At 37.1% G+C, this 71,782-nt stretch overlaps 4 protein-coding genes across 7 annotated transcripts; 2 read left to right on the top strand and 2 right to left on the bottom strand.

Moving 5' to 3' along the window:
- Positions 1–26,693: 26,693 nt before the first annotated feature.
- On the top strand, positions 26,694–33,339 carry LOC137739500 (probable CoA ligase CCL8). The gene is made up of 17 exons (XM_068479090.1): positions 26,694–27,002; positions 27,956–28,122; positions 28,237–28,425; positions 28,906–29,086; positions 29,183–29,271; positions 29,413–29,484; positions 29,681–29,731; positions 29,886–29,993; positions 30,295–30,393; positions 30,665–30,757; positions 30,888–30,965; positions 31,326–31,430; positions 31,660–31,750; positions 31,999–32,072; positions 32,230–32,409; positions 32,866–32,919; positions 33,025–33,339. Exons 1-17 carry the CDS (start codon positions 26,849–26,851, stop codon positions 33,067–33,069), a joined length of 1,830 nt encoding a protein of 609 aa, XP_068335191.1. The 5' UTR covers positions 26,694–26,848; the 3' UTR covers positions 33,070–33,339.
- Positions 33,340–45,549: 12,210 nt separating this feature from the next.
- LOC137740616 (uncharacterized) lies at positions 45,550–46,320 on the bottom strand. The gene is made up of 3 exons (XM_068480456.1): positions 46,179–46,320; positions 45,961–46,025; positions 45,550–45,852 (listed from the first exon to the last, which is right to left on the bottom strand). The coding sequence occupies exons 1-3, from the start codon at positions 46,318–46,320 to the stop codon at positions 45,550–45,552; spliced, it is 510 nt and encodes a 169-aa protein (XP_068336557.1).
- Positions 46,321–48,888: 2,568 nt separating this feature from the next.
- Positions 48,889–54,912, top strand: LOC137739827 (AUGMIN subunit 4-like). Of its 3 annotated transcripts, none has more exons than XM_068479546.1 (14): positions 48,889–49,200; positions 49,390–49,437; positions 49,563–49,688; positions 50,152–50,499; positions 50,714–50,813; positions 51,090–51,135; positions 51,584–51,677; positions 51,798–51,869; positions 52,027–52,085; positions 52,322–52,390; positions 52,471–52,522; positions 53,399–53,476; positions 53,549–53,628; positions 54,629–54,912. In XM_068479546.1, the coding sequence occupies exons 1-13, from the start codon at positions 49,063–49,065 to the stop codon at positions 53,624–53,626; spliced, it is 1,308 nt and encodes a 435-aa protein (XP_068335647.1). In that variant the 5' UTR covers positions 48,889–49,062; the 3' UTR covers positions 53,627–53,628; positions 54,629–54,912. The 3 variants fall into 3 exon arrangements, with proteins under 3 accessions (XP_068335647.1, XP_068335646.1, XP_068335645.1); XM_068479544.1 differs by lacking the exon at positions 54,629–54,912 and adding an exon at positions 53,809–54,091 and having other exon boundaries at positions 48,891–49,200; XM_068479545.1 differs by lacking the exon at positions 54,629–54,912 and having other exon boundaries at positions 48,890–49,200; positions 53,549–53,793.
- A 982-nt stretch (positions 54,913–55,894) lies between these two features.
- LOC137740114 (probable inactive nicotinamidase At3g16190) lies at positions 55,895–60,255 on the bottom strand. 2 transcript variants are annotated; one of them, XM_068479922.1, is made up of 6 exons: positions 60,099–60,255; positions 59,873–59,986; positions 59,417–59,651; positions 59,207–59,323; positions 57,458–57,550; positions 55,895–56,301 (listed from the first exon to the last, which is right to left on the bottom strand). In XM_068479922.1, exons 1-5 carry the CDS (start codon positions 60,141–60,143, stop codon positions 57,459–57,461), a joined length of 603 nt encoding a protein of 200 aa, XP_068336023.1. In that variant the 5' UTR covers positions 60,144–60,255; the 3' UTR covers positions 55,895–56,301; position 57,458. The 2 variants fall into 2 exon arrangements, with proteins under 2 accessions (XP_068336023.1, XP_068336024.1); XM_068479923.1 differs by having other exon boundaries at positions 55,895–56,253.
- Between the last annotated feature and the right edge of the window lie 11,527 nt (positions 60,256–71,782).

Raw genomic sequence — 71,782 nt, 5'->3', positions numbered from 1 at the left:
CCAAACAATATCCAAACGGATTGTCTAACCTTTCTTCAAAGGATTAAAGGAGACATTTGTGGATCCATTCAACCATTATAGGGACCATTTAGATACTTTATCATATTGGTTAATTCTTATACACATTGGTCACAGGTGTGCCTTTTGTTGACACGAAATGTGGTATTCTCCAAACTCTTAGATCAAATTATTAAGCAAAAGGCTCACTACCCTAATTATCTGATACATAAATCTATATGAAAGTTCCTGAAGACATACATTTAATGTATCAAATAATTTTAGACCACGGATCACCCTCTTAATTAGATTAAGGCGTTCATTCTACAAAATGAAGCAATTCGGGTAGATGTGGTATAACCATCTGAGAGAGTATTTTATTAGTCAAGGATATGTAAATAATGAATTATGTCTGTGTGTGTTTACTTAGAAGTCATATTCCAGATTTACAACTATGGCAGTTTATGTTTATGACATAAATTTCATTGGGACTTCTAAAGAGCTTGAGAAAACTATTGTGTACCTAAAGTCAGAATTTAGATGAAAGATATTGGGAAAACTCAATATTGTCTTGGTCTAGAGATTGAGCATTGTTTAGATGGTAATTTAGTACATCAATCAAACTACACTCAGAAGGTGTTATGATACTTTAATAAGGATAAAGTGAAGCCTTCGAGTACTCATGTGGTCATCTGAACACTAGATGCAAACGAGATAATTTCCATCCTAATGGCGATGAAGAAGAGGTTTTAAAGCCTGAAGTTCCATAACTTAGTGCAATTGGCACTTTATTGTACTTAGCTCAATGTATTAGACCAGATATCTCATTCGATATTAATCATTTAGCAAGATATAGCAACTTGCCTACACACATGCATTGAATTGGTGTTAAAGGCATCTTTCGTTACTTCAAGGGTACCTCGGATTTGGGTTTATTCTATCCCTATGCATCTTAGAATATATCACACCATCTTGGTATGCCGAATGATGCTTGTCTTGTTGGTTATATTGACGCAGGTTACTTATCTGACTCGCACAATGGACATTCTCAAATAGGTTACGTCTTTGTCGTAAAAAAAGACATCGCAAGATCTTAGAGTTTGCCCTAAAAAAAACATTACCAAGTCAATGCCGAAGTCTATTTTCTAGAAGTTTGTTCGAAAAATTGGTATGCGTAAACATTCTAATCTGCAACATTGTTAGTTCTCTTTGAAGTTATGTCAAACTCAGGAGGAATATCCTAAAGTGTACTTACTTGACCAATGTACTTTTTTCCCTACGATTGGAAGCATTTTTACTTTGGTTTTTGGCTAGCTAACTAGGTTTAACGAGGCACTTATCTTTGGATGGTCAAACCCTCATATACATCTTAATAGATATTTAATATTGACTTTGCATTGCATTAACTCACATTTTTCCTTGGACTATGGGTATTTGTCCCATCTTTGGTTTTACCATAGCCATGTTTTGTGAGACTATTTCAATATGCATGTTCCTTGTTTAAGACTAATATGTTATTTTATCAGTGCTGATAAGACAACTTCATCAGTTATCTTTGCAAGATCTGATGTGGTATCTACTTGAATATTTTCATACTCAAGGAGAAGTGTTGTAATATTTAGTTCATGTGTGCTTGTGTAAATCATATGTAGATTAGGTTTAGGATTACTCTTTATTCTAGTGATTCTTTTTTATTATACTTTGTATTATTTAGAGAGCAAATTTCTCTCCTCATGGTTTACTATAAGTAAAGGTACTGGTATAGGAGAACTCACATCCTACAATTTCCCTATGCCTTATTCTCTTCACTCTCTCTCTTGCTGCACTATTTATTTCCTTTATTTATTTATTTTTTATTTTTATAAAGTTGTCCATAACACCAAAATAGTTTTGGATACATTATCCTATATCTAATTTTGTATCCATAAGTTTAGCAAAATCAATTTTATGGTACAAATTAAATTATAAATGGAGAAACTTGAAATAGGTCCAATTTAGGATTAGTCCAATTTTTAGTTACTTTTGACTTAGCTCAAATGATTAAGATTCCAGGTCAGCACTTTTTCTGATTAGGTTGGTTTTTTTGCATTGTTACTACTATTTTACCCTCCTATAACTTTTGCACGTTCTTCATATATTTTTCACATTTTAGAGTTTTAGCATCATTCAAATTCATTGTTCAATAGTTTCGTTCATCTTTCTGTCTGATTTCTTGATAATAATTTTTTAATTTGAATTTCTTATCAATCTATTTTTAAGGAGAGTTTTAATCACTTTTGACTTTCTATGCAGATTAGGTTTATCCATGCAGATTTCTTCAAAAGACCCTATTATTCAAGTTCAATATATGATAATGTTTTTCCTTTCTGTTTTGACCATTCCCAACATTATCCCTCCATCTTAAAGTGTACATAAATCACCTGTCTTCTTTCTCATATTATTTTCTTAGGTAGAAGGAAAATGAAAATTGTTTGGATTTTGCTCGAGATACAAGCATCATATTGTGGGTCATCGAAGCACTAAAACACATTAAATTGGATGCAATTACTTTTCAAGTCAAGTACATTATGTTTCATCTCTCTTTTATTGTTTGTTGTGCAATTTTCCACATGAATTCTTTATCTTAATCCCTTTCTATCATCTCTCTCATTGATATGCTTCATTCTCTTTTATTTTCAAAAAAAACATATATGATTCCTTCTCTTTTATCTTCAAAAAAACCTAGTGCATGGAAGCTGAAATCGGGTATTAGCCAGTGCAAATAAAAATTTAACTTTGCATAGTAGACTAGTCAAATGAGCTAGTCAACTAGTTACAAGTTAGTCAAAGATAAAAAGTGCAGTTGCAAAACCTAACTGGCTAATATGTTCAACTAATCAAAGTCTGCCCATATTAGTTTCACGATAATAATCCATATGCTTGAATACATTTACATATCAGTTCATTATGCAAACAGCAATGACAAAGCAATTATAAATTAAAGCATGCTGGATTGACTAGTCAATCTCACCAGTCAACTAAGTACATATTTGTATCTATTAAACAAACGCAAATCTATGAATCAAACTTAGTTCACTACAAGTTATCCTAATCAACAACAATTCAGTTCATTGCTCATAATATGTAGTGTAAACTTTGAAATCAACTGTACTGACTAGTCAAACGTGTCAATTGAGTACAGATTTTTAGGTGCCCACAAGCATATAAACCGATCAAACTAATAAAGCTAAAACAAGACAGTGTGATCTCCAGTTATGTTTTAGCATTGATTCTTGAGTTATGTTTACTTGGTTAACAACGTGTCAATATTAGCAAACTTTACAATGTTTATCTCCAGCAATGGTTATCTGGTCATAAAGAATGCTATGTATAGTATTGAACATAAGGAAGTTTTTGGCCAGAAAAATCCACATCTGGGTTAAAAAACTAGGGACTTTCCACTGAGTCCAATCCGCTAATATAATCAAGGTTCATACAAACACCACACAAGCTCAATTCCTAGATCCCTACCTACGGAGCAACTTTACCTTTGTGCAACATTGCCTTACACGAGATGGATTCTTTTAGTCTTCACAAAGTGGTAGCTCCTCCCGAGCTATTCACCTTATGGCACCAAAATATTGTTGTCTCCAGTCTTCACAAAATGGCAGCTCCTCCTGAGCTCTTCACATTGTGGCACCCAGATCAATACACAAACTATGCATATGATGATATGACAATGATATGCAAATCTAGATTTGATGTCTAGTCAGTTTTACCAATCAAACACTTGAAAGATGAAACTAATGAGAATCCAAAACAGGTCAGTTCATTGATTTGAAACTTGGAAAAAAACTTGACCTAAAACAGAAATCAAAATCACAAAAACAATGCCACCCTATGCAATGATGTGGATTTTTAGTGCATGAGTGTGATTTTGTGGCTAGGATTTTCAAGTAAAAACACAAGAGGTAGCTCAAAGTTAAAAATCAACTCTTTTCTAAAATGTAAAACTCCTAGCCAAAGCAAATGAGCATATAAAACGAATTTAAGCAAGCAAACTTAAAGATAGGTTTAGAAATATTCAGTGAAGAACATCACCCATAAAATATGTTTGATGCTACTAGTAGATGTGAGATGGAGATGAAAATAAAACTCTCAAAAACTTTTCCAATCTCAAACCCCAACAACAAATGAACCCTAGAATGGTTTTTATAAAGATGGATGAATTTCAGACAAAGAGAGGGGATGAAAAGCCATGTGTCATGTGTAAAATCAATCTAGAAAGATCTAGGGCTAAATATCCATTTTCGGGAAAAGGTGTTAGATGGGCCATGTGGGCTGTCTTAATTTGTGTGCCTAGACAACTGGATAACAGACGAAATTAGTGCTTAATACCCGCACGTTGCCGCGGGTTTGAAGTTAAGACAAGATGTTAAAAATGAAAAAATTTCGGTTACAAAATAGGAACAACGATAACAACAATGAATTTGGAAAAGCGTTAACTGGAAAAGGTAAATTTTGATAATATAAAGATACAAATTATAGTTATCCATTATATTGTAGCAATTGTATGTATTTCTGGACCAAGAGGATTACACTAAGTTACAAAAAATAGAAATTCTTGGTATAAAGATACAAAAAACATTACAAGAATTGAATTTCTTCTAATAACCCCATCTAATATACTATGTTCTAGCTTTTGCATACAAAAAATGAGGAGATGCAAAAAATATTGTTGAGTTTGGGCAAAAAAAGATATGTAGAGGTTTTTAAACATGTTAAACATGATTTAATATAGATAAATAAAACACAGTAAACATTCTTGATCAGAGTAGTGAAAGGTGTCTTCAGCCCTTGTTGTCATTGATAAAGCAACCTGAATAAAGAGGAATAGAACAAAACATATTTAGATAGGATTTAGTATCACATTTAAATGGTAATGGAGGAAAAGATAAAACAACTTGAAAGCATACTAACCTAATCATTGTTTCCAGTGTTGGTTGTGTGGCTTTGCAAAAAGCAGAGCAAAACCAAAAAATAAAATAACCAAAGGCAAGGTGGAAGACAGCGGGGCTTCTCACAATTTTTAATATTTGGTTTCCATGCATTCAAAAAAATTTATAATTTTTTATTGTGTTATGTGCCACAAACCTGGATTAACTCATATTTTTAAATATTTGTTGTCAGTTTTTTTTATTTATTATTTTATCTTTCTTTGTGCTCACACTCTGCATTCACATGTTTTTATAATATTTTATTGTGTTCTGTGCCACAAACCGTGTTCCGTGCCACCTACTGCAGGAGACTCAGCGTGGAAGATAAAAAGCCGAGCAAAATAAATAAAATAAAATAATCAAAAGGTAAAGCAATGGGGACAGGTGGGTTTCTCACAAATTTTAATAATTATTTTGTCCATGCATTCAATGTTCTTATAATTTTTTATTGTGTTGTGCGCAACAAACCATGTGGCCCGATTTAAGTCATATTTTTTAAATAATTTTTTGTCAGTTTTTTAATTAATTACTTTATCTTTCTTTATGCCATAACTCAACGATCATAGACATCCAACCTGGGAGGACAAAGGATGATCAACACGTGGCAATCATGGGCAATACAGGTATTTTATTGTGTGAAGCAGGCAACAAAATGGTAATGGACAAAAAAATTCAGGGGCATTTCCGCCCTTTTACTATTGCTGAACAGTGCTAAAACTCAACTGAGTTTTAGTATATATAATTTTTGACTAAACAACTGCACTAAACAAAAAGAATGTAGAAAAATAAGCTTGGTATGCAAATACAAATCTATGATTCAAACCTTTTGTATTGTGTAAGGCTGGTGCCTTGACATGTTCAATCCCAATAGAAATCTCATATTAGCATTGTATGCTAACCCTAAATTATGAGCATGTGAGGTAACATTTACAATTTTTTACAAGGGAAGCCAAACATTAAACCTAGCACTTAACAGAAGGTATTTGTATCTTATGCCTCTTTGAAAATTGTTTTCTCTTTTAATTTCAGTAACCCATAAATTCATGACTCAAAGAGTTTATTTCTTTTTCAACCTATTATATTTAATGTTTTTTCCTATGTTTTATATTGTTTAGTTATGGAATGAGCTATCATTGCAAAATGCACTTTTGAAAGCAAGAACCTATTAATTCCAGTATTTAACTATACTAAGTACACAGACATTGTTGAATAAATTTGCACCCAATTTGGGGGATTAAGTCCTAAAGTCATGGAGTTGACGTACTTTCTAGGACAACTGCAATCTTGTTTGCTGCAATCTGACATGGATATGAGTGTAATGAAATTTTCATGTTGTGTTGAAAACATAGCATTTATTGTTGTAAGTGTTTCCATGCTGAACAAGTTGAACAACTTGGTCTCATTTCTAAGTTCCCCATGATAAACAGATTTTTACCTATGAAAGCATAAAACCCTTAGATGATCGTGCATATTTAGGTAAGTTTGCCACTCCTCATGGGAAGACATATTTGTCCCATGAGTGGAGAAACTACATTAGTCATGTTGGTAAAGAATTTCCAAGTGGTGCCAGTGAGTTCAAACAAAGATTGATGAAGTATGCAGTTGAAGGGTTTCAAGTATGTCTATAAAAAAATAAAAAATAGTGAGCGTGTTACTACTGATGCTTCAATAAAGATAATGGGAAATATTACATTTTATCACCAAGTCATCAACAAACAAGCATAATACGGATGAAATTAAAACTTACATGATAGGAAAATGTTGTGAGCATGATCTGCTTGCTTTCAATAGATACCCAACATTAGTTCATCTCAGCCACATGAGAGATTCTCTGTCATCATGGCTAAGCTTGTACAACAACATCTAAACCTTATCACTTTTCATGATATGTTTGCAAATAGAGTTCTCATTCTCAAAACATTATATTTCATGTACTTAAAGTAATCAAAAATTTTCACATGCTTCAAAAAAGACAAAACAAAAACACACAAAAATTACGAAGTTAGGGTGTAAAACAAAACTTAAAGGATAAGAGGTTTACTACATAATTATCGACTTACCAATTTTTTAGCCTTTTCGAAATAAGGATCCACATACATATTCAACTTGGTTTGTAACGTGTTGTAATGTTTCCACCATCCACTTTGTTTGTTTAACACAGAAAAAGTATAATACACTCCCATAAAATGGTTAATTGAAAAAAAAAAAAAAAAAAAAAAAAACAGAGTTGTTATCTTGCACCTTTTTTTAGTAGAAGCTCAAGATAAATATACTTTTATTGTAGAAGTTAATTCATCCACAATATCCTACCAAAACAAAAAAATAAAAGTATTGCACAACACAAAATTGCTTTCATTGCTCTGCATGACAGATGAAAATGTCACATGATATTAAACCATATGTATAAGAACTATCTATCAGGTACCATTCGATATGTGGGATGAGATAGATCGCAGTGAGACGAAACGCGCCCATCCCACATTTGGTACACCAAATCCCCTGGGACGCGCTATCCCGTGGAACATATTTTGGTTAAATTTTCGTTTCACTATCCTCCTAGAACGAACTTGTTCTATCCTGTGGAACACAAAACTATAAATTTTTGAGACAAAAATGTCCCTTATTTTTTCAATATTTTAAGTATCTAAGTTATAAAACAAACCTAATTCTTTCATCTTCTCTCTCGCAGCCTTCCTCTTTTGCATTCTCTTCCTTTCATGTAGCCTTTCTTCTTCCCCATAAAGTGGGACCGCATCTCTGCGTCTTTAGGTTTCAGGTTCGATTTTGCTCTCTGTAAATCTTTGATTTTGCTTTTCTTGTTTGGGTTTTACTTTTTGTTTGTATGGAAAAACGATTGAATCCTGCGTTTGATTGTGTTAGGATTGAGGTTTTTTTTAATTTTTTTACTGAATGGTGATGTGGGAAATAATGGGTTTTTTGTGTTCTTCATTTTCAATGGAAAATTTCAATTTTCTGGGAAAATAGAATGATTATGAGAAAATAATGGGTTTATTGGAAGGTTTTGGAGAGTCATTTGTCTGATTTAAACAAATACAAAAGATCTTGTTGTGCAAATTATTATTATTTTTATTATTGTTTTCCACTTAATAATTTGATATTAAAATGTTCAAATTGTGCCACACAACCATATTGTAAGCAATGTAGTAAAACCATTAATAATATAATTATTTGTAGTTGCTGATTAATATAATTAATATAAGTTTTTCTTTTGGCTAGGGTTGTTTAGGAGCGATAGATGGAACATACATAGGGGTCATTGTGCTTGAGGTCGATAGACCAAGATATCGAGCAAGGAAGGGTCACATAGTAACTAATGTGTTAGGCGTATGCACACATGATCTCAAATTTGTCTATGTGTTATTCGATTGGGAGGGATCGGCTACTGATTCAAGAGTTTTTGGTGACATTGTTACTAGAGCTAATGGCTTCAAGGTCCCAACCAGTAAGATAGACAAGTACCTTGTTTTACTTCCTTACTTTTGTTGGTCAACAACTAAAAATTATTATTAACTAATATAAGTACATACTATTTGTTGACTCTGGATAAATAATTGGTGAAAGTTTTTTGGCACTGTATAGAGGTACTATATATCATTTTGCAAGAGTGGTGAGACAATTCACGTGCACTTAAGAATCATGAAGAATATTTTAATATGAAACACTCACATGCTAGGAATGTCATTGACAAATGTTTTGGCCTCCTCAAAAGATGTTGGCTTATCTTGCGGAGTCTTCTACACTATCTAATCAAGGTTTAGGGACAAATGATTACATCATGTAGTTTACTTTATAATTTTATCAAAATATATTTGGCAGTTGACCTTGAGGAACACGTAAGGCTTGCATTTGATGAATTGCCTATAGAGAAGACTTACCAGAAGTATTAGCCTACATTGAAACTGTTGAGTCAAGCTAAATATGGACTCAAGAAAGGATGATCTTGCAAAAGAAATTTATGATGAGTGGAGAAGAATGAGGGCTTGAAAAGTGGTTGAAATGGTATTTGTTGTAATTGTTTTTTATTGTTTGATGACAGTTTGTTGAATGATTATATGTGATGTTTAGCTTTCTAACAAATGTAATTGTTGATGTTAGTTGGCTCTATTAAAACTCACCCCAACTTTTTATACATGGTTATGAATTTATTTTGGATTCTCTTTAAATGAATCAAATGTCGCAGCTTTTCCAAAAAAAAAAAAAAGTGTTGTAATTGTTTTTTATTGTTTACTATTGAGATGATTGTTATAATTGTTTTTTTTTTATTGTTTGAAGACAATTAATTTCTTATAACAATTAATTTTTCAATGATATGACTTCTTATAACAATTTGTTTCTTTTTGTTGCCTATGTCATGTATGGCTTATTTGATAGATTATATGGTGACCTCACTCAATTGGAATAATCATGAGAATGATGTACGATTTACCATTCTTGAGGAGATGGTTGCTGATGGTGTTAAGTGTGAGACTGGCAGTTTTAGGGCTGGTACTTTTGTAGCGATTGCCTCCAAGATGCGAGAAAATATTCCTAGCATTTTTATAGAGGCAAAACATATACAAAATAAAGTGAAGCATCATAAATAAAAGTATTCCTCTGCATATGACACGATGAATACCTCTGGATTTGGTTGTGATGATGAGAAAAAATGTGTTGTTGTGGATAATTTTGAAATACTACAAAATTGGTTGAAGGTACATTTTGTTTCTTGTTCTTTCTCAATTAGATGCTTTAAAAGTCTCAATTATGCATCTAATTGTTTTATCCCAACCTGCATCCATAAAAGTCTCAATGATGATGGTGGCGATCTTGCATCTATTATGGATGCAGGTTGGGATAAAACAATTATTGAAATAAAGAAGGTAGGTGAAAGTTTTACTTTTGAAGAAGTGAAAGCTAAGTTACCTTCTGAGCTTTAGGTCATGGGTCTCCTATACGATCAGGTGCTACAAGTTTCAATAAAGTTAGTGAAAGATACTGATCTGATGCGTATTTGGTGTACCTTGGATGACTCACACAAGCCAGATTTCATTAAGAGGTTTGTGGATTACCTCTGACCATTTTTGGGTTTAGTATGATAACTAAATTACTGTGTGGTGCTTTCATTATGTTTTAGTAAGACATTATTTTTTTTTTCTTCCTAAAGTAAGGACGAATGTTTAATTTCAGATATTTCATGTTTAAGTTACGGATGATATTTCATTTTTTTTAAGTAAGAATGAATGTTCAAGCACCATCTATGTTGCAATCAATATATCAAAACTCTTCATTACCTAGTGCTTTTTAAAATAAAGTATTGATATTCAGTTAGTGCTAGTGTAAAAAAATATATCATAAATAAACATATGTGCTCAAATATGAACAACTAAAAAATTGTCTTGTCTCGTTCCATCCCATTGCATAAACATTGTACCAAACAATAGAAAAAATAGGGGTGTGTTAGTCATTTAATCTTTTGGTTCAATTCCATCATGGGCTTACTAGCCATAGATTGGAACAATTGTCCCATTCCGTCTTATGCGTACCAAATATAGCATGAAACATCTGTTCCATCCCATTCTATTCTATCACGGGCACTGCCCCGGTCAATATTGTTAGTAACCACGCCGCATGTTTTTATCGACCACGGATCTTAAATATGGTGCAGTTACACACACTATGTCAAAAAAAAAAAAAAAATTTCAAGGGCGGGATTAGAAAATTTCTCAAATTTTCAAATCTTTGAAATTCACAATATTCTCACACAAATTTAAGTAAAATCTTTACCATTTCCTCAATCTTTTTTACTTTCTTTTATACTTGCACATCCTCACAACCCAGCTATTCCAGTAAAACCACCCATAAAATATAGCAACACCAACCTTTTCATTTTAATTCATAAAAATTCTTTGAATCTTCAAATTTCATTATGCAAGTTGTTTTATTAATTTATTGATGGTTTTACCCTTTGTGATCGTGCAATGGTTAAAGTGCATACTAGAAATTCTTATGTTCACTTTTACATCGCAACAGTCTTGAGAGGGAGGGATCGCATACAAGGGCATGTTAATGAGTAATTGATGATACTGATCATAATATTCAGATGTATATGTTGAGATGACCGAGTATTTACGTTCTTTGTTATTTGTTTATTTTCAGTTGTCGTTGCTTATTCGAAAACATACATCGCATTGTGGCGGCGATTGGGATAAAAGCGGTGAAACTACAAAGCTAAGGCTTGGCCACTGATAGGAGCATATTTAGGCAACTTAGTTGGCTTGTTCTTGTGCATTTACGTTGTTATTTCTTAGTTCTTTAAGTCTTTTAAGTTATTTTCGTATGTTTTCAGGTTATAAGGGCTAAAGGAGCAAAGAAGTGCATTTTGGGCCTTTTGGAGCACTATTGGGCTAAGGATGGATAGCTTATGCTTGGAGCCAAAGTGTTGGATGAAATTGAAGGCCTTGTATGCACTTTAGGACATAAAACAAAGGGCCTAGCCCATTCTCTTCCCAAAAACCATCCTAACCCATGCATAACCTACCAATTTCAGCCACATGCACACAAAACCCATTCTTGCCGTGCATTCCCTTGCAATTCCAGCCATCACACTTCATCATTGCAGCCACCATTCATCCTAGTTGTCACTCACATGCATTCCCATTCTATATTTCAGCCACATGCACCCATAATTACACCAAACACACCCTTGCCGTGCCTATCCCTTGTATTTCCAGCATTCCTATTTGCATTTTCAGCTTTCCACCAACCAATCTAGTTGTCATTCCACATGCATTCCCTTCTTTAATCATTCCTAGCTGTCATTCACATGCTCTCCCATCCATTCTCTCCCTATAAAACCATGCAATGCATTCATACAAACCATTCCATTCACCACAAAACAAACACACAACACACAAACACAAAATCCCCTTTGTGCCGTGCATATTCATTCCATTTTATGCACCTTTTCTCCTCCATTGCAGCCCTCCAACCACTTCCCATCGCTCCAAAACACTATCCTTAGACCTTGTGCCGCAACGAAGAGGAAGAGAAGAGGGCCTAAACGTTCATACAATTCAAGTTTGAGTTGTTGGAATGTTTAGGTGTTTCTTTGATTTCAATGTTTAATTTCAATTCTCTTTGTCTTGTACGTATGAGGAACTAAACCCCATTTAGCTAGGGGGTGAATCGAAACCATGTTTATGCTTGCAATATGAATCGAAAGACCAACTGAAAATCATCTTGTATGCAAGTATAACATGTGTGGAGAAGAACCCCTTGGCTATTCCATCATCCATTAATTTAATCTCGTCCAAACACATTCCCCCCATATTTTGTTGAGTCTTAGTCATTCAAATCTGTTTTAATTTGTGTCTTTAAGCATTTGGAGTCATAAACACTTTCAAATTCGTCCAAATCAAGTTCTAGTTTCTGTTTGAGTCAATTTGATTGTTTTAGGCAGTTTGAGTGTTTCAAAGCTATTCTGAGTCATAGTAGTCTTGTTAAGAGTCTTTACATTTAGTTTTTGTGTTTTTGAGTCAATTCAAAGTAGATTAGCACCCCTAGTTAATCCCCGGTTAGAACGATCCCTACTTACATCATTACTACAATTATCACAAATAGGGTTTAATTTGTGTGTCGTATAAATTATCGCATCAAATTTTGGCGCCGTTGCTGGGGATTGGCAAAGTTGCTAATCCCTTGTCTTGAGTCTTGTTTAAATTGTTTAGTTTCTGTTTTGTTTTAATTTTTGCACCGTGTGTATGTGTTTTGTTTTTGTGCCGTGTGTGGCAACTTGTTTTCTTACTTGTGCTGAGTCTATTAAGTTGGTTACTTATCTTGTTTACTCTTGTGTGTAGATACTAGTTTATGACCCGTAGCTCACAACCTGTTTGTGAGCATATCTCCGACTTTGACGGTGATTTCGAGAGGACTTTGAGAAGGAAAAAGAAATTGCAAGCGTCTAATCCTCCTAGTCCCGAACCTGAATTTAAAGAGGAAGTACCAACCATGGCAGTGGACAATCGGACCATCAAGGAGCTTTCTGCCTCGGGTTTGGCCAATGCAGCCCCTCTTTGCATCCAATACCCCAATGCAGCCCCTGAGAAGACCGATGAGTTTGAACTTAAGTCTAGTTTATTACATCATATTCCTAAATTCCATGGGTTGTCCATGGAAGATCCTAACAAACATCTTAAGGAATTTGAAGTAGTTTGCTCAAGTATGACACCCATCAACGTTGATGGGAGTATTTTGAAGATGAAGGCCTTTCCATTCTCACTTATGGACAAGGCCAAAGATTGGTTGTTTGAATTGTCCCCTGGAACTGTCAATTCTTGGGAAAGTATGAAACGTGCATTCTTAGAGAAATTCTTTCCCACTGCAAATATCATTCTCTTGAGGAAACGAATTAGTGGCATCCAACAAAATCAAGGTGAGTCGTTTCCATCTTATTATGAACGTTTTAAATCACTTGTTGCTTCATGTCCACAACACCAAATGAAGGAGGAGTTGCTCATTCAATATTTCTACGAGGGATTCCTTCCCATGGAACGTCAAATGCTAGATGCTTCGGCGGGTGGTGCATTAGTGGACAAGACTCTAGTGGATGCCAAAGCTCTAATTGCCAACCGAGCACACAACACTCAACAATATGAAGGTGTTGGACAAAGAGAGGGGCCACGACAACAAAGTGTGAATGAGGTAAGTGCAATTTCTGATATTCAGTCACAATTGGCTAATCTTACTTCTCTCGTGTCTCAGGTTGTCAAGGGGTCAAAACCACAAGAAAACCAAGTGTGTGGCGTGTGTTCAATGCAAGGGCATCCATCCGAGACATGCCCTCAGTTGATAGAGAATGGAGGATGGGAATCTGCCTATGCCATGGGCTATGGGAATCAAAACCAACCGAGGAACGATCCATATTCTAACACATATAATCCAAGTTGGAGAGACCACCCAAATTTCAGATGGAGAGATGCATAACAACCTGCCCAACAAAGTGGATTCCGACAACCTCTGGGTTTCTTTCCAAGGTCAATGGCACCACAACCACCTCCTCAAGCACAAGCATCCCAAACCAACTCAAGTACGTCTATGAATGATGATAAAACATATCAGTTACTAACCACAATGGCGCAGGGAATGCAGAACCAAGCAAAGGAGGTTAATGAGCTAAAAAAACAAATCGACCAAATGGTCGAATTTTTGGGACAATTCCGTGAAAATGGTAAGTTACCAAGCACTACGGTAGTCAATCCAAAGGGTGGTTTCGAAACCGTCAATGCAATCACCTTAAGAAGTGGCAAGGAAGTTGGAACCACCTCACAACCACCAAAATCAAGCCAAGAAAAGGATGAAAGGTTGCTGCAAAAGGAAGAGAGCAAGGGCAAAGCCACGGAAAGGGTGGAGCAACCTTTGCCGCAACCACTTCAAGCTCCTAGGCCGTCCAACAAATGTAAGGTAGGTCCAAACTCAATTGTTTCTAATGTGATTCCACTAAATGTGCCATTTCCTAGCAGGTTTATGCAATCTAAGACAGAGGAGGATGAAAAAGACATCCTGGAGACGTTTAGGAAGATGCATGTCAATATCCCGCTCCTTGATGCAATAAAGCAAATTCCGAAGTACGCTAAGTTTTTGAGGAAGATTTGTACAACAAGGAAGCGGATTCGGGAGAAAGAGGTGGTACATGTAAGTGAGAATGTCTCTGCCATATTGCAAAGAAAGCTGCCACCTAAATGCAAAGATCTAGGTAGTTTCACTATCCCTTGTGTAATTGGTAATAAAAGGTTCGAACATGCTATGCTAGATTTAGGTGCATCAATTAATGTCATGCCATACTCTGTTTATGCATCTATGAATCTAGGAGAGCTTAAAAATGATGGTGTCATTATTCAATTAGCTGATCGATCTAATGCATACCCGAGAGGAGTGTTGGAAGATGTTCTGGTGCTGGTGGACCACTTGATTTTTCCTGCAGATTTCTATGTGCTTGACATGGAGGATTCAACCCACTCTCCACCATCGCCACTCTTACTTTGACGACCTTTCATGAAAACAGCCCACACCAAGATTGACGTGGCCAAGGGAGCCTTAACTATGGAGTTTGGTGGAAATACGATTAACTTTAAAGTTTCTGAATCCATTGAGAATCCTAATGATGTTTGTTCTTGTTTTGACATTGGTACAATTAAAAATAGAGGGTAGGAACGTTCAACACCTATCAAGAAGGATGCGTCTAGAACCACCATCGAGGAAGGAATTGGATTGAAGCAAAAAGAGCACGCCACTACCCTCTAAACATCCAATATGGCCGTGCCTTGTGCTAAAATTGGCGAGATGGTGGCTGCCCTAAGGGCATTGCCACAATATCTTAGTAAGTCTCCAATCCCAATTCCGATTCCCATTTCAACTAATAGGTTGTTACCTTCTTTTGTGCAGGTACCCAATCAATTTCAAGGTGATGGGAGCATGTACATGGACGTTCAGAAACAAAACATCACCATCAGGGATGATCGTTATCCCCGCCCATTCAGTGAGCCATATTATGAAAGTGTTCAAGGAGCCTACCGTGGAGGACATACCCCTCTATACCGTGGGCTCTAAGTAAGAAATGAAGGTTTCGTCCGGCTGCAAGACGTAAAAGAAAGCGCTACTTGGGAGGTAACCCATGCATTCAACAAAGGAAGACTTAGAAAGCACACCAATTCCAGATTTGCGTTCCTAAACTCTTCTCTTTGTTGCTATTTCGTTTCTGCCATGTTAGGTTGTTTAGTTGTTGTTTTGTTTGTTTGTTTGTTAATTGTGTGAGTCTATGATTGGAACATTGAGAACAATGTTTGATTTATTGATAGGCACGGCTAAACAAAGAAAGATGGAGCCTTCACAAAGGTTGTTTACTTGAAGCCCCACTACTTGGAAAAACTACAGAAGCGGGAGGCATCAAAGAAGAGGCCTCAATACTTGGTGGAACGCTTGATGATGCAGGAAAAAAGTGCCTCTGGACGTAAGCCGCAAGCCTTTGACAGTCACTTTGAATTCGACCTTCAGATTCTTGCAGCTGATCAAGCTTCCTCTTCATGCTGGTCGAATAGTTATTTGCAAGCACGTGCAAACTTCTATTCTCGTGCTTAAGCTGTTTGATCTCTTGCTTAAGATTTTCCACCTCCGCCATCTATGATTCAACTTGGCGGGATCAAGCAAGTAGGCGTTGGCTCATGTTGGACACAGAGCCTGCACACTGAACACTGAAAGCTAGGGACTCTTGAACGGCCAACTCATCAGACCGTTCTGAAAGCAGCCTATTATCTTTTGGAGTGAGGAGGTTCCTAGCTACTATCGTAGCTGTTGTTGCATCCTTCATCACGGAGTCTTCACCTGTAAGAGGGCCATTAGAAGTTAAGAAAGAAGGGCACCATACATTTACCTGACGCGGCGCACTCGGATCACTGCTGAGACTCAAATCTAAGCAAATGTTAGATGAGTTAGCCATTGTCAAAGGGTTAAAAGAGAAGGGGTGGATGAAGTAAAATCTGAAATGGCCGAAGACGATTTTCACAAATGGGCAATCTTCAAAGTGTGCATGTTGGAGGTGATCGTTACCTCTATAAAAAGGAAAGGCGACACGACCACCGATTCAAACAGCCGGATTTTCCTGCGTAAAGTTCGCCACACTTTTCAAACACACTTGCGACTTTTCAGATAACGCGTTCAACTTTGTCAAAAGATCACTGACAAAGTTGAAAACACGTGAAGGTTATCATCCCAACTACGCACTTTTGCCAACAAGCGTGGTGACAGAGCCGCATCCGCACTACTACTTGCCATTCAGAAATCGAAGAGGCGTTTGCTCAGAAATCGAAGAGACGTTTGCTCAAAAATCGAAGAAGCGTTTGTCGACAAGGGTAAAAGAACAGTACCACCACTTGCTATTGGGAAATCCCTATATATGTCGACCTTCATCTTTTATAGCAAGGCAGACCTAAAGAAAATGCCCAACTCTTCCTCACCTCTGAGGGCGCACTCCCAGCAAAGCCTCTTGAAATACTCAATTTTTTCTCCCCCAAAGAAGATACCAGATACCTGGAGTACAGATGAGGCAGGAGGAAATGGTAGATCGAAGCATGTGGAGACAACCACAACAAATAAATGTGCTGATTCATTCGCCGCTTCTTCAAAAACAAAGGTATCTCATATCATCAAGGTCAAAAGCAAAAGTATCTTATATCATGCTCTTTCCCTGTCTTTTCCTTTGTCCTTGTTCTTACTCGCATAGCAAAGTGAAAGAAAGCAATCAGCCGGCACTTGGAGTCAGTCTTCCGATCTGGAACCGACTGCCTGGAATCTATTCCCTGGTTGCTTACCTAGCGTTGCTCTCGAGTAGTCATCTTCAACGGTTGATACACTTTCAGAGAAGGGACCACTTCTGCAAATGGAGCAAGTAAGGCAAGTGAAAATGATACATTGAAGCATGTGGAGACAAGCGCAACAACTGCATAGGCTGAGTTATCCTTTAACCCTCTTCAATACGAATTGGAAAGATTGAACAAAGAAACAGATAAAAGGAGTAAGCTCAGACCTTCAGGGGAGACCAAAAGAATCATCCAGCCCAGTTCAAGATTAAGCCTGTGGAATCACCAAAATCAAGCCTCAATGCAATCACCAAGGAGAAGATGGAATTTACATTCCACAACCAGATTTGCGTCCCTAAACTCTTCTCTTTGTTAGTTACATCATGCCATGTTTAGTATGTTTCGTTGCTGTTTTTATGTTTACTTGTGTTTGGTGTGATTTTAAGCTTAAAACATTGAGGACAATGTTTGATTCGAGTGTGGGGGGGGGGGGGGGGTAACTAAGTATATCTGATGCAAATTCGTGGGATTTTATCACCCATAACTTCAAGCGTTGTTCCTTGTTGTTTTAAGGTGTTTTTAAGCTGTTTTAGAGTGTTTTAGTGTGTTTTGTTTCATAACTCCGAAAATCACATAAAAATTTGAAAAACATGTTTTGAAAAACCTAAAAAGAGTGTTTTGAGTCGTTTTTGTCTGTTTGTGTCTTAGGGTACCTTCCAACACAATGATGAGGATTTGGTTTGTAATTGCATGGCTGTTAAAGAGAGTCATAAACATGGATGAAAGTTTGATTTACTCTTGGTATATGCTTGGTTATGGTTATAATATATGACTTCACATGCAATCATAAAAGAAAAATTTGTTTTTGTAACATGCTTGAAGGAAGGAACTCAAACAAACGCTACAACCTTGTGAGACTTGAGCCTAAACGTTATTTGGAGAGTTAAAATCTGTGCATTATTTTTTCTAAAAGTCGTTGCATGATCTCATTATTCTTTGCTTGGTTACTACTTAGAAGGCGTTTCATCATATAGTTCCAAATGCTAGAACTCATGCCCATTTCATTCAAAGCATGTTATTGATTTGCATAACACATATTCAAGAAGAAGTTGTGTAGTGACCACCACCAAAGCCAAATTGCCGTGTATCCTACTTCATTATTTGTTTAAGTTAACCCCGTTGAGCCTTGTTTAGCCCATGTTCTTTGTTAACCCATATCATTCTCACCTAGTCTAGATTAGGACCATCCGTACCCTTGTTCTTGAAGCATAGTAAGCACGACGGAAAATGAATTCCTTTTGATTAATATGTTGCAGAAAATAAGTATGGGGGAAGGATTATTGATGAGAGTTGTTGTACCATAGACACGGCGAGAAAAGAAAAAAAAAAAAAGTCATGAAAAAGAAAAGAAAAATAAGAGTTGTTTGAATCTCCCCTATTTGTCTAAAAGTTGTTTTCTGCGTTCTAAAGGAAATTCTAAGTGCCTAATCCATTACTTTGCTCACTATTGCTTTAAGAATATTTGTTTCCTTTACCTTTCTTTGTTATCCAAACACCCCAAGCCCCAGTACAACCCGTGACTTCAATCTTGAGTGTTATGTGTTTCAATTTGTGGAGTTTGAACTTGGTATGAGCATATGGTGTCACTGGTTCTCGCATCTAAGTAGTAGCATTCCATTCATGAGATCATACCTAAACATGCTTATTAACTCCAGAAATTGCTTTATTTATGATACATATATGTGAGTGTTCGTTTTCATGTTTATATCAATCTTCTCACATGTAACTAGATTAGGGTGTGTAGTTAGAAAATCTGAGTGAAAATTGAGTGCATATCTTGTAAGGAATTGAGCAAATTCTCTAAGGCATGTTACTACATTCAAAACATGGTTTTAAATGCTTAATTGTGAACTAATATGTGGTGACTATGATTAAGTATGTACTTAAGTGTAAGGATGATTAAAATCTATGTGAGTAATGTTCTTGAAAATGTCATGTGCATTAAGAACCCCTGAAACCATTGTTGGAAGGTTTAGGTTTTGTTTTGTTTTTCTGTTTTGCTCGAGGACTAGCAAAAGCTAAGTGTGGGGGAATTTGATAGGAGCATATTTAGGCAACTTAGTTGGCTTGTTCTTGTGCATTTACGTTGTTATTTCTTAGTTCTTTAAGTCTTTTAAGTTATTTTCGTATGTTTTCAGGTTCTAAGGGCTAAAGGAGCAAAGAAGTGCATTTTGGGCCTTTTGGAGCACTATTGGGCTAAGGATGGATAGCTTATGCTTGGAGCCAAAGTGTTGGATGAAATTGAAGGCCTTGTATGAACTTTAGGACATAAAACAAAGGGCCTAGCCCATTCTCTTCCCAAAAACCATCCTAACCCATGCATAACCTACCAATTTCAGCCACATGCACACAAAACCCATTCTTGTCGTGCATTCCCTTGCAATTCCAGCCATCACACTTCATCATTGCAACCACCATTCACCCTAGTTGTCACTCACATGCATTCCCATTCTATATTTCAGCCACATGCACCCATAATTACACCAAACACACCCTTGACGTGCCTATCCCTTGCATTTCCAGCATTCCCATTTGCATTTTCAGCTTTCCACCAACCAATCTAGTTGTCATTCCACATGCATTCCCTTCTTTAATCATTCCTAGCTGCCATTCACATGCTCTCCCATCCATTCTCTCCCTATAAAACCATGCAATGCATTCATACAAACCATTCCATTCACCACAAAACAAACACACAACACACAAACACAAAATCCCCTTTGTGCCGTGCATATTCATTCCATTTTCTGCACCTTTTCTCCTCCATTGCAGCCCTCCAACCACTTCCCATCGCTCCAAAACACTATCCTTAGACCTTGTGCCGCAACGAAGAGGAAGAGAAGAGGGCCTAAACGTTCATACAATTCAAGTTTGAGTTGTTGGAATGTTTAGGTGTTTCTTTGATTTCAATGTTTAATTTCAATTCTCTTTGTCTTGTACGTATGAGGAACTAAACCCCCTTTAGCAAGGGGGTGATTCGAAACCATGTTTATGCTTGCAATATGAATCGAAAGACCAACTGAAAATCATCTTGTATGCAAGTATAACATGTGTGGAGAAGAACCCCTTGGCTATTCCATCATCCATTAATTCATCACAATTTGTTTTGCAATCTGTTTTAATTATAATCTGTCCATTTAATTTAATCTCGTCCAAACACATTCCCCCCATATTTTGTTGAGTCTTAGTCATTCAAATCTGTTTTATTTTGTGTCTTTAAGCATTTGGAGTCATAAACACTTTCAAATTCGTCCAAATCAAGTTCTAGTTTCTGTTTGAGTCAATTTGATTGTTTTAGGCAGTTTAAGTGTTTCAAAGCTAGTCTGAGTCATAGTAGTCTTGTTAAGAGTCTTTACATTTAGTTTTTGTGTTTTTGAGTCAATTCAAAGTAGATTAGCACCCCTAGTTAATCCCCGATTAGAACGATCCTTACTTACATCATTACTACAATTGTCACAAATAGGGTTTAATTTGTGTGTCGTATAAATTATCGCATCAGCCACCACCAAATCTTCTGCATGATTTGGTTTCAGACGACCTTTCTTGCTGAAAATAGTGTAGGGTTATCCCTTTTCATTATATCATAATTGCTTGCATTTTGTGTAACTGATCATGGATTCGAATTTTTATTTGTCTTTGAGACATGAGTTTTTGATTTATAAGCTTATATTTTTCCTTGTTTATCTCGTAGGTGGTTGGTGGTTATAATCCATGAAGGATTATAACTCAAATATCAACGACTATATTTACAGGCACCTGCAAATTTGAAGTGGGTATTGTCATGTTGGAGATGTGTGTAAAGAATGAAAAGAAAACGAATATCATTGGAGGACCAAGTTTGAAACCAGGGCTTAAGTTTTGTTTTAGAGTATGAAACAAAGTATGTACATCTTTTGGTACATAATTGTAGTATAACGGTTTGGTATTTATTACTGTAATTCATTGGTTTTGTTGTTAGCTTTAGTGTAAGATTTGAATATGTGAATTTTTATGAAGTTAATGTGCAATTTAAAAAATATATATATTTGTACATTTATTATTAAACATTTTTTTTTTTTTTTTTATTTTGGATTTTTTGTGACATCCCACATCGCCCAGGGGAGTGATCCTTAAATGTATATTCCCATCCTTACCTAGCACGAGGCCTTTTGGGAGCTCACTGGCTTCGGGTTCCATGGGAACTCCGAAGTTAAGCGAGTAGCGCGCGAGAGCATTCCCAGGATGGGTGACCCACTGGGAAGTTCTCGTGTGAGTTCCCAGAAACAAAACCGTGAGGGCGTGGTCGGGGCCCAAAGCGGACAATATCGTGCTACGGTGGTGGAGCGGGCCCGAGAAGTGGTCCCCCCCGGGCCGGGATGTGACATTTTTTTTTTATAACGGGCATTGTCGATGGTCAATTTGTAACTCACAAACGACCATAACACGTGGTGTTAGATCCTAATCTACCATATGCAAAATCCATGGTTACATTGCATATGACAACGGGTATTGCCGATGGTCAAAATTGAAAGTTTTTATCATGTCCAAATTACTAATAGACACCTTGCCTTTGGTGGATTGCAACCTGCCACGACATTTACCATGGTAGATAAACTTTTTCTTCTAGTATAAACCAGATGTTGAGAACAATAAAAGCCATCAAAATATCATGAAACACCAATATAATTCTTAAGTAGAAAGCATCAAAATACATACTACAACTACAATGTTTAAAGAACTAAAATTTACTCACCCACGCAAATGTCGGCATAAAACTCAGATTTCAACTGATCTTTTGTAACCCTACCTGGTTGTCACCCAAAATCTTGAAGAAAGAATCACTACATACCTAAAGAACCAAGCATTTATGAATTATTTGTAAACCTTTCATCAAAATATAATTGTATTCATCGTTATCTAAGTCAAATAATTATAAAAATGACAAATACATGTCGACTAACACCTCCCTCATACAAGAGTGTGAGAACATCATTACGGATCATTGCTTTCCATAAATTCGGAAGGTAGTATCTGAAATATTGGAAAAATTATTCATCTGACCTTTTGTGAGGCTCCACTTTTATCCCCCCCTCCAACCATTGAATGCACTTGTGTGATTTTTTTTCTCTTTTCCAGGATTTTTTTTAGCCTGCCCCCAACTACTTGTGCAACTTCCTTTAACATAAACACACCATGATTATTTTTATTAAAGCACATAAGGTTTTAGTTACATAATGTGTTAAAAAAACAACATAACTCTAACTCATAGATTTTCATAATTTTCATCTTTGTATACAATTCAACAAGTTCTATTTAGCAACCTTAAGAGGCATATGCTCCCTTCCGCTAATTGGATTTATCAAATGAGCACACTCTCAAAACCAGAACTGCATCAATAACATATTAAAATGTTATTTCATCATACACAAATAGAATAAGATGAATTAATATATACATTAACATACCAATGATCCAATTACACAACCAGTACAGTTTACTAATGTTCTCCCATACTAATCAATTATTTTCACTCGTACTGAAAAACAATGTCAAACAAAAATATAAACAAACCAATAGCACAAAATCACCCTCAAGTACACTACCATGCAACTTAACCACTCTCAAAATCCTTTCTTCCAATCTTCTTACTTATATATTTGATGTCTGCAAGACCTTTCTCATAAAAACTTGTAAACACACTTATTCTTTTCCTACTATTGAGGTTGATCTATTCCCTTCATCAGACAAACCAAAAATCTCAGCTATATCTTTGGCAATTATTGTTGCAGTTATTCTACCAAAATTAAATATTTTTTGTACTAGGTCATAGCACTTCAATATAGACACGGTATTTGCATCCCATTTCTGGAAGCACCATCAATGATCAAGTTATCATGGTACGCTTTGAACAACCCCCTGAAGGGTGTACGACTTGTTAACTTTAGATACACATTTGTCACACTACTTCTCATTTCTTCCATAACACGACGAAAGTTCAAAAGATTAGACATGTACTCCAGGCTTTTTTTTTTTCCTCTCTATGCAAAACATCTTCAACTACAAGCAAAACAAAGTATGGTGTAAACAACAGTATCCCAAAACATATTAAATAATGCAAAAAAAAAAAAAAAAAAAAGGATGACATATCAAGCCAAACTACCTATCATAGTTATATAAGTAATGATAAAAAGAGACTAATCTAACAATCTAAACTAATTATCATATAAGTACCTTTATAGGCTAAACTATATTTATATTTTAACTACCTATAATCCAGGTTTCAAATACCAAAAACACCAAACTAAACAACCAGATAAACAAAGTGAGATGTTCAATATCAATACATATTGTATTGAAATTGGTTAAAGAACTGCAATGTCTGTAATCTAGGTATCAAACATCACAAATAAAAAAAGCATAAATCCAAAGAGCTAAAACAGAAGACAAGAAAAACAAAACTAATTAGGTATCAAATACTTGTATTGAAATTGGACGATGGAGTGTAGTACATATTATCCAAGTATCAAGATAAAAAACAAAAACCCAAATCACCAAACCATAAACTAGAAAAACAAAATCATATGATCATGTATCAAATTCAAATAGTGTGAGAAATTGCAATACCTCTTATCTAGGCATCAAATACTAGAAAACTGAAATTAGATATTTGTCTATTTTGTTTTCAACATCTACAAAGAAGAACTTTATAGTTTTCATACAAATTTAAAACTCAAATTCTGGTTACGAATTCGCAGGAAATGTGAAAAATTTGAAGGTCAAATAAGGTTTTTGAAGAAACAATGAGAGTTAATTTGTAACTTATCTTTGCAAGAGCCATGATAAAACATTTAATGACAATTGATGTAATTTTTTTTTTAAATTATGTGCACTTTAATTGCTGATATGGATGATTGTTGTACTTACTAGACCCTATTTTTGTTTGTGTAATATTAGTGGTTTCCATTCAAAACAGGTTTACAAAATTGGGCCCACATGAAAAGACCCCATTAAAAAATATGGTAAATAGCACAATTTAAAAGTGCGGGTACAAATCATAGTTAAAAAAAATAAATCAGATGTGCAAAAAGAGTTATATATAGGTACAAATTAAATTAGAAAGAATATTTTACAAGTTAAAAAAAAATAGAAATATAAGAAAAATATTTAAAAGATCATATTTGAGAATAATTAAGTAAGTTTTTCAATTATAAAATTTTAGGTATATTCAATTAGAAAATGATTTCAAAGCATTTTAAAAAAATCAGGGAATTAGAAAGATTTCGTGGTGTATTTTAAACATTCTCAATTTCACCTCTACAAGAATTTTGAGGGAATTCATCAAAATTTATACAAAATCTAGAAATCAATTAACCATTAAAATCCCTCAAAATCCCAATTGAAAACTCCCCATTAATATTCAACTAATGATGTGAACAAGGCTGGATTGACTTAGTAAAGCATTTGGTATAGTGGGATTTTTTTTTGTCAAACGATAAATTTTATTAGATTAGATATTAGAGTAGCCACTAACGGGGATTGAACCCATGCCCTTATGCAAGGGCTCAAACACCTTTCCACCACTGTGATAAATGACCACTTGCAATGGGATTAAAAAGCAAGATAATTAACAAACTTTATAATATATATATATATATATATATATATATATATATTATATCATCCCAAAAAATATCGATTTTGGTCAAATTAGGGTCTGAGCCCTTGGTGGGGTTTGGGTCTTTTTCTAGGTGTTTTGGGAAGACTTAAACAACGGCTTGGAGTTGGAATGGTCGGGACGACAACTCTCTTAGTCTTCCTCTTCTTGTGTCTGTGCTTCGGTGTGGATGGTCTTGGTTTTGGTCAATTGGGGCTTAATGCCTTATGCATCGGATTCTATCAGTTCAGAGAGAGATGAGAGAGAGATTTAGAGGTGGCTACTGGTTTGGGAAGTGGGTGGCTGAGGGTAATTGTAGACTTGGTGACTCTTCTGAGATGAAGGAGAGGGATAAGGCAAGAAAGAGATTGAAAATTTAGGAGTTGGAGGCTGAGTGCATGTGTGATTGGTTCAAAGGTGAGAGATGAGGAAGGTCTGCAAGCAGGATTTTCTGGAGATGGGGAAGGTCTGTAGTCGTTGATTTCAAGCTCATCCTACTGCAAATCTTTTTGGGGTTTCTGGGTATTCTAGGTTCGAACTTTGGGTGTTGGATTTGGTTTCAAATGGTTCTAGGAAGCGAGGGAGAAGTAAATGGGAGGGGCGAAGCAAAGCAGAGTTGGTATTAGCGGTGTGCTCGATTTCGGGGAGTCTCTCTAAGACCCTCTAGCGAAGCGTTTAATTGAGTTTAGTCGAGGCGAGTCTCATTAAAGCTAGTCCATGCGAGAAGCAAGTAAGGGACTATACTAACACTTAGTTCAATCATATGCAATGAAAGTTAGTGAGGGCAAACAAACACACCCTTAAAAATTTGGCGGCAAACATAATTTCCACCATTTGCACCCCCACCACCTACCACTGTTGCCATTACCACACAATCAATGTTGCCCTTACATGACAATTAACCATTTCAACCACCACAAAAGTATGACTAGCGTCACCGTTTCCCTTAACAACCTCCATCACTATTTCTACCACCACGCCACCCCAACACCATTGACCATCATCGCCACCCAATGACCTTCCACTACCTCTGCCACCCACCTCTTAACCACAAAAGCAAGTCAATTTCAACCAAATGTTAGACTTTTTAACCAAAATGATTCTTAAGATTGACATAACTCCTCACTTTGGTCCCTGATAGTTGAAATCGATAGAAGTGGTTCTTGAGTTTGTCCACCATTCATCATTTTAGTCATTCCGTAAAGCATTATGTTAAATAAGGATCGCAATGACAAAATACTCTCAATTGAAAGAAGTAATGGGCCAAAATGATTTGACAAAATTGAGAGTTTTTTTGTCGTTTTATCTTTATTTAATGAAGAATTTTCATGAAAGACCAAAATGATTGATGGTGAATAAACTGAACGACTACTTCTATTAAATTCAAAAAGACCAAAATGAGGAGTTCTACCAATATCAAAGATTATTTTGGCTAAAAAACCCAAATGTCATGAAATTATTTTGTATATTTAGAACACTTGCAAATACAATTTACCAAACGGTCAAGTGGTTTACTTTACAGCTTGCTATTTTCTAAACCCAATAAAACCGTTCTAGTAAAAAGCTGTCAAATACCAAATTGCCTACCATCACAAGCCAAACCAAGGCATTAACCACACATATAAATGACGGGTCCCCTCGCAAAGTTGCGTGTTTTTATAGCAGCATCTCGTACGGATACAAGCCCTTCACAAACCAAACCGTGAACTTCTCGAGTGAGGTTTGAATGCCGACCAAACCAATCTCCGCTCCACCTACGACTCCAACAACCAACATCAACTGATTGATTATTCACTGACAGTGACACACACCTAAATCTGCCACCCATTAATATGCTCCACCTCCACCTGTATTTGCGATCCACCGCGCCATTTAATCACCTCAACCATCAACTTTTGAGGTCACTCTTCTTCTCCTCCTCCTACCCACCTTCTCTTAGACGCACCCACCCCTTGCTCTGCTGGTCACACTCTCCGCATTTCTCCTGTAAGTTCGTTACTCTATGTTGTTGGTTTATTAGTTCCAGTGTGCTTGTTTGGTTGCTGAGAAAGTTGGAGAGAACGCAAGAAAATGAGGGGAAATGCTGTCATTTTTTCTGTTCTTGGGAAAAATTGGAGGGAAGGACAGATCTGGATAGGATTGGGGTTTTTCGGTTTTCTGGATTGTGATCCATCGTGAAGGGTTTTCGTATAATATGTTTTCAGTGGGTCATCAAACAGAGGATTGATATTTGTTGTATGTGAATATTAAGGACGAATCATTTGTGGGAAATTTGGGTTTTAATTCTCTTCCAGACGGACCAATTGCTTTTCTTTCCGATGTTTTCGTAGCAACACAAACAAGATTTTGCCACTGTTTTGCTCTGAATTATTTTCAGTATTGAATTCCTAGCTTTAATCCAACTAATAAGAAGTCCTTTACATTTTAAGAGTTTTACCCCAGGAAAGTTGAGTTTACCTCTGTAATCGGACCGAAATAAGATAAGAAAATACAGTTGGATTGGATGCTTCTAGTTGAACAAATCTACTGTATTCCTTTGAGCGCGATATTTGATTGTTGATATCTTCTATCAGATACACCAGTTTTTGGATAAACACGATGTGCCCCTTCAAATGTCCTGCACTCTTTCTCCAAAATTTGTTTCTGCTAGGAGTGCACTTTGTTGTGAATATGATTTGGAAATCAGTTTTCAAGTTACACTGCGGAATTAAGTTTGGAGATACATGTTATACCATAATTTGTAAAGAATCCTGTTGTTATGTCTCTATCGAAATTGCAGGTGCAATATTTGCTTATTGATTGTTTTGTTGCAAGGGCTGAAGTGAATCATTATCCTATATGAAGCTAGAAATTAGATGTTTATGTATTTATTTTTGTTACAAACTTAGTTTTCTATTTATTTATTTATTTTTATTTTTTGCATTTTCAATCCATTGCAGCATTGCAATCTGGTTCATATATGGAGGAGTCAAGGGTAGCTAATCAAGGGTCTGATACTCATGATAATATTGCTATTCGATCTGATCACAAGAGTTACAGTTACAACCAACTAATCTCATCTGCATCTAGGATATCCAGATTGTTATCTACCGGTGAATTTATTGCTGTGAGTTTTAGTTTGAATATTTATTATTTCCCCCTCCTCCTCCCTCCTCCTCCACCCCCTTCTTCCCCTTCGGAACAATATTTTAGCTTAATCTTTGGTGTCTTTGGTGTACAGACTTCTTCAGCATTGATTGATGGTGGGAAAGGACAAGGGCATCTTGGAGGGGCTAGAATAGGAATTGTGGCTAAGCCCTCAGCTGAGTTTGTTGCTGGTATACTTGGGACATGGCTTTGTGGAGGTGTTGCAGTTCCACTTGCTCTCGGCTATCCTGAAGCTGAGCTCTTGCATGTCATAAATGACTCAGTGAGTCCCCATATCCCCGTCTTTTTACTTTTCCGTCTCTAACAACTTTTTTTTTTTCCTCAGCACTATTAATTGAATTAGTTTCTTATTAAAAATTATTCTCTTTCTTTTATGGATGCAACATATTTTTCATGATCTCTAAATTTTGAATCTTGGATTTAAACCTGTTGTAGTGGACATGGGTTTTGAGCAATAATGTTGTTGCTCATATTCAAACCGAATTATGTCAGCCCGATACCATACTAGTATTTTGATAAGAGTTTCTACTGTATTTTTGTTTCTAAATTTTCTTTAAAGTGTAGACTCAGAAAGTTTGCTGTATAGATTAACTTGGTATGATCTCTGAAAAAACACATGTCCTAAGTTGGAAATAGAAAAGGCTATATATGCACTAACTAGTCTTAATTCATGCCGCCATACCTTATCTTCATCCTACCTTTTTGTCTTTTGTTGGCCTTTAATCATTATCTATATTTACAGGACGTCTCAATGATACTGAGTACTGAAGATCATATGCAACTCATGGAAAATGTTGCTGCTAAATGTGCTGCCCAAACCTCTCTTATTCCACCAGTTCCCAGTAGTTCTTCACCAGAAATTGCAGCTGGTAGTTTAGGAATAGATGCAGATGCAATTTTTCACCGGAATATAAAACAAACAAGTAAGAGATATTTCATATTTAAAAATTATGTGAATTTATTTTCTGTATTGGGATGCTGTCATTTTTATTGTCATGCTGTCATTTTTTGTTGTACAGGTGAGGATCCTGCATTAGTCATATACACTAGTGGCACAACGGGAAAACCGAAAGGAGTTGTTCACACACACAAAAGCATCAGTGCACAAGTATGCACTTTATCTATCCTTGCAAGCGAAGATTAAGCTATACTTTGTTTCACCAATAGAATAGTTGTCTGGTTAGGTGCAGGATATTGATTGGTGTCACTTATGGTTCTCAATTTTGCCCTGATGTTGACTCAATTTCAGGTCCAAACCTTAGCAGAAGCTTGGGGGTATACATCTGCCGATCAGTTTTTGAATTGTTTACCTCTACATCATATCCTTCAGCTTTTTTGTGTATTTGCTTGCAAAATCGTATAGTTTTCAAATGCAGTCTCAGTTTACTTTTAGCTGATGTCTTCAAGTTTCTGTTAGAAATTTGATTTGAAATTTTTAATTGTGGATCTAATTGGTATGTGGATTGGATAAGTGGTTTGAAACATGCTTTAATGGATCCTTGACCTATAAAATACATGTACATGGGCTTTTCAATGCTGTACTTGCTCCCCTCTATGCGGGTTCCACGGTAAGAGTTTTTTTTTTTTTTTTTTTTTTTTTTTCCTTTGGTTGCTTTGTCAATTGTAGGCTTTTCCATTGTCTTCTTCGGTGCGTGCATGTTTTTGTGCACATGTCTTGCTGAGCTATTCATGACAGTTCTAGTTCTGTTTGTGTTGTTGAAGGTTGAGTTTATGCCAAAATTTAGCGTAAGGGGTATTTGGCAGAGGTGGCGGGAAGCATATCCAATTAGTGGATCTAATGCAGATGATGGCATAACGGTCTTTACTGGAGTAAGTGCACTTTGTATGTCAAGGATTTTAATGCTAAAGAAACTCGCTATCTATGCAACATGAAGGTCTATTGCAGGGTGTAACATATTATAATTTCATTGGAATTCAAAACTTTGGGAAATGTGGTCTTCTATCAGTTATCTGCTGGTTGTTCATTTGTTTTATAATCTTCAATACGTAAATTGAAGAGTAAACTTGTTATGCATCTATTGCATTGCTTGTCTCTGCATACTTGTTTAGTTGCAAAATAATTATCTTTATTTAGTTGGACTGCAAGTTATATTAGCTTTGTTTTGTGTAGGTTCCAACCATGTATGCTCGATTGATACAAGCTCACGACGCAATGGATCAAGAGCTAAAAGTTGCCTCTGCCTATGCTGCAAAACAGTTGCGTTTAATGGTAAGTAGCCTGAAAGCTGTTTCTTGCCCCAATAACATTTTTGTTTTTAAGTTGTAGTATGAAGTAAGATGTTTTTTTTTAAATATTTATTACTGGGTCTTTACTGGAAATGCATATGACGATCTATTATTTAGATACTAACAGCTATAACCCCTGCAGTGAACTACCCTATTGTTGTGCAAATTGTTCTTTAAATTCAGATTTGGTCCTTCCTCTGTATTAGAGTCTTTGGTGAATGCCCATGGCTAAGAACCTTATGTCTTTCTCATAGATGTGTGGTTCCTCTGCACTCCCTCTTCCTGTAATGCAAAAATGGGAAACCATTACAGGACATCGTCTTTTGGAACGTTATGGCATGACAGAGGTAAGTGATTTCTAGTTTCATTTACTTTTAATTACTATTATCACTTTTTGAAGAGGTTCATGCTGTTTAATATTTTCCAAACTGAAAAGATAAGCTAAGCTTATATATATATGGTTTCTGATGTTTTTAGTTTGTCATGGCAATATCAAACCCCTTAAGAGGTGAGCGGAAAGCAGGCACGGTAGGAAAACCATTTCCGGCTGTGGAGGTGAGTGGGCTACAGTTTGCAAAATATACTTCTGGTAGCAGTTTAACTTTTGAAAGCCTTGTGAAGGAAGCTTTTGCTTATACAGAATTTTTAATAGTGGCCCTTGAACTGAAGGAAACCACTGATAATAGCGAAATCATGAGCATTTAATTGGTGGACTTCTTGTTGCTTATTCACAAAGAATAATTAGACTGGTCCTCGAAACATTTAGTAAATTGTTGATAGAATGTGGTGTCATGTCTCACAGATTGGAGTTTATACAATGTTAACAAGAAGTAACTACAAATTATATACATATTATATATACACACACATATATTTATGTTGGACTTTGTCTATATAAATCATCATCTGTTATAGGTAAAGATTGTTGCTGAAGATGAAAGTGGAAGTGATACTACAGGTGTTGGTGAGCTGTGTGTCAAAAGTCCTTCATTATTCAAGGAATATTGGAAGCTTCCTGAGGTAATTTCTCATATCATAAAGTAGATGCTACATGCGATAAATTACCCATACACCGCACACCCACTCACACACGCACACACCTTGCGCAGATATGTTTGTGAGTTGTCCAATAGTATTAACTTCTGATTGAAGAATGTAAAATGGGGTATATCTATTATACATATATGGCAGAATGATATTTTGAAGGGTCTCAACAAATTTCTCTTACACCGTTGTGGTCGTTGTCTAGGTAACAAAGCAATCATTTACAAGTGATGGATACTTCAGAACTGGAGATGCTGGTACAGTGGACGAAGATGGGTACTACATCATATTAGGACGTAAGGATATCTATAACTCACGCATGATACTCCAATTGATGCATTCTTTCAATTTTTACTTTTACAAGTCTCAGATTATCCTTGTACGAGATGGACCATTAAAAAAAATGATGGCATAAAAAATTTGTCGCGTCCCTGTGATTTTGTTGCTTCTGGTTAACAATGCAGATACTTAAAGGTTCTCTAACTTATGAATTCATTTTTCTTCTCCTCTCCTCTCCTTTTTTTTTTTTTTTGACGTTTATCAGGTACCAGTGCTGATATCATGAAGGTTGGTGGATACAAGTTATCTGCGTTAGAAATTGAATCAGTTCTTTTACAGGTGGGTTTTTTTCACCTATATTCCTGTTTAGGCTGTTTTGTTATAGATGTGCAACAATTTCGTTTTCTTTGCGAGTTGATCTGTAGAAACCAAAAACAAGTAAAGTGCTGAATGAAGCATTGAATCTTTCTAACTAAAACCACCCGTTTTTGTGTAGCACCCAGCTGTGGAGGAGTGTTGTGTGTTGGGCTTACCGGACAAAGACTATGGAGAAGTTGTTTGTGCAATAATTGTGCCAGAGGTGGAAACAAAGAGAAAGCAAAAGGAAGAACTGAAACCGGCTATAAGCTTGGAGGAACTATCCTTCTGGGCAAAAGACAAACTTGCACCATACAAGGTATTATTGATCATCATTCACTTTTTGTTTTTCTTCGTCCAATTAGAGCTATAAGACCACTCTTGTTTTGTCGATAGTAGCCTTCGCTTCAGTTATCTAGTTATAAACATTCAATAATCATGATTGATGATACCATGAATCATGATTAACTTCCAAATGCTCATCTCATAACACAAAGCCCCTTTCCAAAAGCTCCAACACTATTTATTGTCAGCATGAGGGAAAGTCGGCAATTCCACTATGCCTTTTAGCGTATGAAGTTGTTAGGTCAAGTTACCTTTATTCCTTTTTGTAATTGCGGAGGGTTAATGGAAGGTGGTGGGGGATTAAAACAGTATTACCTGAACAAATTCTTGATGAAAAAGCATTTAACGTATCCTTTACAAACACATATATTTCAAATAATGGAACTATATTCGCACTACAAATAACGGGATCTACATTACACGTTTCCAGATACCAAGGCAACTGATTCTGTGGGATTCACTACCTCGGAATGCTATGGGAAAGGTAATTTACTTTTTGATTTCCATGTTTTCTGTAAAAGCATTGTACTCTCTTGTTTATTTACTCGTAGACTTGTAAGGCGTATTAACATTGTATATCTGATCGCAGGTGAACAAGAAAGAATTGAAAAAAACTCTGGCTTCTGACCAATAGACTTGATAGGAAACTCCGAAAAGGAAATTAAGAAGCTGTGGCACACAACGTGAAGTTTTGAAATTAGAGGTTTGAGTTCAGCCTAGGAAGCAACCTTGTCGCGCGGTTAGGGGATGGGACTCGTTTGAATGCAAATCCGAATATCTGTTTGTTCATTTTCATTCTGGTATATGTTTCTGAATAAAGAACAAAGAGTAGACATGTACGAGTGATTCAGTAAAATGTAATTAAAGACGGATTTTGAATATATATGGCTGAGTTATGAATTTATATGTAGGAAAGGGAATCCTCTCTGGATCCTTTCCTCCTAATCCACCAAATCAGAGAATCCGTGCCGTTGAAATTTGATTCAACGGTTGAAATTATTATAACTTTCAAAGTGGGCCCTTATTTGTAGCTGTTTGATCAATTTTCAACGGCATGAATTTTGTAGATTAGGAGGAAGGGATCCGGAGAGGATCATTTTCCTTATATGTACTGAAATCCCTTTTAATTAAGAAGGAAGGAACAATGGAAGGGAAATAGGAGCACCCCGGTAAAATTCTCCATTAATATAAGTAATTTCCCATTGAAAATGTCTTATTTCCCTTCCATCTAACTAAAATTGATGTCATCCTAATAAGGAAAGTTTGCTAAGGTGGAGAAAAGGGTCAATGGCAATGGATTTAAATTGAAAAATACATAAATATGTCAAATAAAAAATAATAATGAAAAATGAAGAACCCCTAGTTGGTAATGGTATTACCATGTTATTTAATAAATAAAATTAAAAACAAGAAAATACAGAAAAAGGAAATTGGCCAAGGCCCATGTGGCTATTGTTGATAGAGCCACTCCGATATTTTATTTTTTCAGCCACGTTATAAACTCATCCATCATAAAAATAAAATAAAAAAACTAAAATCTTATTTCCCGCCCCCTATAAATCCTAAAATAGCCTTCACCCTACAGTTCCATTGTCCGGGTTTCCACCACCCTCCTTGAACTTCCTTTCTAGCAACATACTGCAAGTCAATAGGACAAAGTAGATGATTGGATGGAAACTAATTTAATAAAACAAAAATTTCTGAAAAATTTTGAAGAATTTTCTAAATTCAGATTTCCAAAATTCTGAAAAATTCCAAGTACACTCAACAATGAGCTGCCTAGAAAATTGGACGGAACCTAATCTAATGAACTTTAAAGAAAAATTGCAGATTCGAAGATAGAGTGAAATGGGTGAAAAGTCAAATTCAGAGAGAGAGAAAGAGAGATTTACGGCGTTGATCAAATGCCATAAAAAAAAAAAAAATTCTATGACGCCTGAAAAGTGCCATCATGTTCATGGCGTTTATTAGGGACGAAGAGAGAGAGAGAGACGGTGGCCGTCTGTGGAGATGCCGTGGCGGTCGGTGTAGCCGAGAAGAGTTGAAGCCGAAGAGAGAAAAGCAAAGGGGCGAGAAAAACGGGGTAAGGGTTTAAAGTTCTTTTTTCTATAAGAGTAAACAAGTTATTAATATTTGGCCAAGTTTTTTTCGTGATCCTTGTGGTGACATGCCATTTTTAATGTGACCCTGTGGTAAAAAAAGCTTTTAATTAAACCCTTGTGGTGGGTGTTGTTAGCAATTAAGGTCCAAATCCAAATTTCCGTTAGTCCTTCGTTAAATAAACTCATGTGACTATCACATGAAGGATCAAATTCATCATTTCAATTTGAATTACATCTTATTCAATGGCCATATAGTATAATTTAGGGTTTAATTGAAATTAGATTTTACAGGAAAAAAAAAAAAGAAAAAAAAAGCTTGAACACGAAGATCGAAACTAAACCTGTAAAACCATGTCTATGGCTAGGAGAAGAGGTGAAGCTGAAGTCGCGCCTAATTTCTTAGAATTGATTTAATTTTGTTTGGAAATCCTAATACTTCTAATATACCATTGTTTTTTTTTCCCAATGCCAACACGTCTTTGATCATGAGTTAGAGTCTTAGTCTTACTTGAATTTTCATTCTTGTATCAATTTGTATCAGTTTGAATGCATAAATGCCTTTCGGTTTTGTCTTTAATTGGTAATGTGGTTTTATGCAAGCCCTAGTCAGTGAGTACACAACCTTTCAATTTTTTTCTTAATCTTCTTTGAATTGTAGTTCTTTAACGTTCTTACGCTCTTGAAGTTCATATGCGGAGGGTAGGCCTGAAGATTGAATTTTCTGCAATGCCTTTCACCCATTGTCTTTAATTCTACAATGCACTTTACTCATCTGAATGCATATATGCTGCATTCCACCCATTGTCTTTAACTCTTTAAGTTATTCTTGTATATGTGTGATTTTTCTACATTATATAGGTTGAGATACATGTGCTATCAAATTAGGGTGATGGTTAGTGATGGTCAAGGAGGTCCACTAGTGGCTATGATGGTGGCTGGGAGCCTGAGATGAGATAAAGGAATTGTTGGTTTTTTTTATATTTTTTATTTATATATCTTTTCAAGTTTCTTTTATTTGCAATTTTATTTTAATTCAATCATGTTTTTATTTTTTTTATTTTCCAAAATAAATAAATTAATTTTGATCGATCCACATGTGATAGTCACATGATTTTATTTAACGAAAGACTAACGGAACTTTGGATTTGGACCTCAATTGCTAACAGGGCTCACCACGGGGGTTTAATTAAAAGATTTTTTGTCACAACCCGTCCCGGAATTTTTAATTCCGAGGACGTGAAGTTACGAAGATGCCCTTAAACGGGACTAAGGGGCGTAAAGTTGGCATTGGTTTTTACCTGAAGTTCCTAAACTAATGTTAATTGGAATATTCATTAGTTTTAGGGACTTAAATTTAAGACTTAGAACTAGGTTTATATGTTATAACTTGATGATTTGGGGATTGGGTAGGAACCCCACATCCCTCAAATCTCTCCCCCATTCCCGTACCTTGTCTCTCTCTCTCCTCCCTCACAAATCTCTCATTCTCTCTCTCCTTCGAACTCACACGGACCACCCACAAAACCACCCTAAAACTATACCAACGAAGGATCTAAGACCACCATCGTACTCCTGAAGACCACACGAACACGATGGTACCAATTTCAGGTGAGTTTCACTTCGGAAAACATGGATTTCAATTTCACCGTGTGTGTGCACTGTTCATGCACACGTAAAACTTGATGTTTTTGGGATTTTGAAGCTTGTAGGAAGCTTGGTGAGGTCCTAAGGAAGCTCGGAGTGCTTCGTTTGAAGGATTTGGACGTCGGGATCACGAACGGTAAGTTCGGCTGAATTTTCGTATTTTTGGAAAAGTTTGATTCCGTTGTTTTTAGGCCCTAAAACTAGTCCAACGTGGTAGATTATGATTAGGGCTTCATTTTGGTATAAATTACGTGAAAAATGGACGTAGGAACACGGAGAACGACAAGTTCAAAGTTTGGCCGGAGCTTTCGGGGCTTTTTCGGGTGAATCCACACCGAGTTAGAGGTCAAGTCAGGTATGGATGTGTTCGTCTCGTCAATACCTTCATTTTGATATATAGTACGTCGAAAATGGTTAAGAAATGAAGAAGTTATGACACTTTGAAGTTTACCCAGAAATTCCGGCAAAACACCCACCGCCGGCGAAACCAGTCCGGCGACGCGAGGAAGAAGACGCACGCGTGGGCAGCGCGTGAACAGGGCGCGTGGGGGCGCGTGAGAGCTCCAAATTGAGTTCTGAAAATTGTCACGTGTTCGTGACGTCGTGTAGATCACCGTGGTATATTCACACACCCAATTTGAGCAACGTATGAAAAAGTTATTGACGAATGTTTAGTGTATGTGCGTTTAAATGATGATTTTATAATTATTCTGTTATAGGTGAAACTTGTACGAACGACGAATGTAACCAAACTAGGCGTGAGGGTTACGAGCCGGCTACTTATCAGTGAGTGGGCAGTTATTTTTCAATATATATATACGTATGCTTGACGTATTTCCCAGAAAACGTATTTTAAAAGAAATACGAATTAAATATCCTGTCATATATGCATCATATTTTAATATGTGCATTACCATAATTATGCATACTGTTGCATGATGCTGAGGAGGCCCAGGTAAGCTACATTTGAAATACATTTGATATACGTATGAAATACGTTTGGGGATACGATTGAAATACTATCATCACATGCATTAGTAGTGACATACATTTATATATGTGTATTTGGTGCTGTGGACGCACAGGTAAGTGCCAGGTAAGTGGTATTCATGTTTGTATTCAGTAGTAGCTTGAGATGCTTAGAGAGCTCATAATCTGCACCCCCAGTGTTAGTGCTCCCGCCCAGAGTTGGGGCATAGCCTTCACGTGTATGTTCACCCGCACCGCATGCTCGCCTTGGATCCAAGTTAGGTGCATAGGCTTGTCGTACATACCACATTATGTGGTTCCGACTCGTAGGTGACCTGCGATTTATCGCCCAGCTTCACGTGATCGTAGCACTAGAGCATATATATATATTACACCAGCCTGTCGTATAGACCACGTTAGGTGGTTCCGACTCGTGTGCAGATTCAGTTATTGAGTTTGAGATTTGAGCTCTATATGCAGCCGTACAGGTCACGTTAGGTGACTCCCGACTGCCAGATTATATGTTATTGTTGTGAGTTATGCTTGAGCACTTACATTTCATTATGAGTTTCCGACATGGCATATTCTTGAGCATGAATGATATACCATTGAGCATGTTGGCATATTTATACATACGTATATATGTTTATTTTTCTGGAAACTATACTTGTTTTACGGCGAGGGGTTAGTATATTCAAAGAGAAAAGAAGGTTCTGAATACGTTCGTTTTGCTGACCCACTCAACTTTGTTTTGCGCCCCTCCAGGTTTAAGATATCAGAGCTTGGTGGCTACGAGGAATCCAACGGTGTTCTGACAGAATGGACCAAATGAGGACTCACCTTCGGGTGTTTCATCTTAGAAGTTGTATATTTTAAAGCTTCCGAACTGTGCAAATGGTTACGTCACTCTCACGTGACGGCCAGCATGCCCTCCTTCGGGACGGGGTGTGTCATTTTTCACCACAAGGGTCATATTAAAAGTGGCGTGTCACCACAGGGACCACAAAAAAAATTGCGCCTTAATATTTTATTAAAAGATGGGTGGGAAAATAGAACAATGAGATGAGACTTAATAGCACTCTAAAATTAATAGAAATTTTTTTTAATAAAAATAACACGAGCACCAAAGACCGTAACCCAAAAACAATTCTGATTGTTTCATTTTTATCCTTTACTTAATTTTTACTAAAATTTCTTCTTTAACTTCAACTTAACTAGCCTCTTGTCACATACTTACGCGTGTGACAATTAGCTTTTGCATGTTAAATTAAGTTTTTTTTTATGATTTGAAAATTTTAGAAAATTAAGTTTTTGTTGTAGCCTATTTTATCTGACAAGGTAACAGGGGGCCGGCGGTAGAGAGAGAGATTGAGAGAGATGTGTTTGTAGAATTGTAGGGGAATGTGTGTTGTTATCCCTCCTACATTGTGCCTTTATTCATAGTAATAAAAAAGGGAAGATATTCCTTCTTCCCAAAGTAATACAAGTCGTTATAGGAAAGGATAACTAGAATCAAATCTAATCTAGGATTTACACAATCACACTTCAACTAAGAATGTTTACAACACTCCCCCTTGAGTGTGTAAATACTCAAGGTAGATTTAACATCATGCAGAAGTTGAGGAAGTCGACTCATCGACACTGATTCTAAGGAACAACGCTTATTCTCAATAAGGTAGGAACTTACATAAGTAGTAAGTCTCACTAAAAAAACCCTAAGGCTATGGCAAAAACCTGAGTATGGACAAAATCCATAGTCTAAGGAAAAATGTATGAGAAATGCAAAGTCAAAAGAAACGTCTATGAGATGTCATCAGGGATATAACTAGCCCAAGGTGGGTGCCTCATTAAAACCTAGTTAGGTAGCAAAAAACCAGTGGAAAAATGCTCTTAATCGTAGGAAAAAGAGTACATTAAGATCAAGCAAGTATCTTCAGGATACTCCCTTTAAGTTTGACACAATTCCAAAGACAAATAGCAGAGTTACAACTCAGAAAGTTTACACATACCAATTTCATAAACAAGCTTCTAAAACGTCGTCTTCGACAGTGATTTGGTAAAGAAGTCGACCAGATTGTCTTGTGAAGGGATTTGCGTGACTTCAATCTTTTGATGCTTTTGTTGCTGATGTGAAAAGAACTTCAGCGCAATATGCTTGGCATTGTCTCCTTTGATGTAACCCTTCTTGAGTTGTTCGATGTATGCTGTGTTACACCCCACCCCCGACTTTAAATGTGGTTTTGGGTTTTTATTTAAAAATTGTTTTTAGGGCCTTAATAGGTGTACCCAGGGGGCCCAACTTGTCTTTGTGTTCCCTGGCCTCTCTCCTCTCTGTTCTCCCCTGAGCACTTTTTCTCTCCTTCAGCTCTCACTCTCCCTTATCTCTCCCTCTCCACTCTCTTTGAAACCTCCTCCCCAGAGCACCTCACACACACACACACAAGCACCCATTCCCTTCGGCGAGCACCATCAACCACCACCTGGACCTCTCCGTTGTGACCCTGGACCACCAGGGTTGTCCTCTTCCTTTCCCTCTCACGGAACAATGACACCGTCACTGTTCAAAGTGTGTTCCGGCGAACCCTGACATAGGTGAGCTTCGAAACCACTCTAAAATTTTCCCTTTTATCCTCATAATTCATTTCTAATCGTATCTGTGTGTTTTGTTCATTGAAACTACGAAGAAACATGTCGAGGAGACTTCCCCATATTCCGGCGAGGAACTCGTTACTTTCAAGCCAATTTTCGGCCAAACCACGATAATTTGGCCGGCATGCAAGGTATCAATTTCTTCATCTCACTGGGTACTACAACTTTACTTTTTGTTTCACCCAATTTAGTTGAGTATTGAAGAAGTTATATCCATTTGAATCTTACCCAGTTTCCAGCGATCTTCGTGGCTTCTGAGGCATTTTTCCTCCAAACCATGGTGATTTAGGCGTTGTGCGAGGTACCATTCTCTTCGTCTCGACGAGAAATATGATTTCCATTTTTGAATCACTCGATTTCGTTGAGTATTGACAAAGTTATGAACGTTTAAAGTTTGTCTAAAATTCCGGCCGAAATCCGGCCTTCTTCTTCCCTCGAATCTGGTGACCCACAGTCTAGTAAACCCAGGCCCTTTGGACAGTTTAGAACTCGGGCTTTAGGCCTATTAAACCCAACCCCCTTTTCTTTTTATTTATTTATTTTCCTAAAACCCAAAAGGCCTTGGGCCATCTTGGTTAGGGCCATAGGCCCGTTCCCTCTAAAACCCAAAATCCAAACCCTTTTTAATTATTAAACCCCAAAGCCCTTTGAGGCCAAAACCCTAGGCCCAATCCGTGTCCTTTTAACCTTTTACCCCAGGCCTTTGGGCCAACCTACCAATCCCAGGAGCAAGCCCAGCCCAACTTGGTGGAATATTCCTGGAATATATCGAGGAATATTCTTTGGAATATTCTTATGTTGACTTTTCAGAAATTTAACCGTGACCCTTCTTATTCGACGTCCTGAATCCGTTTTCGACTTCCATTTTCTCAAATTCAATTGGTATAATATATTTTTATTAATTGGACCATTTATGTGCTTAGGGGCAATTATTTGTGATGATTTCGTGTTCACTAGTTTGCATGGCGGCTAAGTATGTGTGAGTGGACCCCTTCTAAAATGCATGTTTTACCAGTAGTAATGCATACATGAAAAACATGATTTAGTGAGTATGTTTTATGAAACGTTTTATGAGATAACATGCTTACTGAAGTTATTTTAAATTATTATTATTTTTCCTATAACCCCTGTTCTTTATAGAATATCTGATGGATGATGATATAATATTTAGAACATGTTTCGAACACCTCTTTATAATATAGATGATGAATGACTTTATAATATAAAGTTGCTTTTCAAATATATGTATGTTCAATGATTTTGTACTTACCTAGTGGTCCTTATTTCGCTAAAGGGCAAGGGATAGATTCCATCATGGGCGAGGTTACAGTGTTCGCAGAGGGCCTAAAGGTGATTTTCCTCTGGCAATTAGCACAAGGACGAGGAGCTGGCACAGGGCCTGAAGGTGATTTTCCTCTGGCAATTGGCATAGGGATGGGGAGCTGGCATAGGGCTTGAAGGGATATTGGACATTCACTAGTGATTATGATATATACGAGATATGTTTTGAGACATTGCACGACATGCTAGGTTTCGGAAAACCTATTTTAATCATGTTATATAAGTTTCATAAAACCTAGGGGTTAGTATGTTGATAACTGTTTTATTATATCTATATCAACTTGGTCTACTCATGTTTGTTTTGCGCCCCCTTCAGGACTGGAATCGAGGCATACAATCCCGGCGTCAAGGCACTTCCGCAGCGGCATCTTCAAGTCCTCTCGGTGTAAGACTCATTCTTTTATTCATTCAATTTTTATATAAATTCTTTTAGTGTTCTAGATTAGACGTGTGCTCTGAACACTTTCTTGAAATGCATATTCATTATATTTTAAATTTATAAGTCTTATTGAATTCTTGTTCTCAGCATTTGCATTTAATAAATGGCTATCGTCACCCTCGGGTGTCGGCCATCACGTACCTACCCTGGTATTCGGGGAATATCGGGATTGGGGCATGTCATGCCACGTTGTTTTGAAAGATCATTGTTGGGACATCAACAGCGGGATAAAGATTGCAGGAGCTTTGAATATGACCCACTACTGCTCTCAACCAAAAGCATTCCCGAGTTGCTTCATGTAAGGTGAGAATTTCAGCATGGTTAGATGAAGTGGCAACTAAGGTCTATTTAGTTGACCTCTAAGATATTGTGGTGCCTTCAACGGTAAAGAAATAACCCGTTTGAGAACGCGCCTTGTGCAGATCAAACAAGTATCCTTCGTCAGTATAACCAACAAGGCGAGAATCTACTCGAGAAGCAGAGGGTGCAGCATCACTCGAGGATTCGTAGGGATAAAACAAGCTCAAATCCGTAGTACCTTTAAGGTAACAGAAGATGTCTTTCACGCCAGTCCAATGTCTGTGTGTTGGTGCATTACTGTATCTTGGCAAAAAATTAACAGGGAAAGAGATGTCAGATCTAGTGCATTGAGCTAAGTACAATAAAGTGCTTATCGCACTTAGATAAGGAACTTTAGGCTCCAAAATCTCTTCATCATCCTCTTTCGGACGGAAGGGACCTCGTTTTGGATCTAGCGATCGAACGACCATAGGAGTACTCGAAGGCTTCACGTTATCCTTATTAAAATGGTGCAACACCTTCTTAGTGTAGTTCGATTGATGTACTAGGATTCCATCCGAACAATATTCTATCTCAAGACCGAGACAATATCGAGTCTTACCTAGATCTTTCATCTCAAATTCTGACTTCAGGTGCGCGGCAGTTCTCGCGAGCTTTTTAGGAGTTTCGATAAGATTTATGTCATCGACATATACTGCAACAATCGCAAATCCAAGATGTGATTTCTTAATGAACACACAAGGGCATAGTTCATTGTTCACATATCCCTGACTAGTCAAATACTCACTCAGACGATTATACCACATTCTTCCATATTGTTTCAAATCGTAGAGTGAACACCTCAGCCGAATTGAAAGCATGTTCCGGGGTTTAGAGATATTTGAACCAGTCAATGTAAGTCATTCAACAACTTTCATATAGATTTCTGTGTCAAGATCCCCATAAAGATACACGGTTACTACGTCCATCATCTGCATATCCAGTTTTTCGAAAATTACCAACTGTAAGGTAGCGAAAAGTAATCATGTCCATAACGGGTATATAAGTTTCGTCATAGTCAATCTCGGGGTGTTGTGAGAAGCCTTGTGTAACAAGATGAGCTTTGTAACACACAATTTTATTCTTCTCATTACGCTTCCAAACGAAAACCCACTTGTAGCCAACGGGCTTCACATATGAAGGAGTATGAGCTACAGGTCCAAACACCTTACGTTTCGCAAGCGAATCGAGTTCAACTTAGATTACTTATTTCTAGTTTGACCAATCAATTCTACGTCGACATTCATCAACGGAACGCGGTTCAATGTCATTGCTCAACATGATCTCAATTGTTACTGCATATGCTAATGCGTTGTTGACAATCATCTTATTTCTACGCCACACATCTTCTAAGCTAGCATAATAAACCGAAATCTCACGATTCTCAGAAGGATGATTCGTCTCTTCAAGGACACTTCCATAATCTAGAATTTCCTCATGAGTTGGATAAAATGAGTAAGCGATAGTCGGATTCATGGTAGGCTTTTCGGGACCTTGTGCCATGGATTTCCTCTTCTGGGGGTGTGAATCCTTTGAACCAAGAGGTCTGCCACGCTTTTGTGTAGGGGCAGATGATTGATTAGCTATTAATGTACATGAAGTACCAATATTGGCGTCCTGTGCCTCCAGGAGGGAAGCCCGTCGTACATTTGGTACATCCATCTTTGCAGACATATTCGCAGTTGGAATATGTGATCTTGTCACGCGTGCTAGGTCGGTGAAAACATATGGCATGCTCAGAGCTATGCCCTGGAGATCTAATATGCGCTGCACTTTAGTTTCAGATTGAGCGGTGAAGGGATCTAAATGTGACCAAGTGGGAGTCGTCCACGATAATTCGCGTCGTTCTTTAGGAACGTTGACGTTCTTATCTCCTCCTAATGAGGGGAAGACGGTCTCATAGAAGTGACAATCCGTGAAACGAGCGGTAAATAGATCACCTGTCAAAGGTTCTAAGTAACAAATAATCGAAGGAGAATCATATCTGACATAGATTCCCATCCTTCGCTGAGGCCCCATATTTGTACTTAAGGGTGGCGAGATCGACACATATACCGCATAACCAACTAAATGGAACTAAATGGTTGTGTCACAATAGGCCTCAGGCAGACCAACTTTGTTGCGTGCAATATTGCATGGCCCCAAGCAGCAATCGGGAACTTGGTACGTATGACCAACGATTGAGCAATCATTTGTAAGCGCTTAATGAAAGCCTCTGCCAGGCTATTCTAGGTGTGAACATAGGGTACAAGATGTTCAACTTCAACCCCAACCGACATGCAATAGTCATCAAAAGTTTTAGATGTGAATTCTCCAGTATTATCCAATCAAATAGATTTGATCGTATAATTAGGGTGGTGAGCCTTGAGCTTGATAACCTGAGCCAACAGTTTGGAGAATGTAGCGTTCATTGTGGACAACAAGCACACGTGTGACCAACGTGTGGAAGTGGCAACCAAAACCATAAAATATCTAAATGGTTCATAGTGAGGGTGAATCGATCCACAAATGTCCCCCTGAATTTGTTGTAGAAAAATGGGAGGATTTGAACGAATCTTGTCATAAGAAGGCTTAATAATAAGTTTTCCCATTGAACATGTTTGACATGTGATTCCTTGGATCGAACCTAAACTTGGGGTTAATGGATGTTTGTGTGATAATTTGAGGATACGACACATGGTTATTTGTCCAGGATGTCCCAAACGATTATGCCCAAATGTAATTTCGTGCGTAGTCCTAGTAGTAGGGCTGGCCACATAGTGGCATTCGATGGGGCGTATGGTCGTAGTATACAGACCACTCAGGATACGCTCCATCTTCTTTAGAATATGCTTCTGGCCATATTCATAGGAAGTTATGCACAAAAATTCAACTCCGTTTTCTACGTGGGTTTCAGCATGGTAATTGTTATCTCTAATGTCCTTGAAACTTAACAACGTTCTTCCGGAACGTGGAGAATAGAGTGCCTCAGAAATGGTCAAGATTGTACCATTGGACAACATTATACATACCTTACTGTATCCTTCAATTAGGTTGGGTAGGCCTAAGAGGGTTGTCAAAGGCGTATTCTTAGGTATGAAGTTAGTGAAATAGATGCAGTCACGCAAAACTGTGTGCATGGTTGCATTATCTGCCAGACAACTAACTTTCCCACTAGTCATACCTACAATGAAAAATTTATTTGAATCGGTCATATGCATAAAAGTTTTAAAAACAAATATCAATTCAAAATAATTTCATTTATTCAAGAATGGTAACTAATTAAAACTTAATATCCAAAAACAAATCACCAACAAATAATCCAAACATAAGAGGAAAATTGTTCAAAAATCAACCAAAAACAAAGGAGGGGTTCGGCCACTAGGTGGAATTCAGCCCCATTATCTTATTTCAATTAAAAAATAAGTCTATGTCTAAGATTCTAATCTTCCATAAGGGTGGAATCCTCTTGAAAGTCAGAAACCTCCATCATTGTAGTCTTCAGTTCGTCCACTTGCATGAAGTTTGATTCAAACTTCTTATGATGAGAATGATATTCATCTACAACCTTCTTAGGAGCTCGGCAAACACGAGACCAATGATCCTTTGAACCACAACATAGCACATATCTGCGTCCATGGTTTCAGGTGCTTTACCTTTTATTCTTGAAGTTCGGGGCCTTGGGAGCGAGGTTTAGGTGCTTATGGGCTTTATTTCCTCCCTTGGATGGGCCTTGACTCTGTTGACCTTGGTGGAATGGCTTATGGCCGCCCCTACCATGCCTCTTTTGGCGTTTTGGGAATTGGTTTGTGCTATAATGTGCTTCAAGCATAGCAGTTGCCCTAGTAGGTTGAGCTTGATAATTCTTCATCAGTAGCTGGTTCTGCTTTTCAGCGAGGAGTAGAATAGAGATCAAATTCGAGAACTTAATGAACTTCTGAGCTCTATATTGTTGCTGCAAGACAATATTAGAAGTAGATAAGGTCGAATAGGTCTTTTCCAGGAGATCTTTTTTGGTCAAAGTTTCGTTACAAAACTTGAGATGTGATCGGATTTGACAAACTTCAGAATTATATTCATTCACAGACTTAAAGTCCTGGAAGCGCAAGTGCTGCCAGTCATGTCTTGCTTCAGGCAAGAATATGTCATTTTAGTGATAAAAAAGATCAGCCAAAGCGACCCATAATGCATGTGGATCCTCCTTAGCAAGATATTCAGTCTACAAAGCATCATGGATATGTCTTCAGATAAAGATCATAGCGGTGGCTTTTTCAGCTTCACCAACAGGGTTGTCCGTCTTTTCTTCAATAGCGGGACGCAAGTTTTTGGTAGTGAGGTGAAGTTTCACATCTTGGATCCACTTGAGGTAGTTCCTTTCAGAGACCTCTAAAGTGGTGAAGTCGAGTTTGATCAAATTCGACATGTTCCTATCACAAAATAGATGGACAAGATGTGGTTAGTGTAATGGAGAAAAATCGATCCATACACATACGAGTAAAACATACAGGTTCTAATAGACATGTATTAGTTTAATTTTGCACGAAAAAAACTTTGAATTTTCATGGGTGATGTTTTTAAGTGAAAAACTTCAGGTTTTCAAACAAGGCATGTTTATAAGAAACTTTAGGTTTCAAAATAGTTATGAATTTCAGGTCCATATATTCTTGCAGGCAAACACAAATATATACACAGAAATGTGCAACAAGAATATGCAAAATATAACTTTAGGTTTATAATTATCAATGAATTAATTATTTGGACTTTGAGCCAAATTAAAGTGTGGGTGAAAAAATATAAAACCCATTGGGCCTAAAATAATTAGGCAAATAAAACTTGGGGCCCAAGAGAAAAATAAGCCCACTGATGGCTTAGAAAAATTTGTTCGTAAGACATAGGGCGAAAAAATTGGGTTGTGGGTCTCGGGTGGGACTGCAGGCCCACGAGGAGGATTGGGCAGGGGAATGAGTTGCTGCAGGCAGACTTGAAAGATTTTTTTTTTTTTTAAAAAAAAAAAATTCAAGTGGGCCACTTCAAGCCCCAAATTTTTTTTTTTTCTTCACACATAGGCTGGGAGAAACGGTTTGGGCCGGGGAAGCTCTAAAGCCCAATGGGCTGGAGCAAGATATTAGTAGAGGGTCGAGTAACAGAGCCCAATAGGGCTCGGGTTTTCGAACCAAACACCCTAGTGTGTGCTGGGTGCGTTTTGCTGGAGAAGAACATCGGACCTGTCGCTTTTAGTGGCGGTCTGGGGTTGGTTAGGACTTAGTTTGAGTCATGGTGGCCTTTGACGACCATGGTGGTGAATGGAGATGATGTAATCTCAATGTTATACTAACCAAAAACCTAGAAAATTTGAATAAGATTTTCGACAAAATTCCGAAAAGATTCAAGTGAAACTTGTTCCAATTTCCGATGTGGGATGATTTTTGGTCGTTGGCGACATGAACCAAAGGTTCAGGGCAGTGGCTGCAGGCCATGCTGTGGTCGATGTGGACGGGGAAACCATAAAAGGTGTCGGGTTTTCTGGGTATGAGAAGCTCAGAGCTTCTGGCTCCGTGGGTCTTAGCTTGGCATGGGGATCCCATCGTTATGATGATGGTCACGAGTTCAAAAGAACCCTAGTTTTCCCAATCGTAATTTTTTTTTTAATTTTTTTTCAATTCAAAACATATTCAAAACAATAATATGTTAATTTAATTCAATTTGATGCATATAGAAATATATTTGATTCAATTCATAGCAAATATCAAATTCACATAATTTAATAATATTATGGATATAATGCATGCATAATTTATGTAGAAACTAAAATTCGAAAAACGTAAAGTTGGGTCATGCATTATGGTGAATGTTCATGCTATCAGGGTTGCAAAAATATCGAGATAAAAATCATTGTTTTGAAAGAACCTGATTGCGTGATGATATGGATGAACTGGTTTGATGTAGAAAAATTCTTCAACGTTAGATTCTTAAGCTCAGCAGTAGGAGCGTGCTGATAACGTGTTGTAGCCTATTTTATTTGAAAAGGTTAAAAGGGGCCGGTGGTAGAGAGAGACTGAGAGAGATGTGTTTGTAGAAATGTAGGGGAATGTGTGTTGTTATCCCTCCTACATTGTGCCTTTATTTATAATAGTAAAAGAGATAAGATATTCATTCTTCCACAAGTAATACAAGTTGTAATAGGAAAGGATAACTAGAATCAAATTTAATCTAGGATTTACAAAATTACATTTAAACTAGGAATGTTTACAACAATTTTTTATCTAAATATTTTTTTTGTCACAATAAACTATTTAAAAATAAAATATAAGTCAACCATAAACCACCCACTAATTTAACTTCATTTAGTTTAATTGTAAATTTTGAAGTTTTCAACGACAATTTACGGTATTTTGGATGACCAATATTAGGGTTACAAGGACCAAAACTAAGGTCATCTCCAACTAAAAGGGCTAAGCATAGCCTTGTCCAGAATTATAGCCCTACAAAAAATTATTTTTAAAGAAACAATGTCAGGCTATATTTATATATTATCTCTAACCGAAGGGGGCTAAACATTGCCCATTCAATAATTTATTAGTTTTAAGTTTATACTTTAAATTTATTAGTTAATTTAATTAAATTACCGTTAGATGTTTTCAAATCTAGTCGTTGAATTTGAATCAATTATTGCAATTGAGGAACTGAGCCTAAAAAAAAGGCTAAGAGGGGGGACTACAGTTGGCCAGCTTGATATCCCCTTGGCCAAATAATGGCTTGGTGAGTTCTATATAATTATAGTCCATCCATCAGTTGAAGATGAATTTTTGAACAACAAATTGAATCATTTTTTGACTTTTAAACCTTTGACCTTTTGTATTAGAGATGGCCTAATGTGGTTACAATTTAGCCGTTTAATTAATCTCTTCATATTGGATCGGATATGGTTGTTGTTCGCTTTCTTTTTTGTATTAAATTGTGAAGAGAAACGACATCGTCGAAGACGAGGGTGTTTTGGTAAATTAACTTCTGCTAGCAGTTGGTGAAAGGTCGGCCGGCCTGAGATCTTGAACTCCTGTGAGACTGTGACTGTTGAGTGGAATCCTGAAGAACGAAGAAGAAGAAGAAGAAGACGACGACGACGTTTTGGGGAACGAGTGGGGGCGAATAGCAGAAGCTTAGGAAAATGGCGAAGGGACTGCAACAACAACAAGGGCAAAACCTGCCATCGGATTTGACCCAAGTCATTGATCAGCTGGAGCGCCACTGTTTGGCTCCCGATGGTTCTCTCGTCTCCAAATCTGCCTACCTCGACCTCCAACTCGTACTCTCTCTCTCTCTCTCTCTCTCTCTCTATATATATATATATACACACACATATACATATACATTTTCCTGCCTTGTTTGGTTGCTTAGAAAATGTGGCTGCAAACCAGAAAAAGCAATGTGGCTGCAGATCCTTTACACAATTTACAATTGATTTGGTTTTTGAAAATGTTGACTCTTTCTGCAGGGAAGGGAGGAAATGTCTCGGGAAAGATTGCGTTACTTGGAAGCCATGGTACTTCTGTTTAATTTTTGGGTTTGTGTTGATTGAACTGGTTGTTTTTATCTGGCATTGATTTTGCAATGTGTGTGTGTGTGTGTGTGTGTGTGTTTGGGTGGTGGGTTTGGATTTTGATGTAGGCATTGTATAGTGAGGCAATTGCAATGGTGGAGGAGTATCAACAAGCGGTTTCAGTGGCTAACCTTGGAGGCATTCGAGATGTGCAAGGTTTATATCTGCAGTTGGGCTTGAAGAACCCTCCTCAGGTGGTTTCAGTTCGACAAACCCTTCGTCCTGCTTTTTGTTTTTTGATTTTGAGATGCATTTTACAATAAGTTTACTCAAGTCATGATTTGGCCCTTCTGATCCTAATTCCGAACAAGTTCATAGTATCTTGAATTTTAAATAGGAATCTCATTTCAGTTAATTATCTTCTTTTCTATTAGTTTCTGCATCAAATGAATCTGTAGAAGGATACCATTTAACTCCCATGTAAAGACCACAGTCCCCATATGATTTCACATTAGTGATATGGATGTTCATGCAAAAATATTAACTTTTATTTAACCGTTAGCTTAAAAGATATCAAAAGTAATAGATTTGTATATTTGATTATCATTAAATGACATAAAGACAACTCAATCTTCTTTAGTTGCTCAACACCCTCAGTATTCTATTCTATAACTGAGTTATTAAATTGTCTAAAACGGGTGAACCTGTCCATATCAGTTGTACGAGACATTAGAGCATCGTATGATCGTTTCAGAAGCAGCTCAAAGACTGAGGCTGCCTCTCATCTCCAAAGATGGCGAAATTCATGAGGAAGAAATTGAAAAATGTAGCACAATGTCACGCAGTTCTCTAGAAAGTACCAGTACCAGTGTTACGGTCAGCTCAAGCTCCAACTCAACAAATTATAATACTGTGACTAGCACTGCTAGTGCTGCAAACAACAATGTTTTTCTTAGTGGTACTGATATTCTGGAATCTGGGGTTGGTGGTGTTCCCAATTGCTTTCTTGGAATTACACCAGCATATTTATGGCAAACACAGCTCCAACAAACACCATTGTCAACGGTACAAACTACATTATGGTTCCTGCAATAGTTCACTTTCTTTATTTTCCATTTTATTTACTCATGTTCTATTTTCTCCATCCAAAAAATATCTTTTCTTTATAGAATCTGTTACTTTTATTTGTTTGTAATTTTATAGCAAAAAGATCTAACCTTGGTGAAGCTGTCCCTTATTTATTGGAAATTGAGATACATCTGCAATGTTTCAACTGCAGGATATGACAGAATACCAGTTGTGTCTTTCCCAAGAGATTGAAGCTCGTCTAAAAGCTAAATGTGATAAACTAGCTGATGCCTTTGTAATGGATGACATTGGTCTCTCTCTCTCTCTCTCTCTCTCTCTCCCAACTGTCTTTTGTGTCAAAGTGTCGATCAGAGGCATTTCCATTTTGCTTCATATATATTCTGGAGAGAGAATATCCAGATTGACTGTTCTCATGCAAAAATTTGTGTGATGATATTCTCTTCCCAGCAGGGGGGCATGTGGTGATTGAGTTTGCTAATATCTAAAGTTAATGGTAAAATTATTATATGCTTGCCCATGCATAAATGCTAATGGTTTAAGGCATTGACACTGCTTTGCTGCTGCAGACTCGTCATCTGGGCATCAAAATTCAAGTTCTCGGCTTCCAGAAAGGTTTGAGTTACATTCTTGATACTGGTTTGGTTGTATGAGAATTCCTTTTCACATGGAGAAAGATGCTTTTTAATGATGCTTGGAATCTTATTTGACATGTACAATAGTCTGTTACATAAGCAAGTAGAAGACTGGAGTAGGTGGATTAAATTTTAAAGACAATCCTTAACTACTTAATGGCTCAACATGAGTATTGCCTTTTCCTTCTAGTAAAATATTTATATTTCATTCTCAAGATTAATGGTTGACTCATGTTTCACACTACTATTTTAGAGACTGAACGTAATGTGAGTGGCAAAAGCTTCCATACTTCCTGCTCTTTGCTTATGTGCAGTGCTTTGATAAACCAAAGCTTGTGGTGAATCTATAAATTTCTAGAACCACTGTTCTAATATTCTGCTAATAGTGTGATCCATAATTTGTTCCGCTTTTCTAATGACTTTATCAGGGTAAAGTTGATAATTGAGGATATGGAAAGGGAGGAAACAGCTCTGCGGGAAGATCTGTATTCTGCAGATAGAAAATTTGCTGAATATTATAATGTACAGATATAAATGAAAAAACATTGTTTCATGTTCTTGAAGTTACATACCAGAGCATTTTGTTTTGTGATGATATGGTTTTTTCATTTATTTATAAAGTTGTGTTTTTGCGAAACCTAGGTCCTGGAGCAGATACTGGGAGTGCTTATCAAGCTGGTCAGAGATTTGAAGTTGCAACATCAACATAAATATGTAAGCTTCCGATAATGCTCATGGTTGATGTGTTTTCAATAACACTTATCCCTTCAGCTTTTTTTTTTTATTGTTTTTTCAAGTGTCTTTTCTATATGATTCAGTATTCCATTTTATTGAGCATTCTTGAACCTTTATTATAATTAATAATTTATAGGATGGACTGCAAAAAACATGGCTGTGCAAAAGGTGTGAGACCATGAGTGCAAAATTGAGGTTCGTTGGTGGTTTTCCGTACTATAATTGTGTATTTCTGGCATCAATGTTGCTTAACGTGTAATTTCCTATATGTTTATGAAGTATGTTCTTTGTGATGCTTCTTGTGCAAACAGACAACATTCATCAGTCACCACTGGCTGTACTTGTGGTTTCCGTTTATTGAGATCAAATAAATAAATTAATTAATTGTATGTCAAGACTATAATTCGCTGGAGTGCTTCATTTTGTTTCAGGGTCCTAGAGCATGTTCTCCTTCTGGAAACTTATACTAAGGAATCAATACCGGCCCTACATAAAATAAGGTACCTATCGATGATTATTTGAAAGTACATGTGGCTTACTGGTTCGAGGTTATTTTAATAATTTTATAACTCGTTTGTAGGAAATATCTTCTTGAAGCTACAGAAGAAGCTTCTATTGCATATAATAAAGCGGTATGATATTCTAGTTCATATCGGTCTCTTATTTCCTATGTGGTTTCTGTTCATGCTTTCATGAGTTGCTTTCATATGTATGTGCCCCAACACAGGCATTTATAATGATATAACAATCATTCCAGCCTTCTAGCAGCACTGTTGGCTGCTTCTTGTAATATTGTATTTTCCCGAAGATTTTACTTTTAGCTTGATTACTGCAGTGTTTCATGTCTATTGTGCCTGCTTGTCTGTAATTGTTGCTTCAAGCTTATTTAGTGTTAGACTTGGATTTTCTTGACGAATTTGGTGAGATAAGAAAGTTTTCAATCTGCCTTTATTTCTATATCACTTGTTACTGGTTATTTAGAGCATCTCCTATGGTCTCCCTAAATGAGCTCGTAGCTAAAATGTATGGAGAAAAAGGAAAAATTCATCTCCAATCACACACCCTATCATACTCCTAGCTCTAGCAGCTCCTAAATCTGGGGAGTAAGAAAGGAGCTCCGAACATTAATTACTAACAAGATTTTAAATAAAAACTCTATATATCTATTGGTTCACGATCATTATGACTCCCTAAATTAGAGAGTATGGTTGCAGTAGAAATTTTCTAGGTAGCTCCTAAAATAACTTTCTAGTCTTCTTAGCTAAACTTTGACTTGAAAATATTGAGCATGGTTGTTGATGCTCTTGACATTGTAGATATTGTGAACATGGAGATGTTCACGACGTCTATAAAAAATGCTTAAGTTGCTAATATATAGTTAAGATATGCTAAGCCAAGTGTTCTGACATGTATACAAGTTACTTAACCTCATCATTTTGTTACTTTGTTCCTACATCTCTCCTGCAGGCTTTCTTTATTAATCTATGATTTATATTTCTTTTAACCAGGTTACACGTCTCCGGGAGTACCAGGGTGTTGATCCTCACTTTGATACAATTGCAAGGCAGTACCATGATATTATAAAGGTAACAACAATGCTTACAGTTGTACATTACCTGCTTCCCGTGTGCAAGTCTAATATCAACATCCCCTTGCAGAAATTGGAAAATATGCAGTGGACAATCCACCAAGTTGAAATGGACTTGAAACGCCTCCCAGATCACGCAAATGCATAAAGGTAACAACAGTTCTTTGTTTGACTTTTGTTTGTGTTTGTAGTTATAAGCAAGATTGGTCGTAGACATTTGACTAGCAACTGCTGATTATTGTGTATAACTCTGCACATTAAAAGAATTGTAAACATCTGCCCACTATATTCTGAGAAGCATTTTTTGTTTTGGTTTCTGATGGAATCCAGCGCCTTGTACAAAACCCGCAACTGCATGGTCTGCATCCCTTCCTCCAATGTGATCCACAACACTTGAGAATAATCTCCAAGGCCACCCCCAATCCATTTAGAGATGAAGCAATGCTTGATGTGTTTTTAGGAAACTCGGTGTAATAAATCTATGTAAAACTAATTGTGCGGTTTGGACTTAACCTTTTTGAATTGCTTTTTTGAGTCTCACATTTTCGACTATTGTAAAGCAAACCGAAATGAACCGAACCTACCCCGAATGATCAATATCAAGTTTAAATCATCTTTTCTTAAAATGCAACTTAACCAACAATTACTCTGAAAACAAAACAAAAATGAAATCATTAACCTTAAGTAAAACGACGATTTAAACTTATTTAATGTTGAAATTTGGGATTAACTGTGAACATCTAATCTGCAACTAGAAGAAATCTTTGCTTTGGAGTGGAATGAGGAGAAGAAAAATCTCTGCGCTTTTTTACTCTCTCTGCATTGAAACCCAGCGTCTCTGTGGTGGGATGGGAGGTATTATTATTGTCCAGCAACAACTCAGAAATTATCATAGGTTGAAATAGTTGCACAGCAAATTCAATCATATATAAACAAACACGAGTCACAAAAGAGATATTCACACACAAGGATTTGTGCCCGGAAAATCTTTAACTGCGTAAAAAAACCGGGGCAACTCCTAATATTTCCATCCACCAGCGAAATAGCAAGTTCATACAGAGATAAACACATACACACACACAAGCTCAAATCCTAAGCTCAACTAAAGGAGCATCTTGTACCTCTGTGCAACTTGAATTTCTTTGAGCAGGTGTGGATTCAGTCTTCACAAATTGGGGCAGCTTGTTTTCCTGAGCTCTTCACTTGTTTCCAGTGAAATTTTTGAATGTAAGATGATGCAGAATGCAGATTCAAATATGAACAGCTTTCTTCAATCGAACATCAACTGATTGAAGAAAACTGAATATGAATCTTGGCCTCCAAGTCTATGCAAGTTTTGAGAGCCAAGCTCATAAATCACTCTCATTCTGTGAAAAATGTTAGCTCAAAGAAGAAAGTTTTTCTGTAGGGTTTCTAAAAGTTGCGGGGATTTAATGGGATCCGGTGCATGTGAGTTGGTATGATTGAATCCAAATTAGGTTACCCATTGTGTGGCCTAGTCGAACTCCTCTTAGTGTAAAATATATTGTTATAAAAAAAGTTGCGGGCATTGGAACCACCTTGAGTTGAGAGCTGAGCTCTTTTTTATACTCCAGCAACCCTAAATGGTGATGCAATGATGATCGTACAAAATTCCAAATGAAACTTTGGGTATTTCTATGGCAACTTACTCAAAGACACTAGTCTCACAGAGGACATGAAGAATAGGATAAATGCTAACTCAGTAGAATGAGAAAGGGTCACATGATTATTTAAAAGGATGCACGTGCCCATACTTAACTAGGCAAACAATATTAGGGATCGAAGTGGAACGGGAGCAATATATTACGCTGTTTATTTTCGTAACTATATCAAACAATGGATGCAGGTAAAAGAGAGGGGAGAGAGATTGGTATTATTACTTTCACTTTGATCTTCTTGTGTTGCCACGAGGATACAAAAATACCTCTACTTATAGAGATCTTGATCCGACAACACCTTACATGCACGAAGAAAAATTTTCACCTCCCGAAGACTTTTTCACCTAAAACTTTCAACTGGTTGTCACCAAAATCCATTTTGGTTTGCTTCCCTATACAATCATATGTGTGACATTGTCTTTTAAATTATAACATGACATGAAAATATTTCTCAATAAATATAAAAAATGGTAACAACTTAAAAACCTTGTCCACACATTTTTTTTCATGTACATCAGTAAGAGGGAAATACATTTCCGGTCGTGTGTAGAGAAATGAACGTGAAGTTTAGAATAAAAGTCATAATTTTTAACTCTTGATTGGATTTGTAAATTTAGAAATTCAAAAATTTCGCGTAGAAAAAGAAAAATTAGAATCTATTAAGTCATAAATCCTGCTTCAATTCCATCTACTAACTATAGTAATCCATTGAATTATATCTCGAAATTAATCCCTCTAAACAAGTATCATCTTTGCATTCATGTGAGTCAAATGGCTGAGAAACAAGTTCGTATTTAAAGACGAGCAACAGAGACCATCCAAAAAGAGAACGAAGGGGTCTTTGTCTATCCGAAACACAGGAACGATCTGACTAGAAAGTCATTAAAAAATGTCGTTGGTTGACTAGCCATGGAGCCGGCAAACAAAAGGAAGTAAAACAGCTCTTACATCACATAAGGGAGTAACATGACCATATTACTGTGACAATCAAGCAGAAACAAACCTATCTGGTTACCAGAGGATCAAGCATCAGATTCATGCCATTCTTGTAGGGTTGGTGTTGCAACTCCAACGTTCTTTGTGTCCAAAACATCGGCTGCTTCAGAGAATTTGGTGTTTCCACGTTAGTCATGGGTATCGTTCACTGATTCATTTTCAAAGCAATCAGAAATTTATAACAAATATGACAGAAGAAACAGGTTTCATATAACTTTTAGGGGTAACATCCTCTTGCAAAGCATTCTAATATGTACAACTTGTCCGACTCTGACAAATGAATGGGACTGCAAAGCATTCTAATATGTAGAAACTGTTTCCTTGCCTTTGTAAACCCAAAAGAAAGATCATTGAAGATATTATACTGCACATCCATAAACTTAATTCAAAAGATCACACTGCTTTCAGATAGGAATTAGAAAAGATAGCAGAGACTTAAAAGTACTACGCTTATACAACCCAGATCTTTCGATAGAATCCATCAACTTTTTGTCAGCATTATACTAGTGGCTCAAATAGAAAACTAAAGTACTTGTGAAATGTATCAGCAGAGTTAATCTAAGACATAACTTGCAATTCATTTCTTGCCATCACTAACTCTCATTTCAGACATGAGAAGCCAATAACATCACTGATTCTCATGTCAGACACCAGAAACCAATAACAGAAGGACGTAAATCCTCCTGCGTCCTTAAACTATCCCCATAACCTTTCCCACCTTCTTTCATCTCTTCTAAGTTCCATTTTTCATCCCACTCTGTTTCCACCAGGAAATGGTCAAAACCAATATTTTGTTTGGGACTTTGTTTTGCATTTGTAGCGTTCTAGTGCAGCTTTGTAGCGTTTGAGTAGTTCATTGGTAATATTGTAATACGTTTTCAAGAACAAAGTCTAAAATTCTTTGGGACTATGAAGTCCCTCGTCCAAACGTAGCATTAGTTTTCAACAGGAATTCTCGTCCTACAAGTAGCCTACAGTTAATGGTACTTTAGTAATATTGTTCTTGGTTCAAAGTTGAGAAGGTGGCATTTGACTGTGGAACCTATTCCTGATATCCCAAGTCTACCACTTTTCACTTTTGTTAACATATCCTGAATGCTATTGAACAGAAAAATAGGTTCCAAAAAATATTATATCGGGCATTTGCCTGCAGAATAGATAACAGTATCACATTAGCATCAAAGAAAAGAAAGAACATACCAAAGATTTCAAATGAAAAGGAAGAAAAGCAGCTTTAGAATCATAATACACATACAGCTTTAACAAGACCATAATATTATTACGACATTCAAGCAGAAGCCAACCTTACTGGTAACCAGAGGATAAAGCATCCAATTCACTCCATTCTTGTAAGCTTGGTGTTGCAACTCCAATGTTCTTCATGTCCAAAATATTGGCTGGTTCAGAGAATTTGGTGTTTCCACGTTAGTCATGACTCATGGGTATCGTACTATCGTTCAACAAACCATTTCAAAGCAATACAACTTTATAAAACAATATCACGGATAATATGCTCTTGGAAAATATTCTGATATCTACAATTCGTTTGACTCTGATCAATGGATCAGATTGAGAGTGACGTAAAGTGTAGCAACGACAAAATATTCCCCGCCTTTGTAGACCCTCACAACTATCATTGAACATATTGTACTGCACACAAATATATGGAAGAAAAAACAGTATAACTGGCAATATGTCATACTCCAGTGATAATGGCCCTGTTAAGCTCATGAATCCTTTCTCTGCGTGAAAGTGATTATGGTAGAATAGTTACAATAAAGTCACTCATTTGATCACATCCGTAAGATCAATGTAAATGATTTTACTTGCATTCAGTTGGGAATAAGAAGAGATAGCAGAAACTTTTAACTACTTTGCTTATACTACCCCAAATCTTTTGACTGAATCCATCAATTGTTTGTGTCATCAGCATTATATTAGTGGCTCAAACAGGAATTTTGAAGTACTTGTGAAATATATCAACAGAATAAGCTCATAAAAAGCTAGAACATAACATGCAGTTTATTTCATGCCATCACTAACTCTCGTTTCAGACACAAGAAGCCAATAACAGAATGACACAAATCCTCCTCCCCGTAGAAAAGCTTTTTCTTGCACATTAGTTACAAATTAACAATTGACAATCTTTATTGGCCAAAATCCCAATCACAACATGCACGCCTACAACTCGTCCACAAGAAAGAATCTAGTTCCAAGATCTCTCTGGTCTATCTTGGCAGTGCTTCCTTACATTAGCTTGCTGGATACTTCAAGCAATCATTTCTGATCATCAAATAAAAAATGTAATTCGCCGCTCCCACAACCTTTCCCAATGTTTTTCCATCTCTTCTAAGTTCCATTTCTCTTCCCACTGTTTCCACCAGGAAATGGTGAGAGCCTGTAGTTTTCATCGGAAGCTCTCTAGTCATACTATTAGCCTGTAGTTTTAATGGTACGTTTGAAATGTTGTTCTGGGTTGAATGTTGAGAATTAGGCTTTTGAGTTAAAGAAGATGCCCAGAAGGACAAAATTTCTAGAACCTTTTCCTGGTATTTCAAGATTTCTACTTTTGACTTCTGTTAACATATTCTGAAAACTATTCCAGAGAAAAATAGGTCCCAGAAAACATTATCAGCCATTTGCCTGAGAACGATGAAATAACAAAAGATAAAACCTATCTAGGTAATCCCATCGAGGATTGATTGTATATAAGTTATCAATAATCTCATCAGCGCTCCTTCAAACTTAACATGTTGAATTATATCAAGGATATGAGCCATGAGTTCACATCCTCATTCCTCACTTTTCAATCCATGATGGAAAAGTTATGCGTAGGATCCAAATCAAACCTTAAGATCATATAACATTTGATCAAATGACATGAAGACAATCATAATTCCAAATTCAAGTCATTCATATTAATTGTACTTTTGAACCGAAGATCCACACAAATGATTAATTTTTTGTCAGCTCTCCTTAGCTTAAGTTTTTGGAAAATGCACCAAAACAATTAAGAGTCTTACATTAGCATCAAAGAAACAGAAATCACATACCAGCGTGTATGTCAGGTGTAGCAGCGGCTGTGGCGTCAAGAATAACTGTAACAGACTTGTAATCCAAAGCAACGCCATCAAACACAGTCTGCCTAATGCAATTTGGAGTCTGAACACCTAAAATGCAAGACCAACAAATTACAAGCTTGTAAAACACACATTTCATACACAACCAATAGGGTTTTTCCAAGAATTGAATCTCTCACTCACCAGTGACAACCAAACTGTCAATTCCAGAACCCTTGAGAAACGAATCGAGGTGCGTAGCAAAGAATGCACTAAACCGGGTTTTAACCAACTTGTAGTCCCCTTGTTCAATCACAAGACCATCAACAAGTTCAGCACCTCTCTCACCCTTAACAGTTGGCCCTACTTTCCCTGCCGGATATAAGTGCCGGCGAAAAAGCTCAACATCTCTTCCTAGTGGATCATGTTCACGCACAACCTACAATAATTGTCAAAATGAAGCATTGCAAACCCTTTTAACTGTAATACTGTAAATTAAAGTGAATAATATATCTACCCCACAGTTAAAATCAAATCAAAAGACACTTTTTCTTAATTACACATTAAAGTTCATATTTTCATTGTTCAATTTCTAGTTTGCAGAAAGTAGAAAATTCGACTTAAAATTAATAAAGGGAAAGGAAAGGAAGTTGGCTGTACCCAAACTACTTGAATACCACGCTGCCTAGCGATTTGGACGGCCTTGATTACATTTGGAACTATGGCTTTGCCTCCATTAACCAGCATAGGACCAGCCACATCAATGAAATCATGCTACAAAACCAGATTATATGTAACAAGACCCTAATGATCTATTAATTTCATTTGAACTTCTAGAGAGAGAGAGAGAGAGAGAGAGAGAGAGAGTTTGGGGGAGAGAGAAGACCTGCATGTCAATGACAAGGAGAGCTGTGTGCTTCCAATCTGCCATGTTTGAGTTCAGAGAGTTAATTAGAGGGACGACTGATGAAGGGGGGGCAACTTCTTGTTTGCAACTTCAGAGAGATGGCAAAAAAATGGCCTATATATGTTAAGACTTGGACTGGGCTTTTCATTTGGACAATGACTTTATGCTTCTTTCTCCTCCAAGATAATGGATTAAAAATGTAAAGTTGATTTCAACAAATCACTTTTATATCTTCAACATGTGGTGGATCATGTTCCTTTGAACAAAATTAAAACATCGAAAGGAAAAGTGTACAACTTTTGTATTGATATCACGTTGGACGTGTTTGATTGTCTCTTTAAAACATTGCCAAAAAATGTTCAATGAGATGAAAAGTCTATTTGAAGTGAAAAAAAAAAAAATAAATGTTTGATAAAATACTTTTGGATGCTCCCTGATTGATATCTCCCCGATCAAGACAAGTTTCAATCGGATTTTCTGGTAATTTGATGCATACTAATAAGACACACTAACTTCTGGTCTGTAGACCTCGGCAGAGCTTCGTATCGATTTCTTTACATTTCTAACTCGTGTGTAGAATGTTTAGGTGATATAAGCTGGCATTATCAGCATCCATGATAAATGGGGCATCATTTGCTTCCAATATGATGAACTAAAAATTTTAACTTAACATACTCTGCGAGCTTTATGTAGAGCAAAAATTTGTGAATGATTCGAAGATGCAACTCACGGTAAGAGTTCTTGGTAAAAAACAGGATGGTTTATCCCTGTAGACAAGGCAGTTAGGGTGAGCTGTTATCATTTAATTGTAATTTGTATTTAATTATATTGTATAGCTGCTACAGGACCCCTATATTATGTAGACCTCTTGGTGTATAAATCCTTGTAAAGTTTACCTAAAGTTCAATGAAAATTTGAAACTTCACATGGTATTGAGCCTCTGATCCCTTTTTTTTTTTTTCCATGGCTTTCGCAACTTCCCCTCCTACATCTCCAATCCCTTATATCTCTACACTAGTTTTTGTCAAACTTTCTGAGTCTAATGACTGACCTTGGGAAAGTCAAGTTAAGCCATTCTTGATTGGCCAAAACTTTTGGCGTTCTGTAGATGGAACCCACCCTTGCCTTCCTCCCTTTATCACCATCACCACTCACGTAGCTTCACCAAATGCCTCTGCTAAGTCTAACTCCTCCATAATGGTGCCTTCTGTGACTACTAGTGTTCCCAACCCCGATTACCTGGTGTGGTACCAAACTGATCAAACACTTGCCAGCATGTTGCGTGCTACACTTACAGAGTCTGTTTTCTCTTTGACCGTCGGGTTGTCTACTTCTCGTGAGATTTGGGAGCATCTTCGTCAAAAATTTTCTCAGCAATCCCTCGCCAACTCTACCCATACTCGGTTTCAGTTGTTGTCTCTTCAGAAAGGTACTAAAACGATTTCGGAATATCTGGGTCTTGCCAAAAATTTGGCAGATCAATTGGCTTCTATTGGCCAACCTGTTCAGAATGATGATTTGGTGACTTATATACTTAATGGCTTGGGGCTTGAATATGAGATTCTTGTCTTGGCGTTGACCAACTTTCCTCTACTACCGTCATTCAATGATTTGTGTGCTCGTCTTTTGGTTTATGAATCCAAACATGCTATGACTCAGGCTACTTTGGCTCTCCCTGCTTTCTACTCCGCACATAATTTTGGTGGTAATTTCTCTCAGAGACGTGCTGGTCCGCCCTCTCGCCATCATGGCACTTCAAGTGGCAATCGACATCCTCGTACTTATGGTGGTGGCCGTTCTACTATGCATGGTGGTGCTGACTGATATGGTCAACGTGCTGCACAACAACGACCTGGCATCCTTGGACCAGTCCTGCTACTCGTGGCCCTCAATGTTGGGCATGCAATCAATTTGGTCATATAGCTACGTTGTGTCCTCGAGCGACTCGTTCTGATGATGATATATCTCGAGCATTCACTGGCATGCACATTGCTTCCCCTTCTGATCCTACATGGTATCCGAACATTGGTGCAACTCACCATATGACAAGTGACTCTCGCTCCATTACTTCGACTACGGGGTATGGTTCTAATGACAAGGTTGTTGTGGGTAATGGTGAGACTCTCCCTATTGTGCACACTGGTAATATTTCCTTTTAAGTTTGGGTCGTTCATATTTCAGTTATCCCAAATTTTGCATGTTCCAGCAATTTGGAAAAATTTATTGTCTGTTGCTAAGTTTACATGTGATAATCTTGTTAGTCTAACGTTCTTTCCATGGGGTTTTGTTAAACGTGACTTAAAGACGGGTGTTGTTCTTTTTCAGGGCCCATGTGAGCATGGTCTTTATCCCATTAAGCTTGCTCTTGCTTCTAGAAATGTTTCTACTGCCAAACATGCTTTTGTTTCTATTTTTGTGTCACCCTCACTTTGGCATCGTCGTCTTAGGCATCCCTTATGTCAAGTTCTTAGTGTGTTAGCATCTAGTGATGTATTAGGCTTGTCTTTTACTATCTCCACTAAGGATTTTTGTAATCACTGTGTGTTGGCTAAATCCCAACGCCTAGCATTTACATCTTCAGAACATTATGCTATGTCTCCTTTTGAATTAATACATTCTGATGTTTGGATGTCTCTTATTGTATTAGTGTCGGGTTTTCATTACTATGTCTTGTTTATGGATGATTACACACGATACACATGGATTTATCCCATGCGTAAGAAGTTCAAGGTCTTTAATCACTTTAACAATTTTATAACTTTCATTTTTAATCAGTTTTCTACATGGGTTAAAATACTCCAAAGTGATGGGGGTAAAGAGTATGATAATTTGTCTTTTCGTCAATTGTGTGCGTATAAGGGGATTCACCATAGATTTTCTTGTCCACATACCCCGCAGCAAAATGGACTTGCAGAACACAAGCATCGTCATATCTTAGAAATGGGACGCACCATGTTACTTGCTGCTAATCATTCGGATAAATTTTGGATTGAGGCACTTTGCACCGCTGTTTATATAATTAATCGGCTACCCACTCATGTTCTCAAGTGGGCTTCTTTGTTTCAAATTTTATTTGGCCGAGCTCCTGATTATATGTCTTTGCGCACGTTTGGGTGTGCTTGTTTTCCATATCTTGGTGATTATGCAACTAACAAACTACAACCCAGATCTTTGTCATGTGTTTTCTTAGCTACAGTGACCAATATAAAGGCTATTGTTGCTTCCATCCCCCCACTGAACGTGTATATTTGTCTCGTCATGTTAAGTTCAATGAGGATGATTTCCCATTCCACTCTTCTATGGCATCGTCTTCTGTGCAACAATCAGACTTGGTATTTGTTCCTTTTGTCTTCATACCTACCCCACTTTAGCACAACAATGCCTTGTCACCCATGTCGTCGTCCATGCAACCTGTGACTATGCCTCAAAATCTGGAACTAGCCAATGTCAACATGTTTGCCATTGTCCCCGCGTCAGTCCCTACTACAATTCAACAACAACCCTCCCATCCACATGCATCTCCTTTGCTAGCTGGTGGTGTGGCACCCATGTTGCCTGCAACACCCGTGATTGCGCCTCAAAATCTGGAACCAACTACTGTCAACACATTTGCATCTGTCCTCACCTCAATTCTTGCTGCAACTCAGCAACACCAATCACATCTACATGTATTTCAGTTGTCAACTAGTGGCGTGGCTCATGCTCCTTCCTCAGGACCTCACATACGGTCTAAGTCTGGAATTTTTGAAACCAAAACCAAGGCCTACTTTGCTAGTCGTCATCCTATTCCCTCTGCGATGATTGCCTTTGTTAAATCTGATGTGGCGCCCACTTATTTTACATAAGCCTCAAGGTCTCCTAAGTGGCGCCATGCTATGTTGGATGAGTTCAATGCGTTGCTTAAACAAGGTACATGGAATTTAATTCTTCATGTTCCTTATGCTAACATTGTCGGATGTAAATGGGTGTTCAAAATAAAGCGTCATTTTGATAGATCGATAGAGCATTACAAGGCGCGTCTTGTCGTCAAAGGTTTCCATCAACAGCCTGGGGTTAATTACACATAGACCTTTAGTCCCGTTGTAAAGCCTACCACGATTCGAACCGTGCTCAGCCTTACCGTGTTCTTTGGTTGGCCGATACATCAACTTGACGTAAAGAATGCATTTCTCCATGGTTCACTTATGGAAGAGGTTTATATGACCTAACCACCTGGATTTGTTGATCCCAATCGTCCCAATTATGTTTTTAAACTTCTAAAAGCCATTTATGGTCTTAAAACAAGCTCTGCATGCTTGGTTTCAACGTCTAAACACTTTTCTCATTCAGGTAGGCTTTGTTCAAAGTCGAGTCGATAGTTCGATGTTTACTTATCATCATGGCTTCACTATCCTTGTTTTTCTTCTATATGTGGATGACATCGTTTTGATGGGTAATTCATCTCCTTTGATTCAATCATTCATTCAAACTTTGAGCACTGAATCTCGGCAAGCTGCATTATTTCCTTGGCATAGAGGTATATCCAATAGAATTCACTTGTCTCAAAACAAATATACTTTGGAGTTATTACAACGTGGTGACTTATTAGAGTGTAAACCTTGTTCCATACCTATAGCAGCCAAGGCTCAACTTTCTGCACACACCGATGCTCCCCTCTCAGATCCATTTCTTTATCTACAACTTGTGAGTTCTTTGCAGTATCTTACGTTAACTCGGCTAGATATTTCCCTTGATGTACAAAATGTTTCTTAGTTTATGGGTCATCCTACTAATGCTTCTCAGTTTAAGGGTCATCCTCCTACTGCTCACATGTAGGCAGTTAAGCGAATATTGCGTTATCTTAAGGGCAGCTGGGGTATTGGACTTCGCTTAACTTCGTCCTCACAACTGTTCTGTCTCATTGCTTATTCTGTTGCGGACTGGGCAGGGTGCCCTGACACAAGTCGTTCCACCATTGGCTTTTTTATTTTTCTAGGTGACAATCTAATTTCTTGGTGTGCTAAGAAACAACGGACAGTCTCTCGATCTACTACCGAAGGGAAGTATTGGGCTCTTGCCTGTGCATGTGCTGATTCTATTTGGATAATGGGTCTTTTGCGTGAGCTTCGTGTACCAGTCTTTGAGCCAATACTGATGCATTGTGACAATTTGAGTGCCACATATATGGCTGCTAATCTGGTCTTTCATGCTCGCACGAAACACATTGCTTTGGATTATCATTTCGTTCGGGAACGTGTTGCTTCGGGAACTCACCGTGTTCACTTTCTTCCTTCCATTTCGCAACTAGCTGATCTTTTTACGAAAGGCTTGTCGAAGACATGTTTTTAGTCCTTGTGTTCCAAACTTGTCTCCTTTCCGGTGTCAAGTTTGCAGGGGAGTGTAGACAAGGGCAGTTAGGATGAGTTGTTATCATTTAATTGTAATTTGTATTTAATTGTATTGTATAGCTGCTACAGGACCCCTATATTCTGCAGACCTCTTGGTGTATAAAGCCTTGTAAAGTTTACCTAAAGTTCAATGAAAATCTGAAACCTCACAGTCTCCTTCAGTGACATGTTTTCAATACCACCATTTCCCCTCTTACTCAGATTACCTCATTTGATATAACAACTACTTGAAAACCCCCGACCTCTAAAAACAATATGTGAAATTTCTCATAATTCTTATGTTGGGAGCAAAGTTGTGGATCGAATGAGTACAAATTAGAAACTGTACAAGATTTTGAAAGCTTCTATAAACAAGAACTGGTTCTAACTCAAACAAAATATAAGTTCTCTTATATAAGCCAACTAACACTAACGTTGCCAAGCTATGTAAACAGAGGGAACTGAGCCAAATCAATAGAGATAATGGTGCTTGCTTGAATCGTAACTCCTCAACTCCGTAAAGAGGACTCTCTTCATAGTCTTTACCAAGAAGACTCTCATGCATATACAGGTCCAGGGCATTAAAAAATAGTACGAGTAACTGAACATAATCCGTCCAAGCATGGCCAAGCATAATCCGTCCAGGGCATTAAAAAGGTATCTCTTCAAGACTCAAAGCACATAGAATACTCCTTTACAACCCCAGTTCATGTGCAGTGCATTTATAATTTTATATAGAAGGAAAAAAAAGAAAAAAAAAACTAGTGCACCAATAGGGCTCTTGGTTTCTCTAACAGAACATCTAAATTTGGCCACAAGATAATCAGTAAAAGAACACTATGGCCTGCTAAAAGAGTCTTTGGCCTTGTATTCAGCATACATTTTGGTCATATGTAATACTCCAACTTATAAGAAAGTATGCCTCCTACTGGTTCGATTATATTGGTCCATTGGCCCTGAAAAAAAAAAAAAAAAAGAGAGAGAGCAAGGTGAAAGAGTAAGTTCTATGGTTGGCGGATAATCTGATTTCACAGGAAAAAAAACAAAAAAAATCCAAACGTTGGTACTTAACTTGTGGAGAAATGGAAATATAACAACCTTCAATTTGTTCTTCACATACTGGTCATTCACTTGGAAATAGTATTGGGCATCAAAGAAATACCTACTGATTTGTTCATTTCAACAAAAACTATCGAAACAAGGCTCAATTACCTTAAATTAATACAAAATTATGAACCACTTTTAACATCTAAGAAGCACTAGAAATAAAAGGGCTAATCTAGTCACTTGGAACAACCACACAATACCATTACTGTTCACAACAGTTGAATACAATTTACACAAGTTCGAGATCAATGCATAATGTTTTACTTAGCATTATATGATGATGGCATTCTATGAAATTGAACTACACAATGCAACATCTCGGAAAAAAATTCCATCTTGTGCCACAGAATAGTACGTACAGATTACAATACAATCTATCGATCTAGTTAATGGAATATCAACCTTTCACCAAATGACGAGCATCAGAGGACAAACAAACAAAACCAAAAATTGCACAACCAAAATCAATGCAAAAAGGTTCATTCGATAATGTCCATCCTTTCCTTTTATATCAAGCATCATCTACAACATTTTAAAAAAAATAATAAAAATTATAATTAATTACAAGCATGCCAATTAGACCCAGGAACAAAACTAATTCATGAAGCCCTATTGAAGATAATAATTTCTTGGAGATATCAATAGATAAGCTTCATTTCATTGTAATACACAAATGTTGGTATCGTGCTGAATACAGTAAGACACATACTTTACTAAGATATGGTACTTGTGGACCAAGTATAGTTTATCATTTTCCTCATGAGGATGAATGATCATTCTTAGTTTTTAAATATTAGTTAATCATTTTTTAGTGTCCAACTCATGATCATCAATTCACATGATTCTTTAATACCATAAATCTTTTGATAGTAAGAATCGTGTTAACATAGTGTTCGATCTGCAACTCAAGACATTATTCTTTTCAACACTTTATAATCTTTCTAGACTCTTCAAGAGTCTCAGTCTAATATCATCAACTCTTGTAAGAGGTTTAGTATGTTGCAATAATATTATAATGAAAGTACTCATTAAGGCAATTTATACCATCCATTGGTATTAAGTACATAATTTGTACTTTACCCATTCAAGGCTTACTTTAAGCAATTTGAATCATTCACAGATTTCTACACTTCATGTCACATTCTCCATTGAAATTCATACTAGGTTTACTTTATGAAGGTATGCTTCGGGCATTTCATAAGCCTTCATATAATAATATAATTTCTCTTTTGAAATAAACAAGTTTCACAATGCGAAATCATGTTTATAGGAGTGTATTACACCTTCAAGTTTCAACTAGGAACCTTGTGTCATATCATGGGAATGTATTTCATTGTATTAAAGTTGCATGTATATAACTTTTTGGGTTCAACATCGTTGGCAATTTGAACTACAGGTCCATTTTTCCCACGTTCACTAAATAGTAATGGAGTTGCCTCTCTCCATTTTGCTTAATAATTTTTCTTTTCGTCAACGAACAAAAGAATATGGCTCAATATCAACATAGCTCATTGATGAATCTAGTAGCTATTATAAAACCAAACTTAACATTGGGTTAACATCAATTTGTGATCCCATAATTCTCATGTGCATGCGCATGCATAGTTTATAAGCATTTCATTACTTTGGATATCCTTACCTCTTCAGGGGCTTTACATTGTCTCTTTTAGGACAGTCGTCTCTTATTAGATGAATTGTTGATCATAACCTCATCTAGAGCGTCATAAAGCTTGGATTTTAATCTCCACTTCTGAGGAGTTGAATTATTGGAACTTATATTTCTATCATTCTTCAGGCATGGAACATATTAAAATTTCAATGTCCTTGGATTGTTCTTATATACATGCGGCGACTGTAAAGCTTCGGGCATGCAACAGTTTAGTAGTGTCAAGTCCATGGATTGTCTTATTGAGACTTCAATCCATACGACTGATAGGAGCATTTTTATGCGACTTAATTGGCTTGTTCTCATGCATTTATGTTGTTTTTCCTTAGTTAGTTTAAGTGTTTAAAGTCATTTTCGTTCAATTTCAGGTTTTAGTGTCAAAGTATGCAAAACGAAGCAATTTGGAGCATTCTAGAGCATTTTTGGGCCAAGATTGGATAGTGCAAGCATGGAGGCATGAGGATGGACGAATTTGAAGGCTTGAATTCAGTTAGGGAGTTGCAAGGGGGCCTAAAAAAACCTTATTTCTAGAAGGCTTTATCTATTCACACATGGTGCCTAATTTCTGTATTGGAAGAACAAGCCGTCCTAGCTTGTCTCCTAGCCGTCCTAGCTTGTCTCCTAGCCGTCCTAGCTTGTCACTAGCCGTCCTACCTTGTCTCCTAGCCGTCCTAGCTTGTCACTAGCCGTCCTAGCTTGTCTCCTAGCCGTCCTACCTTGTCTCCTAGCCGTCACTAGCCGTCCTACCTTGTCTCCTAGCCGTCCTATCTTGTCTCCTACCTTGTCCAAGCTACACACATATATCCTTTAAGTGTTTCATGTATAGAATTTCTGGTACAAAAAACCTTTTGGTTTCAACTAAGTTCAAAACCTTTCCTAGCCCTATAAATAAGGCTTTGCAGCAAGGCACTTGGGGGATCACTCATTCACCCAATTTTCGTCCATTCATTTAGCCACACCACTCTACACATCCTAAAATCCTAAAAACACAATTCCAGCCAAACACTACACCTTGCCGTGCCTATCCTCCATCCAATTCCATAATCCCTGATCCTAAAACACATCCCAACCAGCCCATCCACCTTTGTGCCGTAGCAAGGAGAAAGAAGGAAAGACTCTTGGATGCTCAAGCTTCGTCGTTGGTGCATTCTAGGTGTAATTCGTTTTATGATTTCAATGTTTAATTTATTTTCCTTTCATTTTGCTATGAACATGAGTGGCTAAACCCCTATTGGTTAGGGGTGATTTCGAAGCCATAACTATGTGTGCAAGTTGATTTGATAAATTCCAGTTTTGAGTTCTTGAATCGTGAATGCAATTGGCTTAACTGTGCGAGTAATAACGTATTTGTGTCGACACTTAATTGGCTTGCATGAATATGATGCTAGAATATAAGTTTGTTTCACATAATTGTCACACACTTATATTCACAAGTAGTGAAGGTTGCTAGTCACAATCACGTTAAGTTCAATTCCTAGCATAAGTGTCATGTTGTCATCGTCACAAGTGCTTTGTCAATGCTTATAATTTTCATTGAACGTAATGATCTTTGATTGTATCTTTATTATGATGTCATGTAAGGAACTTTTGAAGAATGCTTTGGGTTGTCGTATGATGTCATCCAATTCAATAACACAAGGAAAACTTGAGAATTAACTAGTGATGTCACGGTTAATTTGGGGCATTGTCATTCATAATTCTATGAAGGAATAACTGGAAATCGAGTCATTTGCATACTTGTCATGTGTGGAGAAAGAACCCCTAACTAGTTCATCATCCATTAAAAACCCCAAAAAACGTTTCAAAATCAATTTTACTTTGCAATCTGTTTTCTCAACTTTAATTTCGTCCAAATCAAATCCCCCTTTACTTTGAAGTCTCAATTTAGTTAGAAATTGTTTTGGTTCATGTTTTTAAGTGTTTTGAGTCAAGTTTTCAACCAATTTCGTCCAAATTAGTGTAGGTGCTCAAAACTGCCCAGAAAGTGGTTTTTAGGCAGTTTTGAGTCTTCTAGTTGCTGTTTTGAGTTTTTGTTTTGTTTTAGTGTTTTAACTTTGGTTTTTCATTCTTTGAGTCCAAATTAGTGTTTTTAACTTTGTTTTGGAGTTCTTAGGTCAGTTTTCAAGAGTTTAGCAATCCCTCATAATCCCCGGTTTTGAACGATCCCTACTTACATACTTTGCTACAATTGTCAGAAGAGGGTTTAATTTGTGTGCTTAATATATTTCGCATCAAATTTTTGGCGCCGTTGCCGGGGATTAGCAACTTTGCTAAATCCCTTGGATTGTTTTTGTTTCATTTATTTCACTTTGTTTCTGATTTTGTTGTAGTTTCTGACCTATTTTTGTTTCTTGTTTTTTTAGGTACTAGTGCATGACGCGGAGTTCTCAAACTGTGCATGCACATATCTTAGACTTTAACGACGATTTTGAACGTGATTTGAGAAGAAAGAGGAGGCATCCCGAACGTAGTGAACCTAGTTCAAGTTCAGAGGCCGAATCTGAGTTTGAAGAAGTGGAAGAAGAAGTTATGGCAGCGGACAATCGGACCATTAAAGAGCTTTCGGCCTCAGGGTTGGCCAATGCCGCACCATTATGCATTCAATACCCCGCGGCTGCCCAAGGCAAGACCGATGAATTCGAGTTGAAGTCAAGCTTGTTGCACCACATTCCTAAATACCATAGGCTTTCCATGGAAGATCCAAACAAACATCTTAAAGAGTTTGAAGTAGTTTGTTCAAGCATGACTCCCGTCAATGTTGATGGAAGTATTTTGAAGATGAAAGCTTTTCCGTTCTCTTTAATGGATAAAGCTAAGGATTGGTTATACGAGTTGGCTCCTGGCACTGTCACTTCATGGGAGAGTATGAAAAGAGCGTTTTTGGAGAAGTTTTTCCCAACTTCTCGCATCATTCTTCTTCGTAAAAAAATAAGTGGAATTCAACAAGATGAAGGTGAGTCTTTTCCTGCATACTATGAACGTTTTAAATCACTTGTTGCTTCTTGTCCACAGCATCAGATGAAGGAGGAGCTACTTTTGCAATACTTCTACGAGGGCCTCCTACCATTAGAACGTCAAATGCTCGATGCCTTGGCAGGTGGAGCATTAGTGGACAAAACACCTATGGCTGCCAAGACCTTGATTTCTAATCGAGCGTTGAACGATCAACAATACGAAGGAGTAGGCCAAAGAGGACCCTCACGGCAACATGTTCATGAGGTAAGTTCTACTTCCGACATTAATTCACAATTGGCTAATCTTACTTCTATTGTGTCTCAGTTGGCCGAGGGCATGAAGATGCAAGGACCAATTGTATGTGGCGTATGTTCTATGCATGGACATGCCTCTGAAAAATGTCCACAGTTGATTGAAAATGGTGGATGGGAAAGCGCCAATGCAATTGGGTTTCAAGGCCAAAACCAACCAAGGAACGATCCTTATTCCAACACATATAATCCCGGTTGGAGAGACCACCCAAATTTCAAATGGAGGGAGCCCCAACAATCTCAAAACCAAGGAGGCTT

Source organism: Pyrus communis, chromosome 7 (genome assembly GCF_963583255.1).
Source record: "Pyrus communis chromosome 7, drPyrComm1.1, whole genome shotgun sequence".
Lineage (NCBI taxonomy): Eukaryota > Viridiplantae > Streptophyta > Magnoliopsida > Rosales > Rosaceae > Pyrus > Pyrus communis.
This window is presented reverse-complemented; position numbering and strand designations above follow the sequence as displayed.

Excerpts from the sequence above, each read along its gene's own strand:
- LOC137739500 (XM_068479090.1), top strand. The coding sequence starts at position 26,849 with ATGCTCCACCTCCACCTGTATTTGCGATCCACCGCGCCATTTAATCAC. Across the intron at positions 29,272-29,412 it reads ACAAAAGCATCAGTGCACAA|GTCCAAACCTTAGCAGAAGC; the intron begins GTATGCACTTTA and ends ACTCAATTTCAG. Across the intron at positions 32,073-32,229 it reads TTGAATCAGTTCTTTTACAG|CACCCAGCTGTGGAGGAGTG; the intron begins GTGGGTTTTTTT and ends GTTTTTGTGTAG.
- LOC137740114 (XM_068479922.1), bottom strand. The coding sequence starts at position 60,143 with ATGGCAGATTGGAAGCACACAGCTCTCCTTGTCATTGACATGCAG. Across the intron at positions 59,652-59,872 it reads GTGGTATTCAAGTAGTTTGG|GTTGTGCGTGAACATGATCC; the intron begins GTACAGCCAACT and ends CAATTATTGTAG. Across the intron at positions 59,324-59,416 it reads TGACAGTTTGGTTGTCACTG|GTGTTCAGACTCCAAATTGC; the intron begins GTGAGTGAGAGA and ends CTTGCATTTTAG.
- LOC137740616 (XM_068480456.1), bottom strand. The coding sequence starts at position 46,320 with ATGTCGAATTTGATCAAACTCGACTTCACCACTTTAGAGGTCTCTGAA. Across the intron at positions 46,026-46,178 it reads AAAGACGGACAACCCTGTTG|CAAGACATGACTGGCAGCAC; the intron begins GTGAAGCTGAAA and ends TCTTGCCTGAAG. Across the intron at positions 45,853-45,960 it reads TGAATGAATATAATTCTGAA|CAACAATATAGAGCTCAGAA; the intron begins GTTTGTCAAATC and ends ATTGTCTTGCAG.
- LOC137739827 (XM_068479546.1), top strand. The coding sequence starts at position 49,063 with ATGGCGAAGGGACTGCAACAACAACAAGGGCAAAACCTGCCATCGGAT. Across the intron at positions 49,201-49,389 it reads CCTACCTCGACCTCCAACTC|GGAAGGGAGGAAATGTCTCG; the intron begins GTACTCTCTCTC and ends CTCTTTCTGCAG. Across the intron at positions 53,477-53,548 it reads AGTACCATGATATTATAAAG|AAATTGGAAAATATGCAGTG; the intron begins GTAACAACAATG and ends ATCCCCTTGCAG.